Here is a 71,735-nt window from a genome sequence, read left to right as displayed (position 1 = left end):
CTATATGGAGCAACAAAAAGTTTCATAGAACGCATAGAATGCAAAAATTGTATTGTAATATATATTTTTTAATTTCAACAAAAGTACAATTTGCCAGGTACCCCCAGATGTCCCTCCAAAAGTGGGACAATCTGGTCACCTTTAGATCTCTCTGAAGTACTTCACAGACAAAACAGTTCTTTTGCAGGTAGGCAAACAAATAGATTTTATTGTACCCCTAGCAGGGCATTCCCAAGAGCAGAGGGAACATCTTGGTGGCTGCCTGCCCAGTTCCTTTATTGTAGTTATTTGCTCAAAATACATACCATAGAGGTGATGAGTTGCTGAAGGGATTGAAATACAAGGTGGGTTGGGGAGGGGGGTGATTGGCAGATCTACACTCCACTTTGTAGTGCTTTCCTGTCTGCCTCACACTCCTTTACCCCTGACGTGAGCAAGGATTAGTGAGTCTGCCCATTTCATGTGCAGAGACTTTGGCTCACTGCTAGGGCAGAGATTCAGTCCCCGTCAGGACAATTAAATTGCGGAGAAGAAACCGAAGATGGCTATGTGATTAATCAGTTTATTCAAAGCGCTGAGTCAAAACAGGTTCCTCGGTAACCACCTTGTTTTTGTGTTTTCTTCCTCAGTGACTCAACCTAGGGCGATTCCGCACCAGCAGTGCCATTCTGGGCTGCTGCCAATACAATGCTGCGGAGCCCTGGTTGAGAGAGCCTGGTGCAGATGAAGGTAATTCTAACAGAGGATTTTGCAGTTCCAGTTATCATCACCAATGTATTTAAAGTCATCTCCTTTTATATAATGAGAAAGCTGTGCAAAATTATCCCATTACTTGTGAAATGGAGTCAAAATCAATATGTTTGTTGACTGCATGCTTACTACTATGTTACTATCAGTAGTAGCAAGGGTAATTTACTGTCTCTTCAGAACATTCCATATGTAGGTGTTCTTAATGGGCAACAGGTGTTCTACATATTTATCTCCGGAAAACATTCCATTGCACCTTTCAACTGGTAGAGCAATGTCTTTGAGGAATCAAAAGTAATTTGTTCTCACTAGAAGGACCCGCATTATGTGATCTGCAGCTCCTATTAAACAGCTGTTTGTATTATTTCTGTAGTTGCATAATGCATCACTGACAGCACAAGAACATTGTGACCCAGCAATCCCTCTTAAAACTTGTGCCATCATTTGCTATTTATAATACTGCAGATCTGCTAGATGGAGAACACTGGGCTGCAGTAGTTACTGTAATAAGCCCTACTATGAACCGCGAACGCAACCAACAGGTGCAGAAATCTCAACCGGAATCTCCTGTTGCCTTCAACATGGTCCTGCTGATGTTTTGAAGCAAAATAGACTTTGAGTAGATGTTCAGAGCTTCCCTGCCCTCTCTGGATCTGTTCCTCTGTATATTTTCTATGCAATATATAGTTTCTAATTTTATAGGTATTTAAAAATGTGTATTCTTTCCCATATCGCCAAGGCTTTCAGGGTAGCTGAACCCCATGATAGCATAAAATAAGAGATCTGAATTCCTCACTCCAGTCCAGCACCCATGGCAAGAATACAAGTATCCGGCCAAAACCAGAGACCATTCCACACACATAGGATAATGCACTTTCAATGTACTTTGGCAGCAGGATTTTTCTAGGCCCATTATGCACGGCTGCCGAAACGGCGATTTCAGGTCACATGCACGGGATGGGATGAAACGGCAGCAAACCCCAGAGTAACCGATTATGCACGCGGTGACCCCGGCGCCACTTCTGGCTGCGCCCCGGTCACCCGGAAGCTGCACTTTCTTCTGCGTTTCGCTAACACGGCTTTTTCGGCAGCATGCACCGAATCTGCAGCCGGTTGCAGCCGGCTCCGTGCGTTATCGGTGATTTTAGTCGCTGCCATTCCACCCCGAATGTGCGCTATCCCCTCCCCCCCGTGCATAATGGGCCCTATGCAGAACAGGATAATCTACTTCTAAAGTGCATTGAAAGTGCATTATCTATTGTGTGCAGACTAGGCCCAAGACAAAAACTCCAGTTAGCTTTTACTGCTTTCTCTTCTACCAAAGTAACCCACTTCTGCATTATGGTATGTTGTGCCTTAGACTAGCGATCCCCAACCACATAATCTCAATCCAACTCAAATCCCTCAACACCCCTCCTGAAATGAGCAGTTCTGGAATGCATAACTATCTCCCAACTTCCACAGTGAAGACAGTGTGCATTCAGCTTTTCTGCCACTTTCCTGTCATCTTTTAGTAATACTTTTACCCCTTGGTCACCCAGTAGCTCCACTGTCTCCCTGTCTGCTGCTAATGTGTTTGAAGGAATTTTGTTTGAAGAAATAAATGTTTATTGCCGGTTTTATTGATTTGTTTAGCAATATGTTCTCCATAACCCCTTTTTGCCTGTCTGATCAAGGACTTGCATTTTGTTTGCCAAAGCCTGTGCTTCCTTTTACTCATCATACTTGGACTAACCAGCCACTGCCTAAAGCAGGGTAGTCAAACTGCGGCCCTCCAGATATCCATGGACTACAATTCCCACAAGCCCCTGCCAGCATTTGCAAATGCTGGCAGGGGCTTGTGGGAATTGTAGTCCATGGACATCTGGAGGGCCTCGGTTTGACTACCCCTGGCCTAAAGGAATCCTTCTTACCTTTGACTGCTTCCATTACTCCGCTGATTAACCACACAATCCTTTTTAATATCTATTTGTATCTTTCCTAATCTGTCGGATACATTTTGTCTGAGCTTCCAGGATTGTATCCTCATGAAGGAATTTGACCTCCCCTTTTCTTTCATTTTCTTCTTCACAATCCCCCTCATTTGAGAGAAGTCACCCCTTCTAAAGGTTGGTTTGGTCTTCAGGGGCCACTCCATCTGTTCCACATAATATATTTCTGGTAAGGCCTTGGAGAAGGAGTGTATCTCATAGCTTAAGTGCCACTCAGCGCTCAACACCCACTCAGGGCGGCTGTCCCATCCCTCAGTGCCTCCTCCTCCAACCGTCTGTCCAGTGGCCAGCCAATCACCTTCCATTCCCCACTCCTGACCACCCCTTTCTCCTTCCACTTCCCTCCGAGGCTCAGAGGCTGCAGATCCCTGCTGCGTGAGAGCTGCCCCTGCGGGTGAGTTCCCTTCCCAGGGGTCTCCAGTCTGCAGCTTTTCCTGCGGGGAGGGAGAGGCCATTTGCAGAGTTCCCCTCCCAATCTAGCGCCCATTGTATTCGTGAATGCAACAGGCTTGGCCCCTAGTATATACATAAATGTTGATCTTAATAATGTTTTGGTCGCTGTTCCTAACTGGTGGTGTCTCATTCACATCTTTCACCAGGCCTTGAGCATTACTTAGAACCACGTCCAGAATCGCCTTCCCTCAGTAGGTTTTGTGACCATCTGCTCCATGGGACAGTCATTGAGAATAATATAGAAAACCAATCTCTTTATCCTGACTTGAACCAATCAATGTGCAGGTTTTTAAAAACACCTATTTTGACACAGGTACTTCATCTAGTTTATACAGTTACTTCATCTAGCTCAGGGGTAGTCAAACTGCGGCCCTCCAGATGTCCATGGACTACAATTCCCATGAGCCCCTGCCAGCAAATGCTGGCAGAGGCTCATGGGAATTGTAGTCCATGGACATCTGGAGGGCCCAGTTTGACTACCCCTGAGCTAGCTGCTTTCCTTCTTTTTCTTTGCATTGTTTTCCAGTTCTGTAGTCCTAACCCTATATAATTTTTAGGGCATGTTTTATGGTCTCTGATGGAATTGTCTTCTATAGAGGGTGATAATTATTTCATACTCTGCTATGATTCAGTGTTATTTTCTGAAACAATATTGTCCCTTCAAGGTGGAAAGAACTTTTGGGGGAAGGCTGTACTCAGCAACCTGAATTCAGCACACGTGATTAGCCAACTGCAAAATTCCGGTCCTGCATATAATACCTGTCAAGAAGGAAACTATCACCATGGAAATTACACAGTATTAATAGATAAATATTCCCAGCATCGCAACGACCTGAATCTTCAGAGGCAGCAATGGAAAGCATGTTTCTAGACAGCTTGCTATAAGAAGTCCAAAAGCTACAGGCAGCTCAGGAAGGGGAACAAGGCAATTAGGAAAGGCAGCTCTGCATTTTTAGATATACAAATAAATAGCTACTATAGTAAGCACACCCAGTGTATGATATTGGTTGCTAATGCAGTAGACTTGGCAAGACATCTTTGCCTTTTGAAACCAAATGCTAAAAGTCTAGCACTAAATCAAAGATAAGCATTAGAACTAGACATAAATGTATGCCTGTAATAAATACAAATTACTTGTAAATTCTGAATTATCTGAACAGAACAAAGGTATTAATGGTGACTTTTAAGTGACCTACAATAATTAGTTTTGAAATTTATTTTCACTGGGTTGTGAATGGAACAAGATCGTGGCAACCAGTTTCAACAGCAAATCATGCACCCAATGGAAAAGTTACTGCTTAAGATTAGGGGGACCTCCCAACATGTAGTACAAGTGGGCTGCTACAAAAAGCTGATATTGTTCCAAATCTATCCCCTACTGCCTGCCCTATGCAAGCTTTAGCTACATTCATACAGCTTGCTCCATTAGTGCAAAATTGAAAGAGGTAGGCAGATGGCACTTTCCTGTTAAAGCAACACAGCTTCATTTTATGACTACTACTACTTTACCACTAATACTATTTTACTACCACTTTACTATTATTTCACAACTTCTTTACTGAATACTTAACTACTGCTTTACTATCACTTTACTATTACTTTGCTGCTTTGCCATTTGTTTACTACTACTTTACTAATAATCTACTATTGCTTTACTACCACTCTACTATCACTTCACTGCTTTGCGACTGCTTTACTGACACTTTACTACTGCTTCGTCATACTATACTATTGCTTTACTACCACTTTACTACTACTTTACTATTGCTCTACTAAAACTTTGATACTACTTAACCACTACTTTGCTATTACCTCACTACTACTTTACTAGCACTTTACTACTACTTCACTATTGCTTTGCTACTACTTTACTAACACATCACTTGCTTTACTGCTGTTTTCCTACTGATTAACTAAAACTTTACTGTTGCTTTACTACTACTTTACTAACACTTTACCAATACTTTGCAATTGCTTTACTCATGCTTTGCTGAAACTTTACTACCGTTTTGCTACTGGTTCACTAAAATGTCACCATTACTTTACTAACACTTTACTAACACTTTGCTATTGCTCTACTACTACTTTACTACTATTTTGCTATTGCTTCGCTATTGCTTTACTGCTACTTTACTAACACTTTACTATTGCTTTACTACTGTTTTGCTACTGATTTACTAAAACTTTACTGTTGCTTTACTACTACTTTATCAACACTTTACTACTTATTTACTGACACTTTACTAATACTTTGCTATTGCTTTACTGCTACTTTACTAAAACTTTACTATCACATTACTACTACTTTATTACTACTCTTATTACTATTTTACTGCTTTATTACTACTACTTTACTACTACTACTTTTTACTATTGCTTTACTATTGCTTACTACTTCAGATAGTGAAAAGCAGGATATATAAAAAACTACTTCTAACAAAGGGTTTTGGAATACAGACAAAACATCTCATCTTAGAGTAAAAGGTGATGTTAAGGAGGGATGCCTAGCAGATGAAATAAATACACACTAAACTCAAGAACATCCAAACAAGGACAACAACAGAACAATACGGCAACAATATACTAATGCTAAGTGAAACAGAAATTTCAGCTCCAACTAAGCCTGTAAGGGGAAGTTATTCCTGAATCATCACACATCATCTTCAAAAAACTCTCTCCCATCTCACCTCCCCCTAACTCATTGGAGGCACAAAGAGCACAGTCCCCATAGATGTATTCAATGAACGGAACTGGCTGGACAATATGGAGGCAGATGGTTCTTCATATATCTTGGCCCCAAACCATCATGGGCTTTAGTGCTCAAAACCAGCACTTCAGTGAGAAGTGGTATACAAATTGAATAAATAAATAATATACTAAAAGGCAATCAAAATCTCTCAATACAGAAATAACATGCTCACTGCAAGGGGTGCTTATCAACACCCTAGCCAAAACATTTTGGATCAGGTACATATTCTAAGTCATTTAGTGAAAAATGCAGCTTCAGCACATTGTGTTAACTTACATGAAACCAGGATGTCATAAATGCAGTATTATTATTATTATTATTATTATTATTATTATTATTATTATTATTATTATTGGATTTATTTCCCGCCACTCCCTTGCGGCTCGTGGCGGGTTACAGCATCCTAAAATCCCCGTTAAAACCCCATTAAAACAATAATAACATTACCAACATTACCAGCACGGCAAAGATCGGCAACTCAACTTCCCCCCCTCCCGCTACTGGCGGGTGGAGAGGGGGTCCTGATGATGTTTACTTCGGGTCCCAATCCCGAATCCCAGGGGGGGGGCATAGATCTATATTATCGGCCCCGGCCTCAACCATAAACCTGGCGGAAGAGCTCCGTTTTGCAGGTCCTGCAGAATGCTGAAGGATCCCGCAGGGCCCGCAGCTCTCCCGGGAGCTCATTCCACCAGGTCGGGGCCAGGACCAAGAAGGCCCTGGCCCTGGTCAAGGCCAGGCGTGCTTCCCTAGGGCCAGGAACGACCAGCAGATTTTCACCTGCAGAGCGCAAAGCCCTGCGGGGGGCATAGGGCGATAGGTGGTCCCCCAGGTATGTGGGTCCCTACTCGCGTAAAGCCTTGAAGGTTAAAACCAAAACCTTGAACCGGATCCGGGCAGCAATTGGCAACCAATGCAGCTGCCCTAACTTCTCTTGGCAGAAATTTGCCTCTTGGTTTTTTTCTCCCTCCTCTGCTTTCTCCAATCCTCTCCCCCCCCCCCATTCAAGAAAAGAAAGGAAGAGCCTCCTGCTGTGCTTGCCTTCCCTCTCCACTCTGAGTTTCCCTAACCAAGTGCAGAACACTTTTCTGTTTCAATGGGGGAGGGGGGGAGACTTGAGTTCAAATCAATCTGAATTCAGCAGGATCCACACCGGAATAAACAAAGTGCAGAATTAGCCCGGGTGAACAGAAACATCTGATCCTGCACTGGCTAAATGATGTGGAAGGGATTCCTTAATTGCAGGTGCCACAACTGAGAAGGCCCTGCTACTTATAGTGATCAGGTTAGTTTCTGATGCAGATGGAAGATGGAGCAGAGACTGTGATGTCACTTTTCATCAGTGCACATCCGCATACTCGTAAGGAAAGCGGTTGCAGTTGAAATGTGCAGACTATACTTACCACAATCAGTTCTGGGCCTGTTCTGCACGCAATAGATAATGCACCTTCAATGCACTTTAGAAGTAGATTTTCCTGTTTTGCGCAGAACAATCCAGCTGCCAAAGCACATTGAAAGTGCATTATCCTATGTGTGCAGAGTGGGCCCTAATCTCCTCATTATACCAGAAATAATGAAGAGTGGAGTATCTCAGAGATAGATTCTGAATTAAGAAAGGCATAAATAGTTTTAAGCCATTCCTCTCTAAAATAATGAAACAAAAGACAAAGAATTAATGAAGACCGCTGCAAGCCAAGACTCAGTCTTTAGCAAACTGTTTAACTGCCCCATTTCCATGCAGTAAGAGCCTCTTGTGGCGCAGAGTGGTGAGGCAGCAGACATGCTGTCTGAAGCTCTGCCCATGAGGCTGGGAGTTCAATCCCAGCAGCCGGCTCAGGGTTGACTCAGCCTTCCATCCTTCTGAGGTCAGTAAAATGAGTACCCAGCTTGCTGGGGGGTAAACGGTAATGACTGGGGAAGGCACTGGCAAACCACCCCGTATTGAGTCTGCCAAGAAAACGCTAGAGGGCATCACCCCAAGGGTCAGACATGACCCAGCGCTTGCACAGGGGATACCTTTCCCTTTCCCTTTTCCATGCAGTGCAGATTTCTTACGCCCCTGTGGTTAATAACAGATTGCATGATAATAAATCATGTAATTGCTGCAGAAGATAGGTGCATTTTAAACTGCTCCCTTGAAAAACTGTAATGAGCGCTGCTAGTGACTTACCAGAGCATTGCCGAATTGTGTCCTGACTCAAGGAACAATGCACGCAAAGGAAAATAAGCTTGGCAGGAATGAACAGGAAAAATAACATTAATGCACCAGCAAGCATTCCATGGCCCATTTTTGCCCAGTGATATTTAACAGCCTGACGGTGTCCTCCGCATGATTAATTAGCCCTCTCCACATTATGACCCTCATTATGTTTCTGACAAGGTAGATGATTAAATCCTATTTTCTTTCTTTGGGTGCATTAGCAACCTTGCAGAGGGGGAAAAATTCAAATTGTGGGTGTCCAATTATAGTTGTGTATTTTGCTTGGCTATTAACGTATTTGAGAGTACGCCATTGGGTGGTAAGGACATAATGGGATGGGATAGCATGGACTTTTGAGCTTTTTTCGTGGCCAGCTGGAAGATGTGGGAGGAGATAAGCTCATGCAATATGGGCCAAGTTAACCCAAAGAATGCTGGTGCCACCTTTTGGCTGAACCTTGACTAAAAGTTTTCTCTGTACTTGATCTTGGCGTACACAGGGACGTGGAGGAAAGGAGAACCACATCAAGCTAGAAAGTTGTGGTGACAACAAATTAACTTGGTTGCAGATGGAATCATAACTTAAAAGGGTGTGCCCCATTAGCGTAACAAATCAAAGGCCGTTTAGCTCACACCGTTTTGTAATTTTGCAGGACACTGGCTGCACCATCACAGGCATGGCTACTCAACAGTGAGTCCTACGGCGTTCAGTGCCCTTGCTGCCAAATAAAATCAACCATCAATCAATTTTATTTGCATACCCCGCCCTTCCCTAGTCGGCTGAGGACGGGTTACAACAGATTTTCAATACAGGATTTACATGTTAAATATTTATCAATTGCAAGTTTGGATTTAAGTTGTAAAATTATCTTAAAAGCTGCTTCCTCCACACTGCCCTGAGCTATAGAAGAAGAAGAGTTGGTTCTTATATGCCGCTTTTCTCTACCCGAAGGAGTCTCAAAGTGGCTTACAGTCGCCTTCCCTTCCCTCTCCCCACAACAGACACCCTGTGAGGGGGGTGAGGCTGAGAGAGCCCTGATATCACTGCTAGGGCAAAACAGCCTTATCAGTGCTGTGGTGAGCACAAGGTCACCCAGCTGGCTGCATGCGGAGGAGCAGGGAATCAAACCCAGCTTGCCAGATTAGAAGCCCACACTTCTAACCACTACACCAAACTGGCTCTCCATATTTGTAGGGCATATTTGTATTATTAAAATACATTTTAATAATAATAATAATAGTAGTAGTAATAGTGATGATGATGATAATGATGATGACGAGGAGGAGGAGGAGGGCTAAACAGTATTGGATGGGTTCTCCAGCACAGATGCCAACATCTGTTTGGTATTACTTCCTGACCGCAACTGTAGGCCTGATAGTGCTGTTCTCACTGAGCAGTCCTGTCAGAGCTCTCTCAGCCCCACCTACTTCACAGGGTGTCTGTGGTGGGAAGAAGAAGGAAAGGTGATTGTAAGCCATTTTGAGGCTCCAGACAGTGAACACCAGAGTATAAAAATCTACTCTTCTTTTGCTTATGACATGGAGACAGGAAATCGCGAACCAGCTCTGAACGTCCCTTGCCTGGTTGCCAGGCAATCTTGGGTCTCCTAGTTGCACTATGCACACCATAGTGTGCACTATGTTGCACTATGCACACGATAAATAATCATTAGTGCCCTTCCACCCCAAGCGATTTCAAGTTAGGAAAACAGTTCAAGGGGATGCTGAAACCTCATGCTGTCATCCTGATCTATCTTAACCCTGTGTGCACCTGGGATTAAGTTTCCAACACAAAACGCACAAATGTGTGTTTGGTTTTGCAGAGAAACCAGCTTTAGGTTTTCAGTACATGCCTACAGAGCAGGTTACTTCATTATTAGCTTTATGATGGCTGGAAACATCTGAAGAAGAAGAAGAAGAAGAAGAAGAAGAAGAAGAAGAAGAAGAAGAAGAAGAAGAAGAAGAAGAAGAAGAAGAAGAAGAAGAAGAAGAAGAAGAAGAAGAGTTGGTTCTTCTATGCCGCTTTTCTCTACCCGAAGGAGGCTCAAAGCGGCTCATATGGGGGAGTGCAGAATCGAACCCAGCATACCAGATTAGAAGTCCGCACTCCTAACCACTACACCAAATTGGCTTAGAACAAAATACTGCATCTGTGAAGCACCTCATACCCCGTTGAACCTCTTGTTGCAGTAATCACTCTGGAAAAGATGCTAAATGTTGATGGAAGGGAGAAGAAGGAGCATCAACTGATTCTCATCATTTTCCTCTGCTCGCCCAAATACCTATTCTGGATGAAAACTGATGAGTATTTGCCCTATTTCCTTCTGTCTATAACTGACCACCTTCAGTACTGATGGTGCCACAGGTTTTCACCACACATTTGCACACATTTCTTCTTCCCATGTCCTCAGGGAAGCTATGGAGAAGCAATAAGGCCAGCCCCAACCCCCAAACCCCCAGTGTTGAAATCCTTCCAATCTTGTGAGACAGGCTAGTGTTGTTAACCCCATATTGCAGAGTTAGCTGGTCTGAGGTAATAAAAAGTGGCTTGTCTACTTCTGTTTGGTGAGTTCATAGCACTAGGAACCCCCCAAATCACAGCTCCTTCTTTGAACCCCTTTTGCTATGGTGGTGGCAAGTACTGTCAAGTCACAGTTGACTTACAGCAACCCTGTAGGGCCGGCTTTCTCAACCAGGGTTTCATGAAACCCTGGGGTTTCCAGAGACAGCCCTGGAAGGGTTTCCTGAATGGGTGGGAATTAATTTTTTAGATATTTCTAAAATGTGTTAAACATTTACCGGGTGGGATGACCCTATGTGGTCATGTTGACCCACCCACCCCACCCAAGATGGCCAGTGGTTGGCCTCGAAGGGGTGGGAAGGGGACGGGCCTTGAGTGGGGATGTACTGAGCTGTTTCCCAACCATATTATACACAATCACACAACTACTGGGGTTCCTCCAAGCCTAAAGAATGTTTCAGGGAGTTTTCAATGCTAAAAAAAGTTGAGCAAAGCTGCTGTAGGGTATTCAGGGCAAGAGATGTCAAGAGGTGATTTGCCATTGCCTGCCTCTGTGGTCTCCCATCCAAATACGAGCCAGGGCTGATTCTGCTTAGCTTCTGAGATTGAACTGGCCTGGGCAATCCAGTTTAGAATCGTTTTGCTATAGCTATTCCTGAAAACTGAGAATATTACCTAATCTCTAGAGATGTCTTACTACCAAATAGCCACAAGATACGCTCAGTGTCTGGAAGAATGTCCTATTCCTTGAAATCAAAACACAAGTTCATCTTGATGTTGCTGTTGCCAATTGAGTCTTTTATAAACAAAGCAAAAAAAATTGAGAAAATCATCAGGATATGGTTGAAAACACATTCTGACCCTCTTCCATTCAGCCTGCCGTTGCTTTCCCGGTGTGTCATTTTAGCCTCAGTTACCTTTAGAAAAGGCTCTCCCGTTTTGTCCGTGTGAAGCACACGATAATTTTCAGTGCTGTTAGCCATTAATCATTTTAAAGGGCTTTTAAATGAGCATGAAGTCCTTTGAGCCCTTCTGCATGTACAGGCACTGGATCAGGGACCGTCTTACAAATTGCTTTTGTCTGGCCTCCTAACGCAAAATCAACTCAGGAATGGGAGAAATATATCACTGCTGAGTTTTATTACGAGGCAGGACTATTACAAACACATCACGGGAAATATTTTTGAGCTGTTCTATTAATAACAGCGGGGCTTGATTTCTTGATTTAAACTCGCCCTCTTTTCACGTTTTCTGTGATATTTTCCAGATATAAACTGTTATGATGAAGAGTCACTCAAAAGCAGGAGAAAGCTGCAATTAGAAGGGGCTCCCCCCCCCTCTCCACCAAAAGCAAGAAATGAGAACAGAGAGATTGTTTTACATACATCAGTGAAAGACATACTAATAAAGATTGGTCTGGAACATTTCTTTTTTAGGACGATTGACTTATCAGCAATAGCCATTGTAGCAAATCTGGAAATTACATAATTGCCAGAAACTGTAGATATTTAACTTGGCAATGACTCTAGGTGTCTCTGATTTATTATTGTAACTATTTGGCTTTCCAGAGATGAAGACATGTTTAATGAAAGTGCAGAACAGTAGAATGCATGTGATCCAAGCAGTGGACTAGTTTCAAAGAGGCTTTTCAAAAAAAATGACACTGTTGCTGTCATAAGAATCCAAATAAACTAACATGAACCTGTTCAAGATGGAAAGCTAGGGGTGAGCTGGTTCATGAGTGAACCTACTGACATCAATTGCTATATTCACCAGAAATCTGATTTCAACACAATTTTGTTTTTATTTGAATGCTGAGCAATCGGGACATGAGACAGCAGCTATGAATGTTACAACACGGGCTTGGGACAGACAATACCATTAGCAACTTGTTTTGTTTTTTAAAGAATAGCTGTGTTTTCTGATTACATTTCAAGTTTGTAATTAAAAGACAGGTGATTCGGATACTTTTTAAAGCATTGATATCGAACTGAGCTGGGTGGTTTTGGTTAAGCTAATCTTGTCAGCTCATGAAAGCTATGGAGGGTGGGTCCTTCTAACTATTTGGATGGGAGACCACCAAGAAATATGAGGGCCACAATGCAGAGGGAGCCAATGGCCAACTACCTCTGAACATGTCTTGCCTTGAAAACACCATGAGAGGATGGCCACAGGTCAGCAGCAACCTGACGGCACATTCTGTCATCACTGCAAAGGTCCTGTCCACTGTAAGTTCCAAACAGGTATCATAACACAATGTCTTGCAATTAGATTATACGGCATTGTTAGCATAATCTCAGTGTAGGCAACTTTTTGACCTAGTGAAGGATGTGTCAAAATAAAATGTTACCATTCATTTTTAAGAGGAAAGTATTTCTTTAATATTTTCTTTCTCCTTTCTCCTACCACTCCCCCTTGTCGGGTATGATCTTAGCTGAGGGTAACTAGAATGCTGTATCTTAAGTTCTAATTATTGTTTTTACAATGCTGTTGACCTGCTCTTGAGCTATATTCGAAGGGTGGGGCAGAAAAATAAAGATTCGTTTATTCATTGAGTAAAACATCAGAAAGAAAACAGCCTTTTAAAAAATAGCCTTTCTCAACTTTCTCAACCCTGAAAAATTCTTCAGGCTTCAAGAAAACCCAGAAGTAGTGTGATCATGCAAAATCTGGTTGGGAAATATAGCTGTGTAAATGCCCACCTGGGGCCCCTCCCCTTCCCCTTCCCTCCAGGCCCATCATTGGCCAGGGGGGGGTCAACATGACCTTATATGGCCATATTACCTGATAAATTAATTAACTCCCACCCATTCGGGAAACTCTTCCAGGGCTGCCTAGAAACCCCCGGATTTCATGAAACCCTGGTTGAGAAAGCCTGTTGTAAACGTCAAACAAATCAGGTGCATTCCCAGATTAAACTGGGCACCTTAGCCTCACTGAATCAACTTAAAATATTGCATGCAGAATTAAGTCCCCTTGTGTCCAAAGCAGTGGTCCCCAACCCGTGGGCCGCGGCCCGGCACGCCTTCACGCCGGGCTGCGGCTCCCTCTCCCCGCCCCCCCCCCCGCAGTAAAAAACTTCCCAGGCCGCAAGCCTGCGGCCCGGGAAGCTTCTTACTGTGGGAGGGGGGGAGAGGGAATCAGGGCCGCGCCCGCGCATTGCGCATTCGCGGCACAGCTGCGCATGCACAGCATGCGTGGGCGGGCAGTTGCCCTGCCGGTCCCCAGCCTCAAAAAGGTTGGGGACCACTGGTCCAAAGGAACATTCTCCCAGGTAAGCGTGTAGAAGATTGCAGCCTTAATTTGGGGAGCAATCCTAAACAGGTATACTCAGAAGAAAGCCCAATTTTATTTGGTGGGGTTTATTCCCAGACAAATGTTTTGTAAGAGTGTGGCCTCTGTCAGTTGAACTGACTAGGGCTGTAACCCTAGGCCTGCTGGGCTGGGACTGCGTGAGCTTTCAGCGTTCCGCAGGGCCTGCAAAACGAAGCACTTCCGCCAGGCCACTGGTTGAGGCCGGGAAGCAAGGAAGTGATCGGAAGATCAGGGCTCTCCTACGGGAGTGATCAGAGTGGCAGTAGCGAATTTCAACAGCGCCCTCTGTCTCCCCCCCCCCCTTTAGAATGGTTCCTTTGGGGATGGCTGTAGGTAGGGGTTGTGTTTTACCACCACATCTTATCCTAATTGGAGTTGAGTATATTTGTATTTGTATGGTTGTTTTTATTTCTGTTTAGGGGGTTTTACTGGGTTTTAAATGTTGTAACTCACCTCGATCCTTCGGGGGGAGGCGAGTTATAAATTTAAATAATAATAATAATTCAGACCTATTCTGCACAGCCGACTGGGGGACTGTTTTGGCAGTGGACTCCATTCACCCCAGATTTTTGCCTGCACATGAGGCAGCCAGGGCAGAAGGGGGGGGGGTGATTTTCACGAAGGTTGCATTGTTACACAATCCCACACTTGCAGGCAAATAATTTTAATGCCCCAGTCAGCTCTGTGCTGTCACAAAGCTGACTGGGGCATTTTCTGTTCCTTCTGGGATGGAGGAGCCAGGCCTGGAATGCCCAACTCTTCCCTTCTACATGGGCCTGTGCTGGGATAGGCCCCATTGGCCCCCAAAGTAAAAAAGGGAACACAGAAATATCCACATCCCCTTAATGCGGAGGGCCTAAATTGGGCCAGGCCTGGGATGGGGCCAGGCCAGCACCAACATCATGTGGAAGTGGGGATTAGCCCCACTGACAGACAAGCACCAGCCTGGCTTTTTCTTCTCGTGAGGAAAAGGTATATATGGAGCTTACTTCTGTGTAAATAGCCAGGAATAAACTGCAAAATTTGCAGTCCTGTTGACATACAATAGCAAAGCAAAATTAAGGATATTATTAATGGTAGAGAAGGGAGGACCAGAATTCCTATCTGAGACATTTCTGGGCAGACTTTGAATCCCTTGTGAGGCAAAGCTCAGAGTAGCAAAAGAGAGAAAAGGGGAGTTAAAAGGTTACAACTCAGAATAATTTAGATGACTTAAATTATAAAAATGACAGCATTTGCAGACTGGGGAGAATGTATAGACATTTTTTTGACATGGGGCATATGAAACCCACGGAATTACATAAAGATGCCTGGAATACTATATGAGCTGAACTGTTAGCTTTGACATATTTAAAGTGCCAGGTTGTCAAAGACTAAATTGAATAAAATGTCTTTGTGATTCATTTTCATCAAACAGATTTACTTTGGCAAATTGTTGGAGAGAAAGGATTTTCCTGTCTGATAAAGTTCGCTCTCTGTCTCTAGCCTGGATATAGTTTCTTGAAAATGCAGGTATTATCTCCGTTTTAATACATCCTTATATTTCCCATGCTTATCAGTTGAGAAGGTCAGTTGGGCTCAACAGCTGCTGCCTCTCACGTCGAAACTGCCACAGAAACGCTGAAATGAAGGATATGTACTGGCTCGGGAAAATGGGACCCGAATTCCAAAGATAGAGATTCGTTGATCATAATCAAGCCAGGTGTAATCAGAGAGATTAGGAATCCTCCAGGCTCTTGACAGAGACCCTACCAGAACTCTAGAAATTGGTTAAATGAAGTAAGGTGCAGGACAAAACCAGGAGAATGTTATATAGGGAACAAGTTTCACTAAGGATAACAATATTTGTGGTCTCCAAAAGTGAAGATACTCAAAGGTCCATCCAAGTGACGTCCCACTCCTGTCCTTCTTCCCTATCTTTCCACAATGGTCCCACCTTGTTATGAAAAGGCCCTGGCCTTGTTTGAGGCCAAACAAATGACTTGAGGGCCAGGGATCACCAGTCAGTTCAAATTGGCAGAGCCCGGGGGTATAGTTAGCTAGGCAGGCCCTCAGGTACCCCCAGGTGGCAAACCGCCTTAAAGGTTAAAACCAAAACCTTGATCTGGAATTCAACTGAGACTCAACGCAGTTGCCTGAAGACAGGTTTTATATGGGCATAATATCCTGGTCAGAACCCGAACTGCTGCTAAGGAGATTCATCTTGAATGCAATGTATCGGCTTCAAAAGAAACACCTTCAGCACAATGGGAAGGCTTAGCCAGACACAGATGGAGAGCATGGCAGGCAACTTAACACAGGTGATCAAGTATTGTGAAACTCCGGTATAGGAGGATGGAACCAGCATGAATGCTTCCTTCCCAGCTCAGTTGCTAAGCGACCCTGTTGCCGGGCAATGTGCATGCCTGAAGTTCTGTCCTCGTCCTCCACTGTCTGTTTCATGTCTTCCTTCCTTCACTCCCCTGTGTGGCAGACAGGATGATTTTGGCACCAAGTGCACCTCCTCCACCACTGGTGCCCGAGATGCTGGAAGAGGCTGAGTTTTCACGCAAGAGGGAGGTGCCCACAATGAGAACAAAAGAGCTAGAAGATCGGATAGCAAGCCAGCGCCTCCGTGCAGCATCCTCCATGGTACCTCAACAGGAGCCAAGGAACCGGTGAGAGCTATTATGACCCAACAACCCCAACATAAAATAAGTCCTGCCCTCCTTTGTTTACTCTATAAACTTTGTCTGAGGAGTGGCTGTTTTCCAACGTTTCTTTGTACAGCGACCTAAATAACAGTAGTAGTAGTAGTAGTAGTAGTAGTAGTAGTAGTAGTAGTAGTAGTAGTAACTTTATTATGGAATTACAGCAGTGCAATACAAATAAAATACAAAATGTATCTATTTTTACCACAGCAGCCCACTGATTTCAACAAAATGCTGCTTCCTAGCACAGGGGAACCAATGAATGACATTAGAGAGGCCTGCTGTGAGAAGGGAAATCACTGTAATGGTTAAGAATAGCAGCTTCTAATTTGGTGAGCCAAGTTTGATTCCCTGATCCTCCACATGCAGCTAGCTGGGTGACCTTGAGTTCGTCTCAGCCCTGTTAGAGCTGTTCTCACAGAACAGTAATGTCAGATCTCTCTCAGCCCGACCTACCTCACAGAAGAAGAAGAGTTGGCTCTTATATGCCGCTTTTCTCTACCCAAAGGAGTCTCAAAGGGGCTTACATTCGCCTTGCCTTTCCTCTCCCCACAACAGACACCCTGTGAGGTGGGTGAGGCTGAGAGAGCCCTGAGAGCCCTGCTCGGTCAGGAGTTGTGAGGAGAGGAATGGAAGGTGAGTAGAAGCTGCTTTGAGACCCCTTTGAGTAGAGAAAAGTGGGGTATAAAAACCCAACTCCTCCTCCTCCTCCTCCTCCTCCTCCTCCTCCTCCTCCTCCTCCTCCTCCTCCTCCTCCTCCTCCTCCTCCTCCTCCTCCTCCTCCTCTTCTTCTTCTTCTTCTTCTTCTTCTTCTTCTTCTTCTTCTTCTTCTTCTTCTTCTTCTTCATTGTCACCAATTTAATCTGAATTCTGTTGTTGTTAGTCATTTAGTCAAATTTGACTCTTGGCAATCCCATGGCTCAGCTGTTGACAGGATCTCTGATCTCACACCACTTCCCTCAGTCATTCAGTGTTCTGGCCGGTGTCCATTTTGATCATGTCTAGCCACTGTGTTCTTTGTCGTCCTGGGTTTCCTTCAGGTTATGAATTGGGCTATAGCTCCCTCTTAAAACTACCAATCCTGTGATGAGTTCTTGAAATCATTCTGGCTACCTGTCACAAGGAGGGAAAGTGGTATGCTATCACCCGGTCCCATCCCATCTCATAAGCTAAACAGGACAGAGAGAGACCACCAAGGATAACTCTGCAGAGGAAAGCAATGGCAAACCAGCCCTTCTTCTCCATTGCCCTGAGAGCTTCTGGATGGGACCTTTATAAGTTACTTGCAGCTTGATATCACAGATGCACATACCAACTGCAGTGACAAGAGCAAGTTCGACCATTAAACAGGATGGCCAACCTTTGGGCACCAGCAGAGAACTGCAGATCATTTGTTACTGAGTTTATTTTTAATAGCATTATCACCAGGGAAAGCCTATTGGGAATTTCCTCCTTGTGCCCCAGTAGGCTGGCTCTTCTGATAAGCTAGTCCAGGGATTCCCAACCAGGGAGTCTGGGGACCCTTGGAGGTCCACGGGAACTTTGAATGGGGTCCGCAGGAGCTAAGAAGTGGAGTGGAATGCGGTAGTGGTCTTAGCTCCTGCTCTTCTTTCTGGCCACCAGGAGCAGGGGGAGGGAGGTGGGGAGAGGGAGCAAAAGGAGGGCTAAGGATGTAGGAAGTGATGTCACTTCCAGGGGTGTAGCAGAGGGGCATGGCCAGCTGACATCACTTCTGGGGCTCCTCGACGTCTGAAAAGTTATTTCAGGGGCTCCTCCATGGTCAGAAAGGTTGAAAAAGGCTGAGCCAGTCAAAGGCAAGTTCAGTCCTGCCCTCCTCAGTTTCTGCAAAATCTTCAGCCAGAGAAATCGTCAAGAGTTTTACACCCTTCTAAGCCCAGTGACGCCAATAGATTTAGAGCAGGGGTAGTCAAACTGCGGCCCTCCAGATGTCCATGGACTACAATTCCCAGGAGCCCCCTGCCAGCATTCGCTGGCAGGGGGCTCCTGGGAATTGTAGTCCATGGACATCTGGAGGGCCGCAGTTTGACTACCCCTGATTTAGAGCCATACAACTCTGTTTAGGATTGTGTTGTTCGTCGGCTCAGCAACAGCTGGCAGGTTCTCAGCACCCTGAGGCAAATCTTGCTTAGGAAACGTGCAAGAATTTTTAAAAAAGAGATTTCAAGTAAACATTTTCATATTGTTTTGCAAAGTTTAGTAAGCGCTAACATGTATCAGTGTGTTAAACCGGGCTCGCCAAATAATCCACTTGGTAACATATTTGAGGCTATCAGTAGAACGTGGCAACAAATAACATACCCAACCTGGAAAAGAGGCAAGAAGCACAAAGGTTAGGGATGAAACCAAATGCAGACAAAGATCAACGATGTATTCTAAGAGCTCAAAAATGTTTAAAAGCCATAAAAGAATCTCTTGTGTTTGGCAAACATCAAACATTTCTGTGAGTACCACAGTAATGCCAGCAAGTTTAGACCAAGCATGTTTTGATCATGCTCATCTTCACCAGAGGTCAATATACAGATACACACAGTTGAGAAATAGACATATAGATTAAGGTGACCAGATTTTAACATTGGTAAAGCGGGACACCATTAACCAGGCGCGTTCTTGATTAAAAATTTGGTCAATATGGAGCAACAAAAATTTTCATAGAATGCAAAAATAGTATTGTAATATATATATATTTAATTTCAACATAAAGTACAATTTGCCAGGTGGCCCCAGATATCCCTCCAAAAGTGGGACAATCTGGTTACCTTAATATAAATGATTCTTTCAAGAGGAATTTTTTTTGTTGTTATCTCTTCCCCAGAGAGGCCCTGGAAGAAGGGACTGGGGCCAAAAGTTCCGAGGAGCTGAACCGGGTCCACAAGCAGGTAGAAGAGAAGAGGAAGGTAAGAGTTAAATTCTCTATCAGGAGAAAAGGACATCATGCCATGGAAACCCTAAGATTATCTGCAGAGTTCTACTACAACTTCTAGTTCTAGAATAAGTTATTAAGTAGAACAAGTTATTGCCTATATGCGTGGTAGTTAATCTACTCCCTGCTGTGTTTTAATCAGTAATGTCTACAGTTTGTTAAGATTGCTGAGGTAGTTAAGAGCGGCAGCCTCTGGAGAACCGGATTTGAATTCCTCAGTCCTTCACATGCAGCCAATCACAATCCTGTTAGAGCTGTTCTCCAGGAACAGTTCTGTCAGTACTCTCTCAGCTTTTACCTATCTCACAGGGTGTCTGTAGTGGAGAGAGGAAAGAAGGGTGATTGTAAACCTTTTTGATATTCCTTCAGGCAGTGAAAAGTAAAGAATAAAAAAACAACTTCCCCTGGATCCAGGCCTTAAGGAGCGTTGGGCAAAGTCCACTTCTGTGCCCCACCATGCCAAGCTTCCCAACTCTTTGGTACCCATGCTAAAGGCCAGATCAACTCATCTGTGTTTGCCTCAGTATCATCTGCGAAGCTCAAAGTGTGAAAGGGTCATGGTGCTTCTTCCAACAGGAAAGAAAAGATATACTCCGAGATCCCTGAAACATCACAGAGACAATATTCCCTTATTAATAGAGTTAACCAGGCCAAGAATTTCTCCACAGTGGCAGACACTCTGTAGCCCAGGATGCTGGCCTTTGCAGAAGAAGAGCTGGGTTTTTTTTACCCTGCTTTTCACTACCCAAAAGAGTCTCAAAGCAGCCTTCCCTTCCTCTCCCCACAACAGGCAACCTCAGAGCTGAGAGAGGTTTAAGAGGACTGTGACTTGCCCAAGGTCACTCAGCTGGCTGCAGGAATGAGAGGAATGGGAGTCACACCCAAATCTTCCAATTAAAGGTTGCTGCTCTTAATTAGTAGACCACACATACAGGGGATCAAAGGAATACAACAAAAAAATAATCTCAGTGCTGAACTGAGTAGTAAGTAATACCATGCTACATTTCGCTACTACCTTCCCAAGATTTGGTAATTTTCTGTCTCTCTCCTCTTTGTACTGCAGCCCCTTTCACCAGTCCGGGAACACCAGATGGTATGCTACTATGTTATTTTGATTATTATTTTCAATTGTGCTGTGAAACTATGAAAACAATGATCCAATGGAATAAGTTATTATCCCAAACTTGAGCCCTGGCAGAAGGGAGGGGAAGGTGAGTGATAATTTTTTTTTTAAGCAAGTCTTCCTGAAGAAAAGCCGTCTCTTCCTCTCCCTTTTGCTCTGCATTTAAAGGTGGTTCTGTTGTAGGCCTGGAGAGACACAGATCCTAAGACAACACGTAATAATTAAGCATATTTAAGATCATGTGGCTGCCACAGCTGTCATATGGCTGTGTTTGGATGCTGTGACACAGTTTACTAATGTAACAAGATTAACTTTTGCTTATATATTCCTACTATTATGATGGTCAGTTCTTAGTCTGACGAAGAGTGCTTGCACTCGAAAGCTCAAGCCTTGAATAAATCTTTGTTGGTCTTAAAGGTGCTACTGGAGTCTGATTTTCTCATAAGGACAGTAACACTCTTCTAAGTTCACTGATTTCAAAGTACTTAGAAGGGTGTAACTCCGTTTAGGACAGTACCATTCGGTGTGACTAACACAGTTACACCCTTCCAAGCTCTTAAGCTATTAAGCTTCTAAGCAGAGACATCACCCTACCAACGAAATTGCGTCTAGTCAAGGCTATGGTATTCCTAGTTGCAATGTATGGCTGCGAAAGTTGGACCATAAGGAAGGCCGAGCGTCAAAGAATTGAGGCTTTTGAACTCTGGTGCTGGAGAAGACTCTTGCGAGTCCCTTGGACTGCAAGGCGAACAAACCGGTCAGTCCTAGAGGAGATCAGCCCTGACTGCTCCTTAGAAGGACAGATCCTGAAGATGAAACTCAAATACTTTGGCCACCTCATGAGAAGGAAGGACTCCCTGGAGAAGAGCCTAATGCTGGGAGCGATTGAGGGCAAAAGAAGAAGGGGACGACAGAGAATGAGGTGGCTGGAGGGAGTCACTGAAGCAGTAGGTGCAAACTTAAATGGACTCCAGGGAATGGTAGAGGACAGGAAGGCCTGGAGGATCATTGTCCATGGGGTCGCGATAGGTCGGACATGACTTTGCACCTAACAACAACAACAAGCTATTAAACTGCCTCATACCACTGGCCCTTCTATTTCAGTACCCTATACTCTGTCAGCAGTGGTGTGGCTTGCAGAAAAAAAGGTGTCCACACATGGGGTTCAACTTCTCAAAAAAAGTTATTATTATCTACTGTCGCCGTATCAGCAGAAAATATGAATATTTGTATCAGTGGAAAGGACGTGCTGAATAGTGTTGTCACAAGAAACAGAATTAATTCATTCATTTTATTTCCTTTGAGAGATCCTGGCTTCCCAATCCTGTCATACACAGAGATACCCAGTCCTTCCTCTTCACTGTGCTCTCAGGTGAATTTGCTCCTGTTCGGCAGGGAAATCTGGGCCTTAACCCCTATGCTGAATGTTGAGAGTTTTCCATTTTAGATTAGCTGCAATAACTAATAGGTTTGTTCATTTAGATCAGACTATTAATACACTGCAGTATTCCAAACAAATCTAAAATTCGTCTTGGATATCACATGTAGACTACCAGGGAAAATTCCATTTTATCCTTTTAGATGCAGCGGGGACAAAATAAAGTATTTATTTGCTCTCTCTCATATAGTACTAGAACTCAATGAAGTTGACAGGCAACAGGCTGAGGACAGATGAAAGGAAATACTTCATTACTCAATAAGTAACTGTGGAATTCATTCCCAGAAGATATAGTGATGGCCATAAGGATAGTTAGGATGAGTCCGATTCACGGAGGATGGGCCATTCAGTGGTTACTTGCCACAGCAACTAAAGAGAACTTCCGCCTTCAGAGGCAGTAAACTTCCAAATACCAGTTCTAGGAGGCAACATCATAGAAGGTCCCATTTGACGGTCAAGGGCCATTAACAATCACAGACTGTTAGATTAGATAGACCACTGATCTGCTCCAGCAGGTCTCTTCTTATGGTGTTATCTTAACCACGTTGTATGACTGGTTTCTCAACAAACACATCAGTGCCTGCTATTTAAAGGCACACCTTGTTCCCAGACGGTGTTTCCCTTTGTAACGCTGACACATGAGATTAACATAAATTTTGCAGCTGACTGCTTCTATGTAACAAAATCTAGTCAAAAGCAAGAAAGCAAATGGCCCCATCCTTAGTGTGTGTGTTTATTGTTTAATCTGCCATAATCCTGCAGAAATCAGCAGTGCCACTTGTTAGACTTGAGAAAGAAGACTCAAGATTAGGAATAGTGCCTGGAAAAGAATCTTGTTATTGTGCCACTGGACTTTTGCGTGTCTTTACTGTAGCAAACAAAGGGATCATGCGGCTCAGGGTACAGCACCTGCTTTACATGCATACATGCATGCGCAGCTCATAGGGGAACGCTGCCCAAATGGTTGTACAAAGGTGCTTTAATAAATTATAGAATCATAGAATCATAGAGTTGGAAGGGGCCATACAGGCCATCTAGCCCAACCCCCTGCTCAACGCAGGATCAGCCCAAAGCATCCAAGAAAAGTGTGTATCCAACCTTCGCTTGAAGACTGCCAGTGAGGGGGAGCTCACCACCTCCTTAAAGGTAAAGGTAAAGGTATCCCCTGTGCAAGCACCGAGTCATGTCTGACCCTTGGGGTGACGCCCTCCAGCGTTTTCATGGCAGACTTAGTACGGGGTGGTTTGCCAGTGCCTTCCCCAGTCATGACCGTTTACCCCCCAGCAAGCTGGGTACTCATTTTACCGACTTCGGAAGGATGGAAGGCTGAGTCAACCTTGAGCTGGCTGCTGGGATTGAACTCCCAGCCTTATGGGCAAAGCTTTCAGACGGCTGCCTTACCACTCTGCGCCACAAGAGGCTCTAACCACCTCCTTAGGCAGCCTATTCCACTGCTGAACTACTCTGACTGTGAAAATCTTTTCCTGATATCTAGCCTATATATTATTAGAGACTATGGTCTACGCCAGGCTTTCTCAGCCAGGATTTTGTGACAGCCCTGGGTTTCCTGGATGGGTGGAAGTGAATTCATTTTAAATGTATTGTAAACATTTGGTAAAGTTATTGGGCGATAGGACCATATGTGGTTATGTTGACCCACCCCCCTGCCTCCCATGACCAATGATGGATCTATAGGGGGTGGGAAAGGGGAGTGCCCCTGGGTGAGTATATACACAGCTCTGCTTCCCAACCTAATTCTGCATGATTGCGCCACTTGTGGGGTTTCTCAAAGCCTGAAGAATGTTTTGGGGATTTCCCAGTGGTAAAAGAAACTTGAGAAAGGCTGATCTATACTGATGTGTGTAACATTGTAGGATCCTATTATGTAATTTCTGTAGTGTTTAATGTACCATGAAATATTTATGGCATCCTTCAGTTCTTTCTGGTGATTCCAGATTTCTAATATCCTAATGCATGGTTATTGAATATCCCATTTTGTTGGTTGTACTGGCTTGCAACGTGTAATCTGCCTTGAGTCCATGTGAGAAGTGCAGACTATAAATAATGTCAATATTTTTTTTAATTCGAGAGGCCTCCAATTCAACCTCTGCCACCTCCATTTAAAAGGATCAGATAGCAGACAATATGAAAGGCAATGCCTGAATCCCTAGAGAGCTGCTGTCTGAAGAACTGGTCTTTCTACCCTGCTTTTCACTACCTGAAGGAGTCTCAAAGTGGCTTACAATCACCTTCCCTTTCCTCTCCCCACAACAGACACCCTGTGAGGGAGGTGAGAGCTCTGAGAGAAATGTTATTGCCCCAAAGTCACCCAGCTGCCTTCCTGTGGGAAGGAATAGGGAATAAAACCCGGCTCTCCACATCAGAGTCCACCACTACACCAAGGTGGCCCGCTGCCAACCTGAGCAAGCAGATCAACAGAGTAAGACGGTATAAGAAAACGGCCTGAGCTCCTGATACCAAGGTTGGGGGCATTAGGCGATAGCAGAGCATCTCCCCTGCATGCCAAAGGTGCAGGCCCAACAATGGCTTTCTTCCATCAAAAGGGTGAGGCGGGAGGTTGTGTGAAAGACCCTGGAGAGCCAGAATTTGTACACTCTCCTGTCCTCCCTGAGCGCCAGCATGGTGTAATGGTGAAGAGCAGCTGCCTGTAAGCTCGAAAAGCGGGTTCGATTCTCCCCTCCTCCCCAGGCACCCAGCTCGGTGACCTCGCTCTTTCTTTTCAGAGCTCTCTCAGCCCCACCTCACAGGGCGCCTGTGGAGGGGCGAGGAAGGGACAGATCTCGGTCAGCCGCTTTGGGACGCCTTCGGGGCACGCAAAGCACCAGTTCTTTCCCGTGTTCCTACGAAATTAGAACAGCGAGGCTGGGTGCCCGCCAACCGGGGCGCGCTCCCTTGCACGCTGGGCCCTCTGCAGCCGGCCCCTGGGCACCCTCGCCCCGACGTCGGCGCCCAAGGAAGCGCGCTCGTCAGGCCGGGATGCCGCCGCGCTCAGGCGTCCTGTCGAGATGCGGCTGGTGGTGGCCTTGTCGGAGCGTCGCGTCCCGGCTCCGTCCTCGCCTCTTCCGCCCAGCTCAGCGGGCCTGCGGGCGGGAAGGAGGGAGGAAGCGGGGAGGGGGGGGGGGGGCGCTGCCTTCGCCTCCTGGGTGGGGCACCCCGAGTCGAAAGAGAAACTCCTTTCGCTCGGGAGGCGGGAAGGTGCTTGGCGCGCCCGCCGCTGACCCTCCGCTCTTCCCGCGGCCCTGCGGCCCTTTTGTCTGTCCGAGCAGCCCCGTCCCGCCGCCCTCCGCGCCCAGTCGCCGCAGCCGCCTGTCAGGACCATGAGCGGGGCCCCCGAGCGGCCGCCCCTCGCCAAGGAGGGGCTCTCCGAGGAGGAAGTGGGCGCCGAGCAGGACTGGGAGGCGGCCAAGGCGGCCTACGAGAGCTTCACCACCATCACGAGACCCCGGCCCGTGAGTGACCTCCGGGGTGGGGGGGTGGGGGGGGTGGGGGGGTGGGGGGTTGTGCGCGGGGGGCGCTTCCGTGCTCCCTACGAGCGAGCCTGCCTGCCTGCAAGGCGCCGGCTCATGCGGAAAGCGGCTCCGATCTGCCCCCCTATCTCCCCCCCTCCAATATCCCCGCCCTTTGGTTGTTCAGGCACCCCGCCTGAAGAAGAGCGCTGGGGGACTTTATACCTCGCTTGGGGTCACTTGGGTGGGCCGCGATGAAGGGGGTGGTGGTGGTGATGCGGTGACCCGGGGTTGTGTTGGGTCGCGCTCTTTCGGCCCCCGCTGCCCTCCCGCCTTCCTCGGCCCCTGCCCGGCGGCGATCGCTTGCCGTCGACGAACCGCGGGCGCCTCCTCTCTCTTGCAGCCCAAGCCCCAAAATGCCATCACCATCGCGGTATCCTCGCGGGTGCTCTTCGACATGGTGGAGGAGAGGAAGATCTATGAGGACCAAGGGGTAGAGAAGTACGTGCAGTACCAACAGGCGAACGAGAACGTCACGCTGAAGCCTGGGCCCGCGTTTTCCTTCGTGAAGGTAACCATTTCGGAGGGAGGGAGACACACACGCATTCAGGTTCACCCAGCCCTCGCCTCGGCGGGCTGCCATTCCACAACAGGGCAGGGCTGAAAGGCACCCATTGGCCTCCTTTCTTTCCCTGGCTCCTTCACCGCCTACAGCAGGTATAAATAATGGGGCTGGAGGTTACATAAGTCGTAACTCGCTCTTTCCCTTATCTCTGACCTGGAAATCGCAGTTGGTACAAAATGCAGCGGCTAGGGTCCTCACGAGGTCATCTTGGAAGGCCCATATCCTGCCTGTGCTGAGTCAGCTGCATTGGTTACCGGTTAGCTTCCACATCAGGTTTAAGGTTTTGGTTCTTCAAGGCCATCCGTGGCCTGGGCCCTGCATACCTGAGGGATCGCTTGTCTCCTTATGTCCCCTGTAGAATCTCTGTACTCTGTGGGTTTAATCTGCTGGTTGTCCCCAGCCCCCAGGAGGTTTGTCTGACCTTGACCAGGGCCAGAGCCTATTTGGTCCTGGCCCCAACCTGGTGGAATGAGCTCCCAGAAGAACTGAGGGCCCTGACGGAGTTGTCAGATTTCCACAGGGTCTAGAAAGACCTCTTCCGCCAGGGATTTGGTTGAGGCCAGGTTAGGAAGATCGGGTCCCTCCCTGTACAGGCCCTATGTACCGGTCATTTGGGTGGACCCCTCAAGTCAGTGGTGTGGGGCTCTGGATGGTTGTGGTCAGTTGTGGGAGGAAAGGAGGGGAGGATTTAGATTACGGTAGATTTTACCACCAGTTTGCATAGGGTTTATCTGTATTTTTATGTGGTTTTACAACTTTATTGTTGTAAGTTGGCAGGGGCCAGGAGTAGTGGTTAATGAAATAATTATTTATTTATAAATTTATTGATAGATAAATAATCAAATTCTATTACAGCAGCTGCCAGCCATAAAACTGTATGGTTGCATAAGTCAGGAATGCACAAACAGTGCATAAGACAGCTCCCTAGTTTCTACTGTAGGAGAGACACTTCCCTGAAAGCAGCATCTCTAGAGGTGGGTGGGATGCTGAGAACTCCGGGCCTTATGAAATGAGGAGGAGGCCTTTTAAATGAACACACTGCTGTGATAAATTCAGGTGGGTAGCTGTGTTGAGCTGAAGCAGCAGAACCAAGTTGGCATTCAATGACACCTTTAAGACCAAGGAAGTTTTCTTCAAGCTGTCTGCTTTTGTGTGCATGCACATTTCCTCAGATACAATGAAATGCGATCCACACAAGATTTTTGTAAGGTTCATGGGAGTTCCATTCCATGTGGCTTCATTTGGTGCCACTGGACTCGAACGTTGTTCTGCTGCTTTGGGCCAACACGGCTACCCGCTTGAATATCTGCCAGCTCTTGGGTTTCATGCTGAAGCAACCTAGACCTAGAGGAAGCTGATATTTTTGAAGAGACACAAATAAAGTCCATGAGGGGCATTGCTTTCTCAGGTGTCCTAGGGTCACTTTTGTTCAAAGAGGTTCTGCAGGAAACAATACAAAAACGTGCACGATCTGTTTAGCAGTTTTCTACAAGCTGCTATCCCTCATTGAGTTCTGCTCTCTGGAAAATAAAAAAAAAAACTGCTGCCTCTTTCCAGCCTAGTAGCCAGACTTCCCTTTTTGAGCTGTTAGTGCAGATTTAAAGCCATGTGTATGATGCTACACCAGTGTTTTTGAGTCTGCTAAGTATGCAGGTCTCCCCCCCACCCCCGAAACTTTCAATAAAGACTGGTTGGCATTCACAACTAAAGAGTGTGGCTCCAAATAATAAAGTATTGATGTCTCGTGGATTTTAGTAAACAGTCCCACAAAACAGTAATATACATTTGTACTGTACTTTCATCGCTTAATGCACTTTATATACAACAGTCCTGCGAGGTTAGCCAGTATTAGTATGCCCATATAACAGAGGCAGGGAGTAGCTGAGAGAAACTGACCTGGCTAAGGAATACCACATTGTATGTTAGTGTGGCAAAGGTGGAATTTGAACCTCTCGGGGCACTGCTTTTTTTTTACACGTCCAACAATTCTGCCACAGCTCCTCAGACTGGAATGCCAGTGCTGCTGGGAGTCACAAAAATAAAGATTATTTATTTCGGGATTTATACGCCACCCCTCTCATTTGCCCATCTCGGTACACGTTACATAGTCTAAAAACTCAGTAAAACAATGATAAAACTAAATAAAACTGGATTAAAAATTTTATAAAACCATAGTTTATCACTGTTGCATCAGTCCACATTACTAAGATCAAGATTGTAGCAGTTAAAATGTTAGTTATTAAGTGGTGGACAATGGAAGAAGGGAGGCCAGAGAACAGGATAATAAGATAGATTCAGAAAAATGTTCCTTCCTAAATTATGCACTGTTCAAGCACTCTCTGGGTCCAGAGCTGAGAAAATGCATCTCTCACAGGTGTGCTTGCATAAAGATTGCAATGCCTTCATATCTGGATTCATAATGCACAAATATTTTTTAAAATCCGGATTAATTTTTTAAATCCCAGATTGATTGATTTATAGCCTGCCCTTGTGCCCATTGGGTACCCAAAGCAGCTTCTCTGTTTTATGCTCACAATTGTCAGGCTGAGGATGTGTGACTGGCCCAAGGCCATCCGTCAAACTTCCAGGGCAGAATGGAAATCTGGACTCGAATGGTCAGAGCTCTAACCACTACAGGACTCTGAATGTCAGTTTTACCTTTGAAATTCTAATACCGACTTCCACTGCAAAGAAGGACCAAGAAAAATAGGCTATATGCTAATTTCTGTACGGAACCCTCTAAAATTTTCCTGTGTTACTTCTTTAGAGCTTAGCAGTGGTCCCCAACCTTTTTATCACTAGGGACCGATCTAGGCTTGACAATTTTACTGAGGCCCGGGGGGGGGGTAGTCTTTTGCCAAGGGGCATTGCCGCCGCCTGAGCCCCTGCTCCACTTGCTTTCCCGCTGGTGCCCCTGACTTCCCTCCACCCACTGGGGGGCGCTGCTAGCAGCAGCTGCGCAGTGCCACGCAGAGGGGGAGCCCCAGCCATGGCAGCCACCGGAGAGCACCAAAGGTGAGCTGGTAGCAGAGTGGCAGGGCAGCCCTCGAGTTAGCAGCCAGGGAGGAGGATGAGGAGGAGCCACGGACCGGTACCAACTGATCCACGGACCGGGACCGGGACCGGTCCCCGGACCGGGGGTGGGGGACAGTTGGCTTAAGCAGGGGTAGTCAACTTGTGGTCCTCCAGATGTCTATGGACTACAATTCCCATGAGCCCCTGCCATCTGGAGGACCACAGGTTGACTACCCTTGGCTTAGAGCACTGACTCAATCCTGTGGCTGGACTTCTTGCCTGTTGAATTTGGCATTTCTTTTGTGCTGGTTTATGGCTTTCTCCTTATAATTAAACCACAAGATTATGGATAAGAGCAAAGTTTGAGTCCAGTGGCATCTTTAAGAATAACAACATTTTATTCAAGGCATAAGGGTTTTGTGTGTGTGCACACGTCTATGCTGTAATCACCCGGTTTCTTCTGCAGGCAACTAGGCCTTCCTGGCAGTTAACCCACTTCCACCCCCACCCACTCTGTAATCTGAGAAGTTTTTTTTTCATTGTATCTGAAGAAGTGTGCATGTAGCTTCAGACCAACACAGCTAGCTAGCTACCTGCATCTAGATTACAGATAAAAAGGACAACAGAGCTCCTATAAGGTTATATGCATACACAAACATAACTTGTTTTGTATTATTCTAGAGCCCTCGCCTGGATAGTTTAGACTAGCCTGGAAAACTAACCAACATCATCCCTGGTTAGCATTTGGATAGAAGATCACCATGAAATACCAGGCTTGGTTCACAGAGGCAGGCCTTGCAAACCATCTCAGAATTAAGTCAGCTGGGGCTTGTTGGAGGGTGGGGGGAGAGAGAGCGCCAGAGCCCTCCTGTGTTTCTGAACAACCTGGCAATAAAGTTACAATCCTTTGGTGTGCTGTTAAGTCTCTGCAATAACTTCCTACCATAGCCCTGCTCTGGTTCAGCATTTGCCAGGGCTGTGTGGCCAGTTTCTGCTATAATTCAAGGGGATGTGGATGCCTATTCTTAATTCAATCCACGGCCCCTTCAGGGGAGGCTGTTTATGTATCCATGTTCTCTTTTTAGCAGTGTTTTCCATTTCCTCTTTCCCTCCCCATCTTGTCTGTGGCATTTTGTCCAGTCATCCGTTGCTGGAAATTGGGCAACCGTATGGCGCCACCCATGTTGCATTCTGTGATCTGGTGCTCTGTAAGTATCTGGAAATCTGAATGCGTGTTGCCTCTTTGAGAGGGTGCAGACTGGAAAGATATCCGGCCTCGTCTCTATTCCAGGCCTTTCCCATTTCTTGCATCCTCCGAGTTTTTAAAGAATGCGCATCATTGTACCCATGCAGCCATTCAGCGTATTCACCCGTTCACCGTGTTCATTTTACTTCACGATATCACAACTGTGCCAGCTCAAAATCCCCTTGCAAACACACCCACCTGTCTTTATCGGCACAGTGCGTCAGATTTGTTCAGAGTGCGTGTGGGTGCGTATGTACGCATGAAGTATGAATGGAGAGCATGCTTTTTAAAAAAAGTGCTTGCGGCTCTGGGGGGGGGGGGAGGAGGAGGCAGTTACATAAAAGAAATGGAAGATGACTGGCTTGGGGACCCAGAAAGACAAAACGGAAATGGTAGGCAAAAGTGACTAGAGAGCTAGCCTGAATGCACACTTTGGAATGCATATGCTGTGTCTTAATTCCTCCTTAATTCTTTCAACTGGGATCTGGGAGACCTGGGTTCAATTCCCCACTCCACCAAGGGTTCTTGCTGGGTGACCTTGGGCCAGTCACGCACTCTCGACCCTAACCTACTTCACAGGGTTGTTGTGAGAGCAAATGCAGAATGGGAGAATATTGTAGGCCACATTGGGTCCCTCTTGGGAAGGAAAGCGTGGTATAAATTGAATACATTCTTTTTATTGTGTGGATGTGGGTGTGTGTGTGGGGGGGTTGTTCCTGGTGACTTTCTGGTAACTGATCCCTGACTCTGACAAACTAGAGGCTAACAGTGACATCCTAAGCAGAGTTAATACCTGCCTAAGACTTTAGTGGACTTAGAAGGCTGTCGCCCTCCTTTAGATGTCTCTAAGACTGGCATTAGGTATGACAGAGCAAGGGGCAGCTCTCAACTAAAATTTCCACAGGTGGAATGTGGGAGTGATTCTTTGTTGCAATTCTGCCCTTCCCATGGCATAACTCTGACCCTCCCAAGGTATTCCTGGTGGTTCCTCTTCCCCTAACATTTCAGGGGGCATTTGGTGTGCACCGGGAAAAGAATAGCAGGGAAGTCACTGTCCGCACTCCGAACCATTGTAGTTTATTTGAGCTGAAGTTTCTGGACCGGGTTTCCAAAGGCAGCTCCACATAAAGCACATTGCAGTAATCCAAACTCTGTGTATTCCAGGCATGGATCACACTTTTTATGGAACTCTGTAGCTGGCATCTATTTTACAAGGACAATATGGCGGCTGCCGTGTACCATGGTAAACCTCCCCAAAAGAGGCAAACATAGAGTTTAGGGGGGAAACTCAGTAGTTTATTTCAGAAAGGAACCAGTAGCATCATAGCATCACAGGAGTCCTGCAACGCTAAAGGCAAAAATAATATAATAGGGATCAAATCAAAGTTCAAACTGTAGATTTCTTGATGGAAAGGCTGTAAAAGACATGTCACATGCAGTTTTAATTATCAATGATTCACATGTGCACTCGGTGTGTCACCCACAGGCATTGGAGCACGTCAATGCCCGACTCCGTGAGCTTTACCCAGAGGACGAGGACCTGTTTGATATTGTGCTCATGACGAATAACCATGCTCAAGTAGGCGTGAGACTTATCAACAGCATTAACCACTACGGTGAGTCTAAAAATAATGTTCTGGTGCCCATGGCCTATCCTGTTTTGTAAGAACACTCTCCTTCTTGCCTGCTCTCTTCTGCAGATCTTTTCTACTCTTTCCCATTAACACCAGCATACCTCATTCCCTGCACTTCCCCTTTTCCTGTTGTCCCTTGACAAGATTAGCCTCTACTAGTCACTCTCCCTACTAAAATTAAAACATCAGATTGCCTTGTTCCTCTCTCCCAGCCAGTACTTTGCAGGTGGATTGATTGACATGATCGTTTCTTGGTGGAGGGCTGCTTTTAATTCTTTCCTCTGGCCCTGTAGAGGCATTCCAGCTGCAGATCACGTAGGCTGGAAAGAAGAGAAGGAGCTGAGAAGACAGCACAGACACACACACACACACACACACACATATACTATGCCACTTCCGAGTTCCCATAGACCCCCTTCAGAATTCCCACAGACCCCCAGGGGTCCATGGACCCTTGGCTGGGAATCCTCTTTCTAGACTAGTGTGCTTTCTCTTCTCTTTTTCATGCTGAATCCCTTTTCTTTTATCCTTTTACCCACCCAGCTCTTAGAAGGTCTCAGCTGGTAGCTTTCTTCAGTTCTTCCTGAAGATCTTCTGCCTTCCAATCATTTCTCTGGGCCAGCCACAGTTCTCAACGCTCTCTCAGCCGCACCTCCCTCACAGGGTGCCTGTGGTAGGGAGAGGAAGGGAAGGCGAATGTAAGCCGCTTTGAGACTCCTTTGGGTAGAGAAAAGCGGCATATAAGAACCAACTCTTCTTCTTCTTCAGTAATATCAGGGCTCTCTCAGCCTCACCCACCTCACAGGGTGTCTGTTGTGGGGAGAGGAAAGGGAAGGAGATTGTCAGCCACTTTGAGACTCCTTTGATAGAGAAAAGTGGCATATAAGAACCAACTCTTCTTCTTCAGTAATATCAGGGCTCCCTCAGCCTCACCCACCTCACAGGGTGTCTGTTGTGGGGAGAGGAAAGGGAAGGAGATTGTCAGCCACTTTGAGACTTCTTTGATAGAGAAAAGTGGCATATAAGAACCAACACTTCTTCTTCAGTAATATCAGGGCTCTCTCAGCCTCACCCACCTCACAGGGTGTCTGTTGTGGGGAGAGGAAAGGGAAGGAGATTGTCAGCCACTTTGAGACTCCTTTGATAGAGAAAAGTGGCATATAAGAACCAACTCTTCTTCTTCTTCAGTAATATCAGGGCTCTCTCAGCCTCACCCACCTCACAGGGTGTCTGTTGTGGGGAGAGGAAAGGGAAGGAGATTGTCAGCCACTTTGAGGCACTGGAAAGCAGGGTATAAACACCAACTATTCTTTCTGCTGCCTCCTCCAACTGTCCCTTGTATATTCCCCCAAGATTGTTCCATCCACTCAACGGCTGACGTTTGTTCCTGCTTTATTCGGATTGGTTCTGGAATGCTGGCCTTCAGCATCCCTCAGAACTGAAAACTCATTCCAAGCTTGAAAGCTTTTCTGACTTTTTAACCTTCCATTCGCAGTAGTAATTCTCTTCTCTGACTGAAAGTGCATTGTTACACTTGGCAGCCCACCTGCCAGCCCCTTACAGAACCCCCTGTACCTAACAGCCACGTCCACACATTGTGGTGAATGTATGTACAACCTGTGTACACTAGATTTTTCCTTCTAGATGGGTCGAGTAATTCTCACATTACATTCAGGGCATTTACAGCTGAATGTGAGATTGAAAGTGCATGGTTATCCAGGTACCGTTCCCTGGCTTAATTTGTAATAGGGATGCATGCTGGCTGGAAGAGGCAGTGTGATGTATTGGTTAAGAGCAATGGACTGTAATCTGGAGAGCTGAGTTTGATTCCCGCTCATCCTTATGAAGCCTGCCTGATGACCTTGGTCTAGTCACAGTTCTCTCAGCCTCACCTACCTCACAAGGGAGCTGTTGTGGGGAGAGCAAGGGAAAGCGAATGCAGGTTGCTTTGAGATTCCTTAACATAGAGAGGGGGGGGGATAAAAGCCTACTCTTCTTTCTTACGAACAAATATACCACATACAGGCCAGATGCACATGCATTAATGCATAACATGGCTAAAGAGAACAAAGATAACAATAACATATTCTGAAGTTACTACAGGCAGTATGTGTTCTCCTTGCTAGAGAATTTGCTTCTCCCCCTTCCCTGTTAGCACTCCTAAGTCTACCATTACTACTCCTCTGATTCACAACTCACTCACATTGCAGCTATGACCCACTGATGTCCAGGGCTTGGGTAAGGGAACCAAATTCTATGCTGAGGCCTTGTGGCATAACGTGAAGTGAAGGCCTCACTGCCTGCAGAAGTCACTCAGAAAACAAAAAAGATAGCCAAATTATTGTGGAATTCTCTTTCCTCCCAGGTATCATTTTGCTTGCCCTTGCGGCCTTGTCAGATAATGCACAGTTTGGTCATTTTTTTTTGAGGGGGAGGGGTGGAAATCATGAGGAAAATCTGTATTTCCCCATATCCTTGGGAATTCCCATGGATTTGTACAACCCTTTAGGTCAGGAAGTGCGTGGGGGGGGATTGAAAACAAATTTCATATATATGTTATTCATTCTGAAAGACAACATATGGTAGACCTCCCCCCCTCCTGTTTTCCTTCAACAATTCCAGTTTTCCCACAGGAAAAAAAAGGGGGGAGGATTATTTAGTGGGGGGGGAAGCCTATACATTACAGATGGTTTTTGCAGCTTTCCCAAGCATGGGATAGAACATGTTTAATGTCTAGGAAATTGCCGAAGTCATAATATGTTGCAGTTTATCACTTACTGTTTCATATATCGCCTTTGGGGACGGCTTCAAACAGTGCTGAAGATTGTCCGTGTCGAGTAAACATTGTGATATCTCTAGGCTTCATTAAGCTGGTCCCTCCTATGTCGTTGAACTCATCATGATGACAAGATTACGGAACACGGATTCGTCCCTGAGCTAACTGGTCTGTGTGTTCCTTCCGTGTTGGCCACAAGATGGCTGAAATCTGCACACTCAAGAATTTTTCTCCCCCCCTCCCTCCCAGGTCTGTTGGTTGAACGGTTCTGTATGACGGGAGGGAAGACTCCCATTGGCTACCTGAAGGCATACCTCACAAATCTGTACCTTTCTGCTGACTCGGAAAAAGTTCAAGAAGCCATAGAAGCAGGTTTGTCTTCGCATTTGCTTCAGTGATAAGAGTACCGACTAACTGCCCGTAGATACTACCGGAAGTCAAGGTGGCAATTTATATATGGTTTCAGGCTATGAACCTTAGGCTGACTCATTTATAAAATGATGGTTCACCTTTGTTTTTAATTACCTAGTCTTTTCTATACTCCGTTCAGTGGTTCAAGGAACATTTAAGCACGTGGCATGAATCTGAGGTGCAAAAGCAGGAACGGGACATTTAAATGGCCTTTCCCTTTGAAATACGTAGAAACAGCAACATAATGTAAGAAATGTTTATATTTTAGACATGCAAGGCTAGTATTCGAGAGTTTACAAGATTACTATTCTAGGAGATGGACGGCTCCGGATTCTTTCAGGATGAGTACAGTTGGGGTGAGGCACCATCCCTGGGTTACTGTTTCTGTTTACTGGAATATGATCAAGTCAACCTGCTCTTGGAGCATGCCCTTAATTAGAGCTTTGAAAGGGTCAACCATCAAGAACCAAACAAGGGGACCATCACAAGAGGGGAAACCCCAGAAAGAGTCAGTGTTCATAAACCAAAGGCATGCTCTCTATATTAACAAGGCAGGCTCAATGCGTTGGATTCTGGCAATTTTTCACCCCTTTGCCCAGTTCCCTTCCTGTTACAATCCCCGGCAGAGACTTTTTGCTGGTCAAAAGATTCCTCCCTTTTATACAAGTCGAAAAATTTGTTGTCTCCAACCCAGTATTCTTAAGAGGTCAAGCTACAACATGGGAGAAATCCAATCCAATGGCTTTATGTCTATTTACAGATTTTCAAATTTACAGTGACAAGATTGTCCTCCTGAGCTGTCCTAAAAATGATTCTGTAGACATCTCTCATCATGGCCGTGTTGGTCCAGAGAATCAGAAATACCTAAGTAGGCTGGCATCTTCCACTGAACCAGCTTGTGGCCAGTATTATGAGAAGCTGCGAATACAAGTAATCTTACCAAGATTTGTGAACCCTGCAGTATTGTGCATTTACTTGAAAGTAAATTCCACTGAACTCTATGAGGCTACAATCTTATGTGCAAGCCCTATGGAATGCAGTGATTCTTCTGAGTCATGTGGATAGGGCAGAGTTTAGATGATTTAGGAAAGTAGTGGCCAAGTCTGAAATGTCCAATGTAGGGTTGTGCGATTCGGCTGGTTCGGCGGCCGTTCCCTCCGGGCGCAGCCAGCGCCACTCCGCGCGGGGGGGAGGGCGGTGCCGGCAGCGGCGTGACAGCGGGCGCAACCACACAGGCACGCCTGCGTGGTTGCGCCCGCTGTCACGCCGCTGCCGGCACCGCCCTCCCCCCCCCTGCGGTGCGGCGCTGGCTGCGCCTGGAGGGAACGGCCACCGAACCAGCCGAATCGCACAACCCTAGTCCAATGCTTCAGAGCCAGCATGGTGTAGTGGTTAGGAGCGCTGATTTCTAATCTGGCAAGCCAGGTTTGATTTCCCACTTCTCCCCCACATGCAGCCAGCTGGGTGACCTTGGGCTCGCCACAGCCCTAATAAAGCTGTTCTGACCGAGTAGTAATATCAGGCTCTCGGCCTCACCCATCTCACAAGGAGAGGAAAGGGAAGGCGAATGTAAGTCCCTTTGAGACTCCTTCAGGGAGAGAAAAGCGGCATATAAGAACCAGCGCTTCTTCTTCAAAAGTATGCATACTGACCTGGAGACATTTAAGGGTTATTCAACAGGGAAAGGTAAAACTTGCACTCCATTTTTGCCTAGAATATCCAACCAGTCATTTTTGTAACCGTGTTGCAGGAATCGCTGCTGCCACATTGTTTACAGGAAACAAAAATGTCCCTCACGACGACAAGCAGCTCCGAGTAGCTTTTGATGGGGATGCCGTTCTGTTTTCCGATGAGTCCGAAATCATTGTGAAAGAGCATGGCCTGGACAGGTTTTTTGAGCACGAGAAGATCAATGAAAATAAGCCTTTGGCACAGGTATGGTAATGGATTTCTTTTACTGCCTTCGTGATGGCTGTTGCCAGGTGGAATAGTGTTCTATTTATTGCGTAGTTCATTTGTACCATGTTTTTCTCAGCTAAGCAGCTAACAGTACAGAAAAAAATGCAATGGAATCACAGGGGCTGGGGAAGCCTTTGGGCTCATGCAGCTGGACACACTCATTTGTGAGATAAGGAGAAATGGACATGTAGTTCAGCAGCTGCTAACCAGCAGGATTGGCCCCAGTTCCTCCCTTGCCTGGTTTTGCCTATAAGATATTGAAAACATCGGCAAAATATCTGCCGAAGAATCTAGAATCTTAGGATTTGGAAGAGAAGTGAGTCTGCTTTTATTCCAACCCTTCTGTCCTGAGACGAGAAGCCCAATTCATCCCTCATAGGTGACTGTCCATATTTTTGGTTTCCAAAGAAAGAAATCTCATATTCGACACTGAAACTGTGTCTAATTAATGCATTGAAAGCATTTTAAAAAATCATTCTCCCCCCCCCCTCCCAAAAAAAACCATGAGTCAAAGTGACACACGATACAGTCTTTTAGCAGCAGTGGATTTACAACACAGAAGACCAATCAAAACAAACAAATGCTGACGGGCCAATGACAGTAAAAACTCTTTGGAATGAAAGAGTCTTGTAGTTAAGAATGGGACAGTGTAGCTGCTTCTGTATCACAGAACGGGCTTCAGCAGGGGCTGCCACTGAACTCTCTTATGTATGCCAAAGGGCAGCAAGGAATTGCTGCGGTGGAGAATATAGCTGGTAGGTAAACTTGAGAGAAGCAGTTTGCAAATACGTTGGTCCCAGATGTTACAGGTCAAAACCCCAGCATCTTATACTGAGAAGTCAATGCAAATCTGACAGCAAGTTCCCCCCAATCTTTTGTGCAAATCTGCTTTTCTTATAACTTTACCACTTCTCCATCCAGTGGACTCTAGGGGTGTGCATTCAAAATACCTAAGCCAAAAAAAATGAGCCAAAAAAACCGCAGTTTAAACCAGGCTGTGAAAGAACCATAGAGTAATAGATTTGGAAGTAACCTCCGGGGTCAACTAGTCCAACCCCTTGCAGAATGCAGGAAATTCATAACTACCTGCCCACCCACAGTGACCAGATGATGCTCCCACCCCTCCATGTCCAGATGATGCTCCCGCCCCTCAAATAAAAACTGTCTGGTCTAGAGGAAATCAGCATTTCCCTGGAAATGCAAAAAAAGGCCCCAAGAGCCAAGCTGAGACACAATTCCTTCTGCCCACCCACTTACAAGCTGCCGAAGTTCACAGAATCTGTTACACGAAAAATGGACGATTCCAAATTAGTGACAAAGAGAAAAAGAATCTATCCAGTGGCTTAAGTCTCTTATATTATTTATTCACTTCGAAGTTCACAGAATCAGCATTTATGTCAAACTAGTAATCAAGCCCGCTGTACTTAAAATACAGCGGGCGCTAGGCAAGGGGGCTCCCTTGGTCAGCAGCCTGATGCGGTCCGCCGGCAAGGGAGCAACTGCGAGCCGCACTCCGCATAGCTCGCAGTTGCTTCCTTGTCGGCAGGGCGGGGATTGGCCCGGCCGATGGTCTGTCCGGAGGAAAGGGCCAATCGGCACCCTTCCTCATCCCAGACCGAGCCCGCCCTAACTCCTCCCACTAAACCTTTACAGCTTTATTTAGTCCGTGGCACCCGCGGCGCCGTGGGCTGTGTTAAGATGACTATCTAACCTTTTCTTAAAAACTTCCAAAGAAGGGAGAACCTACCACCTTCTGAGGAAGTCTGTTCCACTGAGGAACTGCTCTGTCAGAAAATGAGTCCTTCCAGGATCAGTTGTATCTAAAAGGAATACATTGTTCCCAGTCACTACTAAAGAGCACTTACACTTGGTGATGCTAATATTTGTAGACCTCTGTATAGCGGATACCATAGAAACATTTGAAGATTTAATCGCATATATATTACCCTAGGATTAAGATTTCATCCTGCTGATATATGATAGGAATGCATTTAAAGAGGACCTATTATTAAATAGGTCCCTTCCCTCCCATTCCCCTTCCCACCCTCTCCAGGCCAATCATTGGCCATCTTGGGAGGGTGGGCAGGTCAACATGATCACATATGGTCATATAACTCACAGTAAATGTTTAACACATTTTAAAATATATATTAAAAGTTAACTCCCACCCATTCAGGAAATTCCTCCAGGACTGATTTAGGGTGTGGATGATTGGAAACTCAAAGATTTACTATAATGGGACTAACCAGCATATCTGCTCTTTGACCTTTCATTTTTTCCTTTCTCATTACAAATTTTCTTTTTTCTCTGTCCTAAAATTATTTTTAAACATTAAAAGTTTCTTTTTAAAATATGTTATAGCCCACTAATAGAATCATTGAATCATAGAGTTGGAGGGGACCTCCTGGGTCATCTAGTCCAACCCCCTGCACTATGCAGGACACTCACATCCCTATCGCTCATCCCCTGTCACCTGCCACCCCCTTGAGCCTTCACAGAATCAGCCTGTCAGATGGCTATCCAGCCTCTGTTTCAAAATTACCAAAGACGGAGAACCCACCACCTCCTGTCTGGATAGAGAGTCTGGATAACAACTAAAGAAATGAGCTTTCACCTAAAATAGATGTTTTCATGACTGCAAGGATTTCTTCCCTCGGAAAGCAATTTCCCTGACTCCCTCCTCCTATATAACTTGGAATGCCCTCATAAATTCTGTTGCTGGAGAGGGTGCTCCCAGGGAAAGGATTTCAGCTGCTGTGGGAAGTGGGAAACATGCCCTGTATGGACAGAAATCCTTGCTCCTGCAAGTCTGGATCCAGCCCATTAATCCTATTAAGTATGAGGGGGAGGGGAACCCTTTCACCTCATTGCCCTCGGGCTTGTTTAGCTTACAGCCTTTTTAACACCCTCGTAGAAGTCTTCTAAATCCACGGCAGCCGAATGTGAAGTGTTTTTTTTTCTGAAATATTGTGTCTTTCAGGGTCCCTTGAAAGGTTTCCTGGAAGACCTAGGACGGCTCCAAAAGAAGTTCCATGCAAAAAATGAGCGTTTGGATTCCCCAATCAGGACGTATCTGGTGACAGCCAGAAGTGCCGCCAGTTCTGGAGCAAGAGTGTTGAAGACCCTTCGCACTTGGGGGGTGCAGGTTGACGAAGCCCTCTTCCTCGCTGGGGCACCCAAAGGCCCAGTCCTGGCAAAAATCAGACCGCACATTTTCTTCGACGACCAAATGTTTCACATAGAGGGAGCACGGCAGTTGGGTACTATCGCCGCACACGTGCCGTACGGCATTGGGCAGAAGTACCACAAATCGAAACTCAAGGACAGCTCTGCCAAAAAATAGATCTCTCCTTCTTTCGCTTCCAGTGTGCTGCTAAGTCTGAGATTTTTATATACCTAGACGGCAGAACCTTACATTGTGAAAGCATCACCCCAGTGTCTTGATCCGTTTCTAGATTTCTTTTTAAAAAATATACAGACATTTTCAGAAACAATAAAAATACGTTATAAACTCCTAACCAGATTACTGTTAATGGACTTTGGTCTCCTTTGGGATTTCCAATATTAGAAAACATCTGCACTATACTTCAATCTCTCTGGTCCAGAGAATCCTTGAAATGGCACACCAATGTGCTTGCTCTCCTCTGTTATCAGATAGAGTGACCAATGCACAGGGGTGGTGCACAGGCGCCTGCTGTATGGAGCTTTGTACTGTATGGAGTTTTGTATTGTTTGTTGCTGAATTGTTGTAATCTGCAGACTTTTGCACACGCAGTCGTGCAGATTATGGGAATAGCTCAGGATCAAGTTGACAAGAGTGCAACTCAGAATTCAAAAATCCCCTTTGATTCGAACAGGATGTAGATACTTCTCTTTGGGGTTAATAACTCTCAACAGGTTTTTTTTTCAGTGCATTGCTTTGTGCCAGATCACAGCTGCCTTAATGTAGTTTGCATTCAAAAAATGTACCTTATGAAACCATCACCAGCTGCTGGGGGAGGGCCATGTCAATAACTCTGGTGTGTCTTATGGTGTGAAAATGGTGTAAATCAGTTGGCTAATGTCAGAATTGTTAAGTCTGTGATTTGTGGGGAAGGCTCTTTTTTTTAAAACTTATTTTTCTACTTCAATAAAAGCTGGCTTTAAAAACAATCATCATTTTACACTTTTTTAATATACAAAAGCCGTTTTGTAATCCTACAACAGTCCAGTACACTGCTGTTATTGACCAGCTGGAATAAGGAATGAATATGTATGGAGGAATGGTGTTTCTAGACAGACATTAATAGTGCTTTTGCAGGTGTTATGTGGTGTGTTTAGACCAGTCATTCTCAACTTTTTTTTTCCATTGAGAAATCCCTGAAACATTCTTTAGCTTTCAAGAAACCCCCCCAGAAGTGATGTGATTGTGTAGAATAGGGCTGAGAAGCATAGTTGTGTACACACTCACCATATGCCCCTCCCCACCCCCTCCAGGCCTGTTTTGGGAGGGGGTGGGCGGGCTGTCATAACCATATATGGTCATGCTACCTAATGTTTTAATTTAAAAAAAATTTAACTCCCACCCATTTGGGAAACCCTTTGAGGCCATCAAGAAACCCTAGGGTTTCATGAAACCCTGATTGAGAAAGCCTGAGAGCCAGTTTGGGGTAACGGTTAGGAGTGTGGATTTCTAATCTGGCAATCTGGGTTCGATTCTGCACTCCCCCAGCCAGCTGGGTGACCTTGGGCAGTAGATGACCTTGGGCAGTGATATCAGGGCTCTCTCAGCCTCACTCACCCCACAGGGTGTCTGCTGTGGGGAGAGGAATGGGAAGGCATTGTAAGCCGCTTTGAAACTCCTGGGAGAGAAAAGTAGGGTGTAAAAACCACTCTTCTTCTGCTATAAGAGCTAAACATATGAAGTTCTTAGAAGTCCTGATAGTGACAAAATCAGGGTGGTGGAAGAAACTGGCAGCTGGGAATTTACAACAAAGCTTTAGTTGAACTACAAAAAAAATTCAATTAAGAAACTATTAATAGCCCAATGAATACTGGCAGAAAGTTATGTATTTAAAAAGTGTGGTTTGGGGAAAGGGGGAATTCACAAATGTTTCAACTATGCCATGAAGTGTGATGAAAATGGATTCTGACAGACATGCTGCTGACTGTTGAGTGCAGCAACTTAAGGACACAGGATTAGTTCTCTGAGAATCTGAGGTATGGTAGTAAACTGGCTGCCAGGAGGAGTGTCTTTTTGCCCACATCTGTGGCCTAATTACCAATGGAGTAGAAAAGAGCAAGAATCCAGTAGCACATTAAAGACTTAAAATTTGGGGCAGGGTATGAACTTTGTGTGAGTCACTGCTCACTTCTTCAGCTACAGCTGGAATATGAGTCCATTATGAGTTACATACTACTTACATGGTATGTAAACAAAATAAATCTCACACACACACCAAAAAACACTTTCCAGTGTTTCCTCCCCTATATAAGTGGTGTTCCTGGAACTTCATGCCTCCAGAGAAGCAGGGCGCACCTAGCACTGTATTGTCAAGCAGAGAATAATGTGAACATGTTCAACAAGTGGAAGAGAAGCAGAAGGGGTCACTGTATAAATATACCCCAAAGAAATAGGTGGAAGTGCCTGGCAAAACAAAACATTTGAAATCTCACACATTTAATTCGGGTTGCACCACTCTAACGGCACAGGTGATCATCATTCCTTGGAAAAAAATTTTTTGCCTACCAAACCCATAGAGCTACCAAAGAGATGGTAATGTCTTTACTCTGACAAGACATTTTTCTATGGGGAAGACTGATCAAAGGTGGAACCTTCAGTCTCAAGTGGGGAAATACTACCAGAGGGGTTTACCACCTTGTTACTCCAGGTGTGTAAATAGGTCTTAATAGTATGCAGCCACTGTGATATACAGCTGAACTAGGCCCAGAGAGACCCAGGTATAAACCTGCTCGAGAGAAAAGGATTTAAGCCACTCATCTTTCCTTGATGACAAGCCAGCCCAGTGTGAACTCAACTCAAACACCTGCTGAATAAGTCTACATTAGTTGTTTGTTTTTTTCTGAGACTGCACAGGTGCAAAAATGCTGACAACTGAAATATATTTCCAGCCACTAATGTTAACAGGGACTTGGGGGGGGGGGTTGTTTTGTTTTTTTAACACACAGCATTGGCTTATGATTGACTTCTATGATTTTTGACAAGACTGACCTGTCCATTTGAACGACTGCTAGCCAAGCCGAGCAGCAGTGCAAGAGGGGAGGGAAAGCAGATCTCCGGCGGTCCGCATGAGACCAAGCATCTGCAAAAGACAGTAGTGAGGAAGGCCCCACGGAAGCGGTCCACTGAATAGCCATGAGCAGGTTGATGAACTGCAAGCAGTCCACTGAAAAATCAGCTCCCTATTTGCAGCCGCTGAACAAGATGAGGATCTTGCGCGTCCAAGCACCCTGAGCCAGCATTTTGTCACATGGAGACTGCAAAATCCAATTGCAAATTACATCTTAACAGCAGAAGACTTACACACTCAGGACCCCCGCTCTCCCCTGAACACAAACGCGCAGCCGCGCTCTGGCCCTCTTCCCCCCTCCTCCTCCAAACGGAAGACCCCACTCGCACCGGAAGAGAAGCGGGCCGTTCTAGCCCTGCCTTCTCTATGGTCCCTCCGTAGCCCAGATGGCCGCCGCAGCGGTCGTGCTGGCCGCAGCTCTGGGCGGAGGGTTGCTTCTCATCGTCCGGCGCCTCTGGTCGGCGGCGGGGAAGGTGCCGCGCGCCGTGGTTGCCGCTTCGATGGAAGGCAAGACGGTGATCATCACCGGCGCCAACAGCGGCCTCGGCCGGGCCACGGCGGCGGAGCTCCTACGGCAACACGCGAGGGTCATAATGGCTTGCCGGGACCGCGGCCGCGCCGAGGAGGCAGCGCGCGAGCTCCGCGCCGAGCTCGGCCTGTGCGCGCGGGGAGGGGGCGAGTGCCGCGGGGAGCTCCTGGTGCGCGAGCTCGACTTGGCCTCGCTCCGCTCCGTGCGCAGCTTCTGCCACCAGGTGCTGCAGGTAAAGGCAAGGCGGGGGCGCGCGCGCGCAGAGGGCGTCGGGGACTGGAAGCTTGCTGGCGCGGGGTCCAGCAGCCTGTTTCCAGAACGGTCTCCTGGAGCTAGAACAGGTGCCCCCAGAAGGGAAAAGCTGGAAAAGCTAAAGGGTTGGGCCCTTGCAAGAAGGGGTGGGTGGGTGAGACACAGAACCTGTCAGATCATACCTTTTGAGGTAAACGTGTGTGTGTGTCTGGGGGGGGGGTCTCCCCATGGCCTCCCAGAATACTAGGACTTGGGTTAATTAAACTTGGGGGCCAGTGGGTTCAGGGCTGGCTGGAGGAAAAGCATTTCGTAGCACTGTGGTACGTGGGTAACCTGCGAGGAAAACAATGCTGGCCTAAGTGACCCTTTGGCTGGATCAAACAGGGGGTCTCATTATATTTATTTATGTCCACGTTAAGGAATTTCTTAAAATGGGGACAGCTGAGTGCCAGTGCAGGTATTCCACATCTGCAAGCAGAGCTATGGCAGCATCACCCTCAACCGTGGAAGCAGGACCCCTTTGCCTGCAAAATGGCAGTGGCTTAGGACAATACAATACAGAGGGCACTGACACGTCATTGGAGCTTGGCTCAGTGATACGGGGAGCTATCGACATCAATAATTTCAAGGGACACGCTACTTTGCATTTAAATGATTGCGTGTACATGTTACATTGGATGTTAGCATGTGTGGGGTAACTAAAATGGACTGTGCATTCGCATTGTGAGTGCACACACTCACCAATTGTGGTTTCATGGGCAAGTCGTCACAGAAGCACTCTCCCGGGAGGAATTCATCAATGTATAAAGCTATGCACAAAATAGAACTGGACCTTTATCCCACAGTCCAGCATGGTCCAAGAGTCTCTCTGCTTCTAACATGGCTCATCAAATATGTCTTCTTTTACAATTTGCATTAGGGCTGATTTAACTGTGGTGCTGCCAGGGCAGAGGAGCTTTACCCTGGTTTTATGTCCAGCTCTGAAGCCAGCTGTGCCGCACAGCAGCTCCACTTGCTTAATTAGTATGCCAGCCCAGGACCAGCAAGGTCTGTGGCTCTCTGGTGTGCTAACTACATTTTGATTGCAAAACAATTTAAAGAAGTCTCCGAGTCACTGTGACTGGCTTAGCATTCCAAACATACTCCCAATTCCCCCGGGAGCCTGCAACCGTACCTCCTGGGGCGGTAGTGTTTGTTTCAATCTGATTGTGTTAAGGTGTGAAGTGGTATTTGATTGTGGTATTTGATTGTGTCATGGCAAGTTGTGACAGGGGGGGGAGGGGTCCTGAATGCAGCTTGGGCTTCCAGTTAGAATTCTGACCCAAAACTGAGAGAGAAAAGTAGATGTCATTTGAAAGGGCCATGGGGACAGGTGGATCAGCACATTTGGGAAGGGAGGGGAAATGGCTGTCATTTCGTCAGAAATGTCTCCCCACCGAGTTATTTGTGTGATGAGACAGTGACTGGCTTGTGAAGCCGAATCTCCACTGCCTCTGCTCGAAATGTCACTGGAAGTTCTCCCGTCACTGTTCAATAGCAGCTTCGTTAACAGATTCTCTTTTGGGAAGAGCCTCAAGTCATCTCAGATGAACAGATGAAAGGATTTCCCGATGAGAACGAAGGACTTTAAATAGATGCCAGAGTGCCTGTTTTGTGGCGCTGTACAATGGAAATGGGAACATCCTTTTATATTTTATGAGATGCGACGTTCTGGAATAATGGGCATGACAGGGCTGGCCGATTGCCACTGGATCTCTCTCCATGGCTTTGGCTGGTTGAGTAATTCCTGTGAATACATAGTGCATGCTTTAGCGGGGAGATGTTCTCATGTTGCATTCTTTATCAAACAAGAGAATGGCTAATGGGTTTTCATGGGCTGCACCACTTGGGTGCATTTGTTCAAGACCTGAAGCCGTGCACTGAGCCATGTGGGAATATGGGCAAAAATGTTTTTCAGCAAACACTTTCACAAATCACTTTATCAACTTATTAGCACCGGAGGCCCTGTGACTGGCCTTATGGAGTGAATATCCAGAACTGCTGGGACTGTTCCTGCCAATACCTCAGCCAGCTACTGTCACTTCCTACTAAGGCAAATGGCCCATAAGAAGAGCTGTTTTATTATCCCCCGCTTTTCACTACCTGAAGGAGTCCTGAAGCAGCTTATAAAGACCTTTCCCTTCCTCTCCCCACAACAGACACCTTATGAGGTAGGTGGGACTGAGAGGGCTGTAAGAGACCTGCTCTGTGAGATCCGCATTCAGAGAACTGTACCTGGCCCAAGATCACCCAGTTGGTTGCATGTGGAGGAGTGGGGAATCAAACCTGACTCTCCAGATCAGAGGACGCTGCTCTTAACCACTACACCACACAGGACTGTCAAGCAAGAAAGAGGCATATTTGCTCAGAGGCAGAGAGAAAAATTGTTCTTTTGGGTGAGGGAGATGTACTCATCCCAGTAAAAATAACCTTGCATCCCCCAACTCCCTGTCAAGTCGGATCCAAAGTCTGTCTTTCAAGAGCTTGCCATCCCCTCTTGATTTTTCTCACATGTACCCTTTTCTAGCTTGCTGCTAGGAGCACATTTTTGCATTGTGAGCCTGCAGCAAGGCCATGGATAGCAACCGAGGCAATGCATTTTGTTAGCTAACATGACTTCATTACTGCAGTGCACAACTCTAGCAGAAACACAGCTCAGGACTAGGATGCCGACTAAGGAAAAAAGGTTGCTCATCTACTTGGGATTTACAAATCCTGCCTTCTGGGTGATGCAAATGGAGGAACGGGTAAAGAGCCGGGGTGGCCAAACGGGCTCTCCAGATGTCCATGGGCTACAAGTCCCATGAGCCTCTGGGAATTGTAGTCCATGGATATCAGGAGAGCCACTGTTTGGCCACCCCTTGTTTACAGTATGTTGTGTCCCGCATGCAGCATCTGGGGTACGAGCTGTGGCTTCATGATAGAGAATCTGCTTGTCATACAGAAGATACCAGGTTCGATCCCTGGCATCTCCACTTAAAACAGTGGTTCTCAACCTTCCTAATGCCGCGACCTGTCAGCCTGACATCTGTAGCTGGCAAACGTTTGGAACAAATAATCACACTCAGTCCTTGAGCAGCTGGAACTGAGAGCTGTGATTTCTAAGACTCAGCATAGGTTTCGCAAGAAAAAGTCATGTCAGACCAAACTTATCTCTTTTTTCGAGAAAGTGACTACCTCGGTGGATTAGGGGAATGCCATGGACATAGTTTATCTGGATTTCAGTAAGGCTTTTGATAAGGATCCACATGATATTCTTGTTGACAAGTTGGTAAAATGTGGTATGGCACCTAATTCTGTCAGGTGGATCAATAACTGGTTGACAGATCGTACCCAAAGGGTACTTGTTAATGGTTCAGCATCTTCTTGGAAAAGAGTGACAAGTGGAGTACCCCAAGGATCTGTCCTGGGGCCTTCTTTTTTCAACATATTTATAAATGATTTGGATGAGGGTTTAGAGGGGATACTTATTAAATTTTCAGATGATACTAAACTGGGAGGGGTAGCAAACACAACCGAAAACAGAATCAGAATACAGGATGATCTTGATAGGCTTGAGAAGTGGGCTAAACTGAATAAAATGAAGTTCAATAGGGACAAATGTAAAGTTCTGCATTTAGGTAGGAAAAACTAAATACACCAGTATAGGATGGGGGAGACTTGTCGTGGCAGTAGCATGTGCGAAAAGGATCTAGGAGTCTTAGTAGACCATACATTGAACATGAGTCAGCAGTGTGACTCGGTGGCTAAAAAGTCAAATGGGATTTTGGGCTGTATCAAACCGAGTATCGTGTCCAGATCACAGGAGGTGATGGTACTGCTGTACTCTGCTCTGGATCAACCTCACTTGGAGTACTGCGTTCAGTTTTGGACACTCCAGTTGAAGAGGGATGTAGACAAACTGGAGTGTGTCCAGAGAAGGGCAACAAAGATGGTGAGGGGTTTGGAGACCACGATGTATGAAGAAAGGTTGGGTGAGCTTGGTCTGTTTAGCCTGGAGAGGAGATGACTGAGAAGGGATCTGATAACCATCTTCGTATTTAAAAGGGTGCCATATAGAGGATGGAGCAGAGTTGTTCTCTCTTGCCCCAGAGGGACGGACCAGACCCAATGGGATGAAATTAATTCAAAAGATATTCCGTCTAAACATCCGGAAGAAGTTCCTGACAGTTAGAGTGGTTTCTCAGTGGAACAGGCTTCCTCGGGAGGTGGTGGGTTCTCCCTCTTTGGAAATGTTTAAACAGAGGCTGGATAGCCATCTGCCAGAGAGGCTGATTCTGTGAATATCCAAGAGGGTGATAGGTTACGGTGGATGAGCGATAGGTATGTGAGTGTCCTGCATCGTGCAGGGGGTTGGACTAGATGACCCATGAGGGCACTTCCAACTCTATGATTCTCTGATTCTATGACCCTTTAATACAGTTCCTCATGATGTGGTGACCCCCCCCCCCAAACCATAAAATTAGGCAACTGTTCTTTCACAGAAATTAAACTGAAGCTGACCAATGGCGTGAAGATCCATTGTTCATGATTGTATATAAATTGTTTTTTTCCCAGGGCTTCTCAGCTCAGTTCTGCCTCGTCCCACCAATCTTGCTCTTTTCCGGTGCTCCAGACAGACAAACGCTCTATCTCAACCTATCCTGCAAGGCTGTTGTGTGGATGGTGCCTCCCCTGGCTAAGCCGCTTGCCCTGCCACGCCCCTGTGAAAGGGCCATTCGTCCCCCAAAGGAGTCCCGACCCCCAGGTTGAGAACCACTGACTCAAAAGAATCAGGTAGTAGGTGACGTAAAAGACCTCTGCTTGACACCTGGGAGTGTTGCTGCCTGTCTGAGTAGACTTTGATGGACCGATGGGCTGATTCTGTGTCAGGCAGCTGTGTGTGTATGTGTACACACAGGGAGAGAAAGGGACAGCTTGGTGTAGTGGTTTAGAGCGGGTGCCTGTAACCTGGTGCGCCGGATTTGATTCCCTGCTCCCTATGCAACCAGCTGGGCCACCTTGGGCCAGTTACAGTTCTCTCAGAGCCCTCTTAACCCCACCTCCCTCGCTGGGTGTCTGTTAAGGGGAGAGGATGGGTAGGCGTATGTAAGTCGCTTTAAAACCTTCCGGTAGTGGGTGTGATAGAACTATAGTGGGAAACGGGGGGGGGGGGGGGGTTGCCCTAAACCTTCATTTGTGTTTGCCTGCAGAAACCATCCCATGTAGGGCTAATCCTCCAGAGAAAGAGAAGGGACCTGATTGGTTGATGCAGGAAGGAGGAGTTACAGAAGCTGGCAAAGAAACTATTGTTACACCCTTTCTCAAAGAGTGCTATATATTTTTACTGAGTCCACTGGAAACTGGAATGTCAGTATTGTACAACTAGGCAACATCTACCTCTGTATATCAGTAAATGAATTTGAATAGGTATGTGTTGCAACACCCATAAACTAGTCCTGACTCATTTATTTTGTCCCCCAAAATACATTTTGCATACTTAGAAGAAGTTGGTTCTTATCTGCCGCTTTTCTCTCCCCCGAAGGAGTGTCAAAGCGACTTAAAGTCTGGAACGCCTTAAGCTACGAGTAGCATTTGTTAAAACAATCTTACTCACTGCTAAGAGATTATCTTGCCCAAACGAAGTTGGTTTTGAAGACATTAAAACTGATGTCCCTTGAAAAAGCTAAGGAGCGAAACGCGTTGGGATTTGTTGAATATCAAAGCATTAAGAACAATGGAAGTTTGAAGACTCCATAAAAGTCTACTCTGTATATTTAATTCTCCATATTGGTATCCCAGTGCCTCATAACTTGCCCTCTCATAGGATTCATAGGCATTTTTTTTTCTATGTAAAGGAGTGAGGAATCAAACCCGGCCTGCGAGATTAGAAGTCTGAGCTCCTAGCCGCTACACCAAGCTGGCTCTCTTGAAACATCGCAAAGCATCTTGTGTGTGAGGTAGAAATACATCATATTCGTTATGGGGGAGAACACCATAATCCCTTTGGCTGGTGCTGCCTTTCCTATAACAGCAAGCCACTAGTGGGGCAGATACAATAAAGCCCTGAAGAGAGAGAATTTACCAGCAGAAAGAAAAATGAAGGGGATTTTCTTGTAAAGGAAGACATTTACAGCAGCCGCAGTCCTCCCTCACAAAAATAAAGGAATCTTAGGGATTGGTTTTCATGCCTGGCCCACTCCTGGCTGTGACAGCAGGGTACAAAAAAAAACAGCTATTCTTCCCCCCCCCCAAAAAAAAAAATGTTTAGTGAATTCAGGCCACGGATCAGCCTTTGTCACCTTTTTTTTACCATTTAAAAACCCCTTAAACCCAGAGCCATCAAGAAGACCCAGGGTTTCATGAGACCATGGTTGAGAAAGCCTGCTATAGATTTTGGAGCCAAAGGGCCCCTGCAACCCAGTTAGCCAACAGGCAGGTATTAATATATCAAAGAGATACCATGTTTTCACTCCCAAGTATAAACCAAGCCTACCCAGCCAGGGAAAGGTTTTCCCAACCTCTGTGTGGCCATTCTTCGCAGCTACTACCAGTAAAGGTAGAGCCATGTTACTTGTTTGCTCTGACTTTCACCCTGGGAAGCACCACAAGGAGTGTGACTTTCCTGGTCTCCCTGAGAAACTTTGTTACTTGGGTTATGGAGCTTATAGGAAGGGAGGATGAGATCAAAGGTGTGGGATGGTCAAACTGGGGGCTGAGCTTCTCTTCATCCAACGCAAGGCATCTGCTTTGTTTAAAAAAAAAACAACAACTTAATTTGTATTTTATTTTTAAAATGTAAATAATGTCATAGTGTTCACATGCCTAACTCTTTTTCTCTCTCTTGCTTTGGAAAGGAGCAGCCTAGAGTGGACGTCTTGATCAACAACGCGGGGATATTCCAGTGTCCCTACACCAAGACGGAGGATGGCTTTGAGATGCAGTTTGGCGTCAACCACTTAGGCCACTTCTTGCTCACCAACCTCCTCCTGGGACTTCTCAAAAGCTCCGCCCCCAGCAGGATTGTCGTGGTCTCCTCCTCCCTTTACAAATACGGAGAGATCAACTTTGACGACTTGAACAGCGAGCTGAGTTACAACAAGAGCTTTGCGTACAGCCGGAGCAAACTGGCCAACCTCCTGTTCGTCAGGGACCTGGCCCGACGCTTAGAGGGCACCGGAGTCACCGTCAACGCCCTCCACCCCGGTATTGCCCGAACGAATCTGGGCAGACATGTACATATTCCTTTACTAGTAAAGCCCCTCTTAAATTTGGTCTCTTGGGCTTTCTTCCTATCCCCCTTGGAAGGAGCCCAGACGTCTATTTATCTGGCCTCCTCTCCTGAAGTAGAGGGGATATCTGGGAAATATTTTGGAAACTGCAAGGAGCAGTCACTACTGCCTAAAGCCACGGATGACTTAGTGGCAAGGAAACTGTGGGATATCAGCGAAGTGATGGTGGGGTTGCTGAAATAAATGCCGCGGGGAAGCGCCGGCTAAGCTCTGGTGTAAAGTATTTATTTTGAGACCGTTTCCTGCCTCCTTTGTTCTTTCCCTATCAAGATGTAGGGAATTTGGTGCCGGTGATCGGGGAGCATAATAGCAACCAGTGCAGGATCTGGTGTGTTTTTCTTTAAAAAAAAGAGAAGCTATTCTTGTTATTAAAGAGAAGATTTAGAGTCTAAGAAAAAAACCCCACTATATTTCTGTTTAGAGAAAATGCATAGTTGTTCAACAAAGGCGAGGATGCCTGGTTTCTCTTGTAGACACTGGCCAATCGGAGCTTTACGTCTGATTCAGCTGTGCATGGTGCTGTATTTGGAGTGTGTGGTGGCTTTGCTTCTGTATTCTTAAAGGAATGCTAGGCACATGAGGGCGGAGGGAGAGAAATCCTGGGAGCTCAACGCTGGCCTACTTGCTTTGGTGTCACACTGTTATCCACTGGCTCACAGTTGAGCATTTAAACGTCTTGCGCAGGGTACCACTCAAAACCTTATTACCATCTATCATTGCCTCATGGCTAGCTACTCTTACCCCTTCATTTTTTAAAAAATAGCTCTGTTGAGAAACCCAGGCTTCTCATTCAGGTGTACTTTTTGGGTGCCTCAAATGTTGGCCTGAACCTTTACATTTATTCCACAGCAAGGCCGAAGCCTGCTGCGTTGGAAACGCATGCCCACGGCCAAGTGTGGAAAACTCGTTTTTAGGCCTCTCAAAGTCTGCCCGGTTTAAGTCGATGAGCAACATCAGATGGGTCAGAGTGGGCCGTGGCACAAGGTGGTGTGCACAGTTCACCTGCCTGGCGCTGTCTCAGGGGTTCACATTCCTGGGCCCTTCTCTCTGAGAAAGAAGTTTTATTACCGTAGATGTGAGTTGAAACACCGCATTGAACCGGAAACTGAGAAGCTGGCCTCTGCGCATTTAATCAGAAATAAGTGAGGTCACTGACGAAGTATGCGTAAACTGCAAGCCCCAAACCACCTAGAGCTGCCATCTGTTCCTCATTACGGTACTTACCAAGTGGTTTCTGCGGCCTCAACGAGCGTGCCTCCATTTGACAACGTCCTGCTTTTAAATGCAGTGGGTTGGATCCCAAGGTACCCTTCTCTGAGGGGAAGGCACTTCCAGACACACAAGAGGGGGGGGGGTTCATACAATTTCCACTGATTCACCACTCAAGAGGTAGCCACCATTCCCCCCGATATTGTGTGCTGCCATGGTTCCTGACCCTCACAAGTAGCTTTTTTGGAGAGGGAAGGAGAGCTGGAGGGAGGGAAAAGCAGGAACGATCCATAAGGCCTGTGGACTTCTGCTCACAGTTCAGACCGCCGGAACAAACTCTGCTCTCGAGCGTGTTCCGTGAAGACGACTGTAGTGTGTCTGAGGCCAGTGTGTGAATTTGGGTGGTTTCAGCTCACGTCTTCCTGAGCCATTCCAGAATAGGAGTTGGTATCCAGGTTTGGGTGCTTGTTCAGTGCCACTGGCATGAATTTTCTATGTCTATATAAAGTATATATAAATATATATAATATATGAACACACACACACTACAATATGTGTCTAAACTAGACTTGTATTGCACCAGCGAGAAATTCTGTATGTTGACTCTCGGCAGAAGTTTTAGTTACATAAATGTGCCTCGTTTTGTTGTTCTTGCAAGGAGATTATACCTGAAATTAAAAATGTATCAAAGCCACGTGCGGACATGGTTCTTGTTTCCTGATTTAAACGAGAGTCCTGAAAATGCTTAATCGTCATCGCCAGGGAAGAAAAACGTCCCAATGAAAATTAAAGTCACCTGTTACAAGACCGAACCGATGGGTCGCCTGGCTTTGAAATATACAAGGAAGCCACAGCCTTTTTCTCTACTACCAAAGCACAAATGGAAGGGGAGGTGAGGATACTTTTGAAAGAATGTATGGGCTGAACTGTAATGTTACTGGTGCGTAGGCATGCTCAGTTTGCTGCTGTACTTTAAATCCTAAACAGATTTTTTTGTAGCATTTCTGATGGTCTCACTGAAAGGTACGTCAAAGTCAGCATGTTTACAAAGCTATGCTGTGACATTTGGGGATGTTTGTAGTGACATGGCCTTGTCCCACCACTCTGCCACCACCTGTGGCCAAACAGTCCCATGGCAACACATTCTACTATTTCTTTATTTGCCTAAGTCAACCTTTCTCAACTTTTTTACAATTGAGAAACCCCTGAAACATTCTTCAGGCTTCAAGAAATCCCAGAAGTGGTGCAACCTTGCAGAATATGATTGGGAAGCATAGCTGTGTACATGCCCATCCGGGTCTCCTCCCTTTCCATCTTCCTCCAGGTCTGTCCTTGGGCATTTTGGGAGGGGTGGGTGGGCTGACTTGACCATGTGGTCATATCATCTGATAAATGTTTAACAAATATTTAAAGGGCTGTCAAGAAACCCCAGGGCCTAAGAACAGTTGGTTTTTATACCCTACTTTTCATTGTTTGAAGGAGTCTCAAAGTGGCTTACAATCACCTTACTCTCCTCACAGCAGACACTTTGTGAGGCAGGTAGGGCTGAGAGAACTCTGACAGGGCCGCTCTGTGAGAACTGCACTATCAGGGCTGTGATGAGTCCAAGGTCACCCAGCTGGCTGCATGTGGAGGAGCAGGGAAGCAAACCCAGCTCGCCAGATTAGAAGCACCACTCTTAACCACCATACCACGCTGGCTCCAGCATTCCTGCACGTGTTGGACCATGTGCTTGAGAAGTAAATTTTCCTGTTTTGCACACAAAAGTCCAGCTGCAAAAGGACACTGGAAGTGCATTATCCAGCATGGGTGGAATGAGCCCAAGCTTCACTCATAACCCTTATCCCTACTTCTGTTTCTGCTGCTGCATTTCAGAACTTTTCTTGAAACTGCAGGTGTGCTGTGTACAAGGTCTGTTTTATTTAAGCTTATTGTGAAGTTCCAGTTTAGGGATAAAACACTTCCATCGCAAAGTTCCTGTTAAGTGGGTAATAGACATTGGGAGGCTAAACAAGGTAGTTTAGTCAAAAGGGACCTATCGGCTCGCATTCCACACGGAATCTTTGCTGGTTGAAAGGATTTCCGTGTGCAAAACAGGACCTCCTCATCCCCCTCCCTCCTGCTGAAACTGAAAACAAAACCCGGAGATGCTGCTGCAGGGAAACGGGGACACTCCAACGCCCCTTTTCAGCCCCTTTGCAGGAGCTGCGTACAGGAGGATTTGACAGTCTGCAGTGGGAGGAGGAGCTGGGGAAATTGCTCCGCGTCTGTGAGCAGCAATTGTCAGATCCAACCATCCATGAGGAGCAACTATCCCAACCTACCGTATATACTCGCGTATAAGCGGAGGCCCCTAATTTTACCACAAAATCTGGGCAAACTTATTGACTTGCATATAAGCTGAGGGTGGGAAATACTCCAGCATCACAGGCTCCCCCATCCAGCCCTCCCCCCGCCCAACAAATACAGAAAAGTCAAGAGGATGAATAGCTGCTGGTTTTTGTACCCCGCTTTTCACCAAAGGATTCTCAAAGCGGCTTACAATCACCTTCTCTTTCTCTCTTCATGTCAGACACTCAGAGAGCTCTGACAGAACTGCTCTGTGAGAACAGCCCTGGCAGGAGAACAAAACAGTGCCCCCCAGGCCAGCAAACCAGAGCAGAACAACAGTACCCTCAAGTTGGCAACCTACTACAACAAGTATCAGCCTGGTGGAATGAGCTCCCGGAAGAGCTGAGGGCCCTGTCGGAGTTAACAGCTTTCCGCAGGGCCTGCAAGACGGAGCTCTTCTGCCAGGCATATGGTTGAGGCCAGGGTGGGCGGTCCTGACATTAGATCTGGGCTCCCTGGGTTCATCTGAGTGATCTGATTGCCTCACTCCCATATTACAGTACTACAGTATTAGCAACCTGATGTCCCTCGGCTAATGTGGGGTGGTTTTGGGGAGGGGGGGTTTAGTTAGTGCTCGCTTGTTGCCCAACCTTGATAACGTTGATATTGTGGATTGGTTTTAATGGTTTTAACTATGGGTTTTATTGCAATTTTTTATCTTGTAAACCACCGTGAGCCTAAGGGAGCGGCGGTATTAAAGTTTAATAAATAAATAAAATAAATACAACAGCTACCAAACTGGGAGGATGGACAACTCTGACTACAACCGCAGTGCCCCCCCCAGAACAAAACACTGAAAGAACTGTAAAAATAAACTTTTAAAACTTTTAAAAGAAACACAACTCCAAGAAAAAAGGCAAACAATGCTGCCCCTCAGATAAAAGAAGAAACACTAAGAGAAAGAAACAGTAAATCCCCAAGCACCCCCAAAACCCACCCCCACCCACAGAAACCAAAACAATAGTTTGGAAGAAGTGATTAAGAAGAGGAAGAAGAGAAGGCAAAAGGGAAAAAGAGATCAGGGTCCCTCAGTCAAACCATTGATGTCCTACAAGCTGCCAGAGCAAGCTCGGCTTGCAGTACACATTTGCAAAAGGCTATTCAACGATTAGCTGGCTGGAGCAGGCTTTTATTTCAATTACCGTATATACCCGCGTATAAGCCGAGGAGGGCTTTTCCAGTGCTGAAAAACTAGGCTTATACGCAAGTATATAGGGCATATTACTTTTAAAAACAGTTCCAGTGAAGTAAACTGGTATATATAAAAGTTAATGTATAAACTTTGTAATACTTTGTAAGTATTCAGATTGACTACAGCATCTCTTGGCTAACCTTAAATGTAATTTTCTGCTTAGTAATATCTTTTAAGAGGGAAAAAGAAAATCCTGCCAGAAGCAGGACAGTCAACGGAGGGATGTTAACACATCAAAGAGATGTCATGTTTTTTCCTTTGGTTTGTAAACTCTGCTCTCTACCCAGCGAAGTGTATCTTTCCCATGCTGTGCCAGTCTTTGGGATGCCATCTACCCTGCCCACCCCCATAACTGTCACATTATCGCTGCCATCTGCCCCTCATCTCACAAAGCACCTTTTAAGCAATGACAGCAATCTACAAAAAAAAAAAAAAATCACTTAAGTGAGAAATATGCCAAAGAATAAAATAATACTATACATAAATGTGTTTAAATGTTTTATATTTGTTAATTGTACTTAATTGTTGAAATGTAAAAAAATTTCAATACTATTTTTGCATTCTATGAGAAATTTTGTTGCTCCATATAGAACACACACCCCCCCCAGTCAATGGTGTCCCTCTTTAGCAATCTTAAAATTTGGTCACCTTATTCATGCCCCGCCCCCTTATGTCATCCCGAGTTCACTGCGTCTCTCAGCCACCACCCACCGCATCAATGGCGGCCCCGGTAAGTCACAACCGCGCTTTGTGACTGTGGATATACCGTCACAAAGGCAACAACTCCGTAGAACATAATTTAGAGCAGGGGTAGTCAACCTGTGGTCCTACAGATGTTCATGGACTACAATTACCATGAGCCCCAGCCAGCGTTTGTAGTAAACTGTGAGGTCCCAAAACATAGCTATTCTTCTTGCAAACGAGAGTGTTGCCACCCTCTTATCTGCTATTGAGCCTCTTGTGGCGCAGAGTGGTAAGGCAGCCGTCTGAAAGCTTTGCCCATGAGGCTGGGAGTTCGATCCCAGCAGCCGGCTCAAGGTTGACTCAGCCTTCCATCCCTCTGAGGTCGGTAAAATGAGGACCCAGCTTGCTGGGGGGTAAACGGTAATAACTGGGGAAGGCACTGGCAAACCACCACGTATTGAGTCTGCCATGAAAATGCTAGAGGGCGTCACCCCAAGGGTCAGACATGACCCGGTGCTTGCACAGGGGATACCTTTACTTTTACCTTTACCTTTACCTTTACCTTTATCTGCTATTGGTGGTGTAGTTGTGAACTCATAGTTGAGTTGAAGCCTTCGGGTGCCGTGAGGAAGGGAATCTTAGAACTGAAATTGGAGTCCAGGAGAAACTTTTTAAAAAGCATCAAACCTTGTTGGCTTTTTCGAAAGACACCTAAAACTTGCATGGGGAGTTCTTTGATGAAAAGAGGGCCACAGAATCGGGCTGCTTGTGTTTGGATTGGTCATTTGTAAGGACATTCTATGGGCATGTTGAAATAATAGCACTTCTAAGTAGTAGGTTTAGAAACAGGATGTTGGGGAAATGAGTCCATTTCCTGCCCAAAACTACCTTGATTCCTTTCTATTGAGGGTGGTGGAAAAGAAAAATAAACAGATTCCGAAAGTATTTCAAATAAGTTTAAATGATGGTGTTGGGCTTGCTCCTCGCTTTCCAGATGAACCTCATTTTCAGGCAGATCTTACAGGCATTCTTCACCTGGCAAAACACTCGGAGAAACGTTGGAGAATATGATGATTGGTGAAAATGGAACTGTTGTTTTCCAAAGGAGAAAAAGGGCATAATTCCATCTCTTCTCCCAGCAACCACCACCATGACCACCTCCATGTCTGCTGTGACTGGCCTCAGATCTAAGTGCTTATATATGCATTTTGACCAGCTTCCAAATATCCTAAGCAACACTCAGAAAGGAATGGGGGGGGGGGGAGAACCTATGTTTCCAATCATCCCTGACAAAGGAAGCACAGTAGCACAGTAGCATTTCTCCACGTTCAACGCGTGTCTTGTTCCAACGTCTTAACTGTTCCTATGTAACAGGCCATTTGAAATGCCAGATACTGAGGTGAAAACAAGACTTGAAGGAGGTTAGGGGATGGAGAAAAGCAAGAGTCCTTGAGCTCCCTATTTACCCAATGTTTGTGCTAAGAACTCTCTAACAGAAGAAGCAGCATCGTTGGTTCTTATATGCCACTTTTCTCTACTCGAAGGAGTCTCAAAGCGGCTTACAGTCGCCTTCCCTTTCCTCTCCCTACAACAGACACCCTGTGAGGTGGGTGAGGCTGAGAGAGCCCTGATATTACTGCTTGGTCAGAACAGCTTTATCAGTGCTGTGGCGAGCCCAAGGTCACCCAGCTGGCTGCATGTGGGGGAGCAGGGAATCAAACCCGGCTCTCCAGATTAGAAATTGGCTTTACACCCAGCTGGCTTGGTGAACAGAGAGATGGCCATTTTTGCTGATTTTCTCCTCTCCCTGCAGCCATTAACCGCAATCAAAACAGTGTTCCTGGGGGTCCACAAAGCCACAGGACACCAATTTTTTATTAGAACAGGAAGGAAGGAAGGAAGGAAGGAAGGAAGGAAGGAAGGAAGGAAGGAAGGAAGGAAAACTTTGTTCTTTTCAGGTCATGATATAGCCATGGCAAGCACTCCAGAACTGTTGACTGTTCATAACATTGCAACTATCAGCTTGGTGTAATGGTTAGCAGTGCGAACTTCTAATCTGACGAGCCTGGTTTGATTCCATGCTTGGTGATATCAGGGCTCTCTCAGCCTCACCCACCTCACAGGGTGTCTGTTGTGGGGAGAGGAAAGGGAAGGCAATTGTAAGCCGCTTTGAAATTCCTTCGAGTAAAGAAAAGTGGCATATAAAAACCAACTCTTCTTCTTCTCCTCTTCCTCCTCCCCCTCCCCCCCCCCTTACCAGACTCTGGGTAACATCATGTTAAGGCTCTTAAGATGAAGGCTGCCAGAGGAAGAGATGTGGGAAGCAGTGAGCTTTCAAACTGCAGGTAGCCCATACTTGTTCTGTGCAAGCATCACATTGCAAGCAGGTATTCCCCATCCCTCCAAAACCTCTACTATATACCTGGATCACCACCTCAGATCTCAATGCTCACAATGGAACAGACTAATCAGAGTCTGGTGAGTCATCAGTGACATTAGGAAATGACAGACAATGGCTACCAACATGTTCACTGAAAACTCCACAAGGAAGCAAAGAGATTTTCTATGAAAATGGTTAAAAGGAGAGAGGCCGGTCAATGGCACGTATGCTTTTTAAATGAAATTGACAGGTCTTCCTGTCTCCAAAATGGAGTTGGTTGGGCCAAACTCAAATTCTTCTCATCCAGTAAGGTAAAGGTAAAGGTATCCCCTGTGCAAGCACCGAGTCATGTCTGACCCTTGGGGTGACGCCCTCCAGCGTTTTCATGGCAGACTCAATACGGGGTGGTTTGCCAGTGCCTTCCCCAGTCATTACCGTTTACCCCCCAGCAAGCTGGGTACTCATTTTACCGACCCCGGAAGGATGGAAGGCTGAGTCAACCTTGAGCCGGCTGCTGGGATTGAACCCCCAGCCCCATGGGCAAAGCTTTCAGACGGCTGCCTTACCACTCTGCGCCACAAGAGGCTCATTCTCATCCAGTATTCTCCACCAAAATGGAACTGAACCTTCAAGCATTGTTTGGAATTTCCCACTGGTTGGGACAGTGTGTGTGGGGAAACACCATGTAATAATACTTTATAGCAGGTCATCTGAATTAGCACAAAACTGTGTCTTGTGCTAATTTGTTTTCACCAATTAAAATACGACACAGCTTTTTTCTTTTTGTTGTTGTTGAAATGGTGATGGACCAAAGGGCTATGCAACTTTCCCCATTACTTCCAGGTCAATGTATGTAGGATCAAAATGTGCCAAGGCAGAATTTGATTGACCGGTCCGTTTGTGTTGCCTTTGACCCCTGCATCTGAGGACCTTTTTCTATGTTGTGAAATGTACAGTTCTTCTGTCAGTATGCATCACATTTCCTTTGGAATCCAGGAGAACAGAGCCCTGGCTTTTATTAAACTGATTAACTTAAACACAACACTTCTATCATGAGTTTGGACCTTTCAGCAAATCGAAGTAGCTCGCTAGTACTCCAGAATGACTGAGCAAACTGACGGCTTCATGTTGTAGAGCAAAGTTGTTTGTTTTAAAACTGCAGCGGGGCATAGTTGTGTGTTTGTGCACGGGCTTAGCAGAGGGGTCTGCTTTATATCCCCCTATTACAGCATTGTTTTCTGGCTACTTCGCCTGTACGGATCTTTTGTTCCTGACATTTCTTTTGTGCTCCAGCCATTTTAAAGATGGATCGTAATTTGTTTACCGGCAAGGGACTCTCGCTCGTTTCCACTGGGCTGGCTGACAATAACGCCAAAGAGTGTTTTCTGACTTTTAATAAAGAGCAAAATTGGGCTTGTTCTCGCTATGTTTCTTTTGTGTATATATATATATTTCCCCCTCCCCCCCTGCCTTTGCCTCTCCTGTTCTCAATATTGTAAATTCAAAGTGGGAAGACTCCAGTTGGTCCTTGCACAAGGGTGGACTTGGCTTCCAGTTCAGCCTCAGAAAGAAAGCAGACAGGATGAACAAATCTCCCAAAGGGTTTTTCAGTTGGCAAGTACCAACCGTGAGACGGCCCTGCTTTGGGCACGGCCTGCAGTTTCTGAAGAGTTTAGTTTCCCTCACCATGTTGTTTTCCTGATTTTGAATTCGTCCCCAGTTCATATTTCTCTTATTGGAGGAAACACGGCTTTGGCATTCAGGGTGCTTTTCTCAGTGGTGGTGGGGAAATGCCAGCTTGTGGAGAAGACATCTGAGGCTTAGGGAAATGGCTCAAGTGAATGGCTAAATCCCTGTCTCCTGCTGCATGGTCCGTATTCATGTCAGCTTTTGGGGGGCACAGAGAAACAACCCACGGACAGATCTCCCGGTTTCACCTAAGCCTGATCTACACATCTAGTCACTGAGATGAGATGAGGAGGTTAAAATGAAATCAAAGGAAGATCTCACTAAAGAAGCTTTTACATGTCAATGGTGTTCTTATTTTCAACTCTTTGATATATATTGATTTATAAAATGATGCTTTTGAAAAACATACAAATGTGTTGGAGGTGGAACTCTGTACAAATGATGAACAATTTATTTAAAATGTAACAACTTTTATGGAGATGTGAGATGTAACATGAATAAGTCAAAGATTGCATGATAAAATAGAGTCAAAATTTCGGGTGTAATGTCCAAATGGAAGCATGGGGAAAAGGTTATTAAATTTATTTTAAGTTCACACTTAAAAGAAAACTTTCATAAAATGTTGTACAGATGATATAGCATACCAGAGAAACTTAACAAAATGTTTCAAAACAGATCTAATAATTTTTGGAAATGTGAAAAATAAACAGGAACATTTCACTTCATATGCTGGACCTGTAGTAGAGCCCAGAAATTCTGGGCACAAGAATTTCCAAAGGATTTTAACGTCTAATATATTTTTGAGACCCCAAGTATTTTTGTTGGTGTATCAGAGGGCTAGGTTGAGGTAGGAGTTGAGAGAGCATTGGGACGTGCTCTCATTGATGGCCGCTGGCAACCAGGATTGCCACTTGTCAGCTAGGTCATCTAACAAGCCGCTGGGGGCATCAAGTCCCACAGAGCATCAGGAATCCAACAGGATCCATAAATCTCCACAGGTGGGTATAAATATGCCCTCTGCCTATACAGGGATGGGGTGGTGTATGGAGTGAGGCCTTCATAGCACAATGATCCAACCATGGAACAGGATTCACTGCTACCAGATCAACCTCTAGCTCTGCACCAAAGCTCAAATCCAGGCTGTGGCCTGCTTCATGGATGGGGCCAGCAACAATTTGTGCGAACTCAAATGTCTCCATGGACAGCACCAGATCTGAGTTCTGACTGGAGAGACATTCATCTACATTGACATTGAAGTCCTCCAGGACAAGAATGTAATGTAAAAGATATAAGATGTCTGGATTTTATTCTTTTTCTTACTTTCTTTTTTCTTAACTTGTATTATAAAAAATTAAAACGTTTACAAAAAAAGAGCGATAAGAGGAGAAAGTGGGCTTTGGGCATTTAGTCTGTAATTTGATAATTCAAAAATCTTCTAGATTAATAATTCCCTTGTAAGAGTAAAACTAGGAAAGTTTGAAAAGTTTGGGGAAGTTCCTTTCTTACTGATATACTACTTGTAATTTGTGGGGACTTTTCAATTTAGGGGCGCATTAAGAACAGAACCCCTTACTTACACAAGCTGAAATAACTCACTCTCTCAGAAGCCTATCATCTTATTCAGCTTCATATGTAGACCACAGGTCTAAATAACTTGTCACTGAGATGTCAGTTTTATTTATTTACTTACTTACTTTTTAGCTTGGGTTGCCAACTATGAGTTGGGAATTTTTGGAGTTCTAGGAGCCAAACCTGAGAAGGACAAGCTTTAGGGAAAACGAGGGGGCCTCACCACGGTAGAATACCATGGAGACCACCCTTCAAAACAGCCATTTTCTTTGGTGAAAGAGATCTCCCAGAAGACCTCTAAGCTCCACCTTTCTTGCTGAGATTCAAGGCATCTCACATAGTATAACAATGCAATCAAACAGCTTGAGACACCTGACAAGCAATACAACAGGACTAGGCCATGAAAATTAGAAACAGTACCATAAAAAATCAGACACAATATGCCATAATGTCAAAAGGGGGGGGGGGATTACACAAATGGTAAATAACACAACAAGAGCAAGTGAATGTACACACTAATTCAGGGGTAGTCAAACTGCGGCCCTCCAGATGTCCATGGACTACAATTCCCAGGAGCCCCCTGCCAGCATTTGCCTAGCGGTTAAGCCTAGCGGTTTCTAATCCAGCAAGCCAGGTTTGATTCCTCGCTCCTCTGCATGCAGCCAGCTGGGTGACCTTGGGCTCATCACAGCCCTGATAGAGGGCCGCAGTTTGACTACCCCTGCACTAATTGATGAAATAGACTCCAATCAGTAACTTTTTTCAATAAAAACAGTCTCCATTCCATGATACTAATGCCCTTTATAAAAATGCCCTCCATTTTATAAGGTTCTGGCATAAGACTACCAGTGTGGAGACAGCATTAAAAAAAAGAGGGAAATGCAATATATCTGTTGAACACTGGGAGTATTGGAATGAAAGTCAGGACACAAATTGATCACATCTGTATTTCAAACTGAAATAATGCCACAAGTTTCCAAATGGGTCTTGAGGGGACGTCAAGGACCAGAACATATTTGTTGTGTTACATCGAAACGTGTTTCGCTTGCAGGGGGAAAAAGAATGCAAGAAAACATGAGTGGTGTTGACCATCCAGAAAGGCAAAACCCAGATACCCGTGTTTCAAATGTTATTTCCCAATGAGGAGAAACCAAAGTATGATAGTTTTAACATAATTGGTCATTTTGACTAGCCAACCAATGAGCAAAAGAAGGTGGACACTTGAAAATAAATAATAGGAAATGCTGTGGTTCCTACCCAAGGCATAGGATAGGAAATGCGAGGGGGAAGCAGTAGGTCAGATCCTCTGAATCTTTTCAGCTACTGATAATGCCTTCCTCAACACAAGACACCACTTCTTGATACAGTTTGGTATGGTGGTTAGGAGTAAGGACTTCTAATCTGGTGAGCTAGGTTTGATTCCCCACTCCCCTACATGCAGCCAGCTGGGTGATCTTGGGCTCAGCATGGCATGGTTAAGCTGTTAAGTAATATCAGGGCTCTCTCAGCCTCACCTCCCTCAAAGGGTGTCTGTTGTGTGCAGAAAAAAGGGAAGGCAATTGTACACCGCTTTGAGACTCCTTCGGGTAGAGAAAAGCGGCATATAAGAACCAACTCTTCTTCTTCTACAAAAGAGGAAGACACCTCATGCCAGGGAAAGATGATGCGATTAGCAGAATGGATGCATGGGTTACAGCCCTTTTCACTGCGCTCCTTTTACTATCTACACAGGATCACTTCAGCAGCAGTAGCATAAGGAGAGGAGGCCTGCTAGATTCCTGGTGAAAATGATTCCCATGGCTTAGAGCAGGGGTAGTCAAACTGCAGCCCTGCTGATGTCCATGGACTCCAATTCCCAGGAGCCCCTGCCAGCGAATGCTGGCAGGGGCTCCTGGGAATTGGAGTCCATGGACATCTGGAGGGCCGTAGTTTGACTACCCCTGGCTTAGAGAGACATCAGAGACGTTTGCTGGACTTGACTTTGCTGTAGAACGGAACTGATTTGCTGCCTCTTGCTTGGAGCTACTCAAAACTGGCTCTGTTTGAATCTCCTCCGCATTTATCCCACAAATACAGCCATCTCCCCAGCAACCCACTGCAAAGCATCTTGGGATACAGCACCCACCTTTGCAGCTACCAGCTTTAGACAGGTGCTGAGCACAGCCTGGGCACCAGATGGGAAGAAAAGTGAGTAGCCTGTCTGGGTGGACTGTTCCTTGGGGGGGGGGATGCAAAAGGCCCAGTAGTGCCCCCCCCCCAATGTGGTGCCCAGAGCACATGCCCTGCTTGTCCCCACCCTAGATACATCACAGCAAGTGACACAGATCAATTCACCTGGAGAAAATTGCTGCTTTGGAATTTGGACTCCATGGCATTATACCCACTGAATTCCCTCCCCGCTCCCAAATTCTGCCCTCCCCAGAATCCACCTCCAAAAGCACCAAAATTCCCCAAACTGGAGCTGCAGCCCTAGGCCCCAGCCATGTGGACATAGTCTGTCTCAAATGTATAGAAGGCAGGAATGGTACATTTTTAAAGAGAGGGTTATAAATCACTGTTGCTTATGGGGACATTTAGAGAGTGTTAAGATTGGTATGTTATTTATTTGGTTTTAGGGACTAGGTCTTTTTTTCCCTTTGGTGGTTCATGGTTGTTTATGGTGTTTACTGGCATATTGTCACCAAATTTGTCCAGAGATCCAGGAACCTTCTTTTCTAAGTTTCCTAGATCACCTTGGAATGATTAGGTTAAAGCATTTCAATATTAAAAAAAAAATCAACAAAAATAGGTGAATGTTAACACCACTAGCTTGCTTGCTTAAAACTTTTAATTTATTTTAAAAGTTCTACGAAGAGTCGAGGTGGCTGGTTTCCTCTCCTTTTAGCTTTCCGCTTCAAAACTCCTTTAATAAGCAACCTTCTTTAAATATGTTCTTCACTTAATCTTGCAAAAATCAGTTTCTTGCTTTTGATTAATCGAGGGTTTGTTTTTTTAATGGTGGTGGTGGGGCATGAAGCAAAGTTTTCAGATTTCCCCCCCCCCCCAGCCCTTCTTATATATCACAAAATAACAATTAAAAAAAATCCTTGAGCAATCTCCTTCAAGCCTTTGTGAAAAACCTCATAGGCACAAAGCAATCAAAATGATGGGGACCAGATACATTAAGGAGACACTCTATTAAGTTATATTCCCATGGGGTAAAACTAACTATTATTAATTCAGTGTCTGGAGTATTACAAATGTACCCCATTAGTGCAATTCTCCATCTGGCTAGACTCACTTTGTAGGGAGCTTGTCCATTGCATGTATTCAGAGACAGGTTACTGTGTCAAAAGTCCTAGCGGCCATTGTTGGCATGGAAACAACAACCACAACCCTGGATCAATCAGCAATAATCAAAACTGCGACTTAAAAAACCATCCCAGGCTGCAGAGAACCCAAACTTATGTCGTATGCTTTTTATACAACTGAAAAAACGACACAAGTGGGCCACATTTTGTTCATTGGTTTTTACCATAAAGATGAATTCGAAAAAGCAAAACGAATGAGAGTTCTCATTCCATTCCTATGAAAATACAAACTTCAAATTAGAGGCACGCACAGAACGCACAGAACAGGACTTCTCAACTTCAAAGACAGGTTCAAGGAGGCGACTGTGTTGGGTCTGAAGTAGCAGAACAAATTTTGAGTCCAATGGCACCTTTAAGACCAACCAAGTTTGATTCAAACAGGATGGTTTCTCTGTAAAGCAAGCAAAATATTTGAAAATGCAAACTTATGAAACTTGTGAAACTTATGAAAACTTATGAAAACAGCTCTTTAAATCAAAATAGATTTTTAAAAAATACTTTGAATTATCAACTATAAAAACTTTGAGGAAAAGTCAGGGCAGATAAACACTTCATCACAAGAAGATTCTCTTCATGAAATCATACAGTTTGTGGGAATACTTCCCCATTCAGTGTCCACCTCTATCAATTATGAGTTACACTTGGAAAACCTTACCACTTGGTAAGAATCCCAGGCCTTATCACATACATGGGGAAAATGACATATTTTCAGCTGTACAGACAACTAAATAAACACATGGGCTCTTATGGGTAGGGAAAAGTGGTATATAAATATATATATATCTTCCTCAAAGGAGCTTAGCACTGGCTGCTTAAAGAATAAATAGTTGTATTGTGAAGAGAACCAACTTTGGAAGGAGAAAGGAAAGAGATTGTCCTAACAATTGAACAGACTGTGTTCTTCATGTGAAGGCCAACAAGGAGGAAATGTGCTCAAAGGAGCAGGAAGTCTCCAACTGAGGTAATCTAGACATAGGAGGAGATTGTTTGCCCTAGTCAAACACCCTAACCACTGCCCCACCCTGTTCCTCCATACTTTCCCCAAAATGTTCCCTCTCGTGCCATTATAGCAGCTCTTTTCAGTAATTTTTCTCTCTCTTTATTCTTGTTGGGACCCAAAACTTCAGCATCCTAGATACCACCAGGCAAGTTTTAAGTATCACAAAACACGGGCTGTTGCTCAAACAGAGCTTTCTGATTGAGGTCACAATGAAATCATCCTTCATCATTGTCAGAGAAACAGCTTTGCGCCCCAGGAAGATGCCTGAGTTATGTCACAATATTCAGATCAAAAGGAACACATTATACATATTATAATAAGCCTGGTGATTTCTTTTGAGAGAAAGCAGTTTGCAGTTGCAAACATCTGCCGGAAAGTCCGTGGAGATTACAAATGCCCAGTTACAAAAACATTCCAAACACAGGCTTCGGAAGCTTTGAATATTTTTCCAGAGATGTAAGTTGGCGCAACTGATAACATAGCTCGACATGTTTTGCGTTATTTCAGCTCTTTTATTTGAACAAGGAATAGATAAACGGAAAGTACCGTTTTAATTGTAAACCTGTTAACCTGAGGCTAGTTAACTTCCAGTTAATCTGGTTTGACTAGCAGGCACTGAGTGAATTGGAAGGTGGGGGGGGGGGGTGAACATAAAGTTAGGCGCACACCACATGTCAAGTTATGAGAAATCCCAGAAACAATGTTCAGTTGGGTTGTTTGCCTTTCGAGGAGAAAACACTGAAACTTTATGAGCGATTATTATTAGAAGTATTTATTATTGTTACCATTCAGTTTTAAATCTGACCTATTTTATATTTTCAAACTGAATTTTAATGAACTGTTTGTTGATGTTAGATAATATGCACACCACCCTGAATTGTTCCGCTGGGAGGGCGGTATATAAATTAAATTAATTAATAAACTAAAAGAAATATTGTGTGGTTTGTGCAACCAGGAGATGCTTGGATTGCCTGGGAACTAGGCAATACTTTTGTGGATGAGGCACAGATCCAGACTCAGTGCTTTGAGGTTTAAAACAGTTATAGTTACTGGGAAAGATTATTTACAAACATTTATCATATTCATGTGCTTCAGTCTCCTTACTGAAGCAGAATACAAAAGCTTAAATAGTAGTTACAAAAGCAGCACATTGCAGGCCTCTATGGCTAGGCTGCAGGCAGACTACATCTCACATATCAGCAGATAGAGAAAGCTGAGAGCCTAGTGGTGCCTGCTCCTTTCTTCAGCAAAGCACACAGAGCTTCTCTTTCTCTTCCTGAAGAAAGAGGAAGTAGGCAGGAGCCCACTTTAAACAAAGGAATCCCCAGAGCATGTGCTTAGAGTTTTTCCACTGCAACGTCACCAGGCACAGTTTAGCAGTTTAACAGCTTAACAACAGCCCTTCAAGATTTACTTCACCAAATTATTTACTGGTTGCAATTCAAACAACAAAGATAGGTGAATTTGCTGCCCCAGTTTCCTTTCATCCGTCACTAATGGTTTGACTAAATCATTCAAACCTTAAAACTAATCCAGATCCAGTTGGATGCCACTTGTCATATATAAAATCTGCTTGTACCACACAGTGTTGTGGACTATCATTCAAATTAATCACTGTATTCACTGAACTCAGGGAAGGCTGGATGAAAATTTGGGAGCTGGCAGGTAAACAGACAGAAGAGGACTTCCAAGCATGCTTCTCCATGGCTAGAATGGGACTGAGAGTGTGGTTACAGTAAATGAGAACCATGGAAGTTACTCCTGTTTACATGCCCAATTTCTCCTACATACACATCTGCACACAGAGCAAATAGATGCCTCCCCCCCCTCCAACATCAGTTGCCAGCATTAAGCCTCAGTGGCAGAGGTTTGCAAGATTTTGCAAATAACAAGCCAAACTACATCACAATTCGGAGCAACAGATCCATGAAGATCCAGCGTAAGAAAGTCCCTATAAGCAAGGGCACAGCTTAACAGTACAGTACTGATCACTGAAGTATTGCTCAGGGTTGACATGTTGAGTCACAGTTCATAAATCGTCCATAGCCCAAATACTGGTTGTCATGAGTCCTTCATTAGGAAGTAGCACACACATGGGGTAGTAAATACACACAGGAGTGCCCTGGGCCCTGCACAATGGTTTTAGTGTACTGTCATAAATTTGCACATGCTTCACACTTGGATTACTGGCAGCTATGCGCCTCTCTCTTCTCCCTTTCTGTAAAACATTGCTAAGAAGCCTTTTAGTCTCATAAAATCCTTGTTTGCCATTCTCTACGTATACTGGACATTCCGGCATACCACTGTCCCTTCCAAAATACCCTAACATAATGATATTTTTTTCTTTTTTTCAATGACCACTGAACAATGTTTGGCTCCAGAGCAGGGGTTCCCAACCTTTTCAGTATGGGGGGGGGGGGGAAAGCCAATTTACTTGTGATTCACTTTAAAAAATAAAGCACGTGCAAATAAATAAGAACTGCTAAAACTGGAACCTACTTTCTTGGGCTTCACAAACCACTTTTGGATCCGATCACATGGGGGCTTGAGAGCCGTAAGTTGGGGACCCCTGACCTATCAGCTTGGTGGAGAGACTGAATTAGGACAGCGGCAGAAGTGTTAAAGACAGAATGGCAATGGCACGGTTTGATGATGATCTATGATCACCTGTTCATTTGTTCTGGTCAGTTGTTCATTGGCGTCTAACAGTCATGACAGAGCTACAGGAGTTTTGAGATTTAGCAGTTTAATGAGCTTCTTTATGTCAAGGTGAAAGCACTTTGAATATAAATATAAAGATCATTATAATATTATTATTGACTAGCAAGAAAGCCCATTGCAAGCAGGAATGCAATGGGCGCTAGAACCCAGGGGACACCGGGAGGTGCAGATCTCTCTGTGTCTCTCTCTCTCCGTGGCAGCAGGAGCCAAAGCAGGTAATTAGGGCTCGTTCTTAGGAGGGAAGCAGGGCTGGTCAGCAATTTGGGGCAGCTCTCTCTGTGTCTCTCTCTGCCTCTCTTGCAGCAGGAGCGATAGGAGGGAATGAGGGCTCGTGTTCGGTCTGGCAGGCCTCTGTGTGTGTCTCTCTCTGTCTCTGGCGTGTGTGAGGAACGTGGCTAGCATCCAGGAGGGTGGGCAGGAGCTGTAGGGGCAGGGCCAAACAGGGTGCAGCCAGTGTTGCTGGCTGCACCCTGATCGGCCCTATTCCAGCTTGGACAGCAGGGTACAAAACCCTCAGTTCTTCTACCACAGTTTTGTTTCAAAACAGAGGCAATCTGTGTTCCCTAATCACATTTAAAGGTAAAGATATTCCCTGTGCAAGCACTGGGTCATGTCTGACCCTGGGGGTGATGTCCTCTAGCGTTTTCTTGGCAGACTCAATACAGGGTGGTTTGCCAGTGCCTTCCCCAGTCATTACCGTTTACCCCCCAACAAGCTGGGTACTCATTTTACCGACCTCGGAAAGATGGAAGGCTGAGTCAACCTTGAGCCGGCTGCTAGGATCGAACTCCCAGCCTCATGGGCAGACAGCTTCAGACACCATTTCTGCTGCTTACCACTCTGCGCCACAAGAGTCTCTAATCACATTTAGTGGCAAGTAAATTTCATGGAAGCAAATGAAGCACACTTGGTTCTGAATAGATGTGTCTGGAACTGGGGAGACAGAGATAATTGCATCACATTTCTCCCATTACCATAGGTGGCTTTTGCCCATTAAACCACAAATTAAAATCCCTTTCATAAAACACCTACAACACCGTGGAAAATCATATGCGTCTATATTAGCAAAAATGGCTTCTGCTTACATTTCACAGTATCCTGCGCACAATTTGGGTTCAGAGCACAAGCCTATGAAGTGAAATGGAGCCACGTCCTAATTGGATCACAAATGAAACACCTTATAACCGGGGAGTATAGAAGAACCCACAAGGTATATGTAGACATTTATCAGGCCCTGAAATAATATATTTAAAATTTATTTGATTAAAATTCAATAATGATATCTCCATCCCCCTGCTATTGGAAGAGGAAAGCTTAAATGCATTTTTCAGGAGGAGATTTATAGACAATGTTTAAAAACAAAATTGATCTGATTGGCTGGCTGAAACCAATAACTTTGCAATAAGATCAAAACACCACATGCCAAACAGCTGCCATAGCGAATTCCTGCTTCCTTGGGAGACAGGAGCAAAGTCTGCAATCCTGAACACAGTTATATTCTTTCAAGTCAATGGGCTTAGGAAGGTATAACTCTGCTTAGGAACACATAGAAAATCCTGGCAAAAACCACTAACACAGGCAGACATATTACTCCCTATTAGAGCCAGTTTGGTGTAGTGGTTAGGAGTGCTGATTTCTAATCTGGCATGCCAGGTTCGATTCTGCACTCCCCCGCATGCAGCCAGATGGGTGACCTTGGGCTCGCCATGGCACTGATAGAACTGTTCTGACCGAGCAGTGATATCAGGGCTCTCTCAGCCTCACCCACCCCACAGGGTGTCTGTTGTGGGGAGAAGAATGGGAAGGCGACTGTAAGCCGCTTTGAGCCTCCTTCGGGTAGAGAAAAGCAGCATATAAGAACCAACTCTT

At 45.5% G+C, this 71,735-nt stretch overlaps 2 protein-coding genes across 2 annotated transcripts; both read left to right on the top strand.

Moving 5' to 3' along the window:
* The first annotated feature begins 16,377 nt into the window (after positions 1-16,377).
* On the top strand, positions 16,378-41,452 carry NT5C1B (5'-nucleotidase, cytosolic IB). Its single transcript, XM_077311288.1, has 9 exons — positions 16,378-16,632; positions 19,499-19,580; positions 20,670-20,699; positions 25,455-25,637; positions 26,038-26,205; positions 32,007-32,136; positions 35,180-35,302; positions 37,092-37,276; positions 40,281-41,452. The coding sequence occupies exons 1-9, from the start codon at positions 16,454-16,456 to the stop codon at positions 40,641-40,643; spliced, it is 1,443 nt and encodes a 480-aa protein (XP_077167403.1). The 5' UTR covers positions 16,378-16,453; the 3' UTR covers positions 40,644-41,452.
* Positions 41,453-43,940: 2,488 nt separating this feature from the next.
* On the top strand, positions 43,941-53,584 carry RDH14 (retinol dehydrogenase 14). Its single transcript, XM_077311302.1, has 2 exons — positions 43,941-44,351; positions 51,247-53,584. Exons 1-2 carry the CDS (start codon positions 43,977-43,979, stop codon positions 51,862-51,864), a joined length of 993 nt encoding a protein of 330 aa, XP_077167417.1. The 5' UTR covers positions 43,941-43,976; the 3' UTR covers positions 51,865-53,584.
* Positions 53,585-71,735: the final 18,151 nt, after the last annotated feature.

This window comes from Paroedura picta, chromosome 1, assembly GCF_049243985.1.
Source record: "Paroedura picta isolate Pp20150507F chromosome 1, Ppicta_v3.0, whole genome shotgun sequence".
Lineage (NCBI taxonomy): Eukaryota > Metazoa > Chordata > Lepidosauria > Squamata > Gekkonidae > Paroedura > Paroedura picta.
The sequence above is the reverse complement of the archived record's forward strand: the minus strand, read 5'-3'. Positions and strand labels throughout refer to the sequence as shown.

Excerpts from the sequence above, each read along its gene's own strand:
- RDH14 (XM_077311302.1), top strand. The coding sequence starts at position 43,977 with ATGGCCGCCGCAGCGGTCGTGCTGGCCGCAGCTCTGGGCGGAGGGTTG. Across the intron at positions 44,352-51,246 it reads TCTGCCACCAGGTGCTGCAG|GAGCAGCCTAGAGTGGACGT; the intron begins GTAAAGGCAAGG and ends TGCTTTGGAAAG.
- NT5C1B (XM_077311288.1), top strand. The coding sequence starts at position 16,454 with ATGATTTTGGCACCAAGTGCACCTCCTCCACCACTGGTGCCCGAGATG. Across the intron at positions 25,638-26,037 it reads CCATCACGAGACCCCGGCCC|CCCAAGCCCCAAAATGCCAT; the intron begins GTGAGTGACCTC and ends TCTCTCTTGCAG. Across the intron at positions 26,206-32,006 it reads CCGCGTTTTCCTTCGTGAAG|GCATTGGAGCACGTCAATGC; the intron begins GTAACCATTTCG and ends TGTCACCCACAG.